The sequence below is a fragment of the Stigmatopora argus genome, chromosome 12 (genome assembly GCF_051989625.1).
Source record: "Stigmatopora argus isolate UIUO_Sarg chromosome 12, RoL_Sarg_1.0, whole genome shotgun sequence".
Lineage (NCBI taxonomy): Eukaryota > Metazoa > Chordata > Actinopteri > Syngnathiformes > Syngnathidae > Stigmatopora > Stigmatopora argus.
In genome coordinates, this window is record NC_135398.1 from 17427229 (window position 1) to 17499317 (window position 72089).

A 72089-nucleotide genomic window follows, 5' to 3' on the forward strand; every position below is an offset into this window, starting at 1 on the left:
GAGGGAGTGAACGAGTGAGTGAGTGAGTGAGCGTGGGTTGAGACGGAGGGACAGAGGGAGAGAGGGAGGGAGGGGTGAGTTAGTGAGCAAGCGAGGTAGGAAGTGAGGGATGGAGGGAGGGAGGGAAGGAGGAGTGAGTGATTGACTGAGTGAGGGAGGTAGCGAGGGAGGTATGCGAGGTGAGGGAGGTAAGGAGGGAGGCAAGGAAGGAATTAGGTATCGAGGGAGGGAGTGGGTAAACGAGGAGTGAGGGAGTTACTGAGTGATTGAGTAAGGCACGGAGGGAGGGATTGAGTGGGTGAGTTAGTGAGTGAGTGAGTGGGTGAGTAAGGGAAGGGACGGAGGGAGGGACGGAGGGAGGGACGGAGGGAGGGACGGAGGGAGGGATGAGGGAGGGACAGAGGGACGGACGGAGGGAGGAAGGGACGTAGGGAGGGACGGAGGGAGGGACAGAGGGAGGGACGGAGGGAAAAAAAGAGTGAGGGAGGGAGTTCGGAGTGAGTGAGTGTGTGAGTGAATGCATGAGTAAGTGAGGGAGGGAGGAGTGAGTGAGGGATGGGGGGAGGGACGGAGTAGTTAGTTGAAGGAGGAGTGTGTGTGAGTGAGCGAGTGAGTGAGTGAATGAAGGAGGAGTGAATGAGTTATTGAGTGAGTTTGTGAGTGAGTGAGGGAGGGACAGAGGAAGGGAGGGAGGTAAGCGAGGTAGGAGTAAGTGATTGAGTGAGTGAGTGGGTGAGTGAGTGAGGGAGGTAGGGAGGGAGGGAGGTATGGGAGGGAGGTAAGGAAGGAATGAGGCATCGAGGGAGGGAGGGGGTAAAGGAGGAGTGAGTGAGTTTGTGAGTAAGGGAGGGAGGGAGGTAGGGAGGGAAGGAGGAGTGAGTGAGTGACTGAGTGAGGGAGGTAGGGGGGAGGGAGGAAATTATGGGATGTGAGGGAGGTAGGGAGGGAGGTAAGGAGGGAGGTAAGGAAGGAATGAGGTATCGAGGGAGGGAGGGGGTAAAGGAGGAGTGAGTGAGTTAGTGAATAAGGGAGGGAGGGAGTTAGTGAGGGAGGGACGGAGGGAGGGACAGATGGAGGGACGGAGGGAAAAAAAGAGTGAGGGATGGAGGTCGGGGTGAGTGAATGTGTGAGTGAATGCATGAGTAAGTGAGGGAGGTTGGGATGAGTGAGTGTGTGAGTGAATGCATGAGTAAGTGAGGGGGGAGGAGTGAATGTGAGGGCTAGGGAGGGACGGACGGAGGGAGGGAGCGAGCGACAGAGTGAGTGAGTGAATGAGTGAGTGAATGAGTGAGTGAGTGAGTGAGTGAGGAGTGAGTGAGTGAGTGAGTGAGTGAGGAGTGAGTGAGTGAGTGAATGAGTCAGTCAGTCAGTCAGTCAGTGAGTGGGTGAGTGAGTTAGGGAGGGAGGGAGTTACTGAGTGATTGAGTAAGGCAGGGAGAGAGGGATTGAGTGTGTAAGTGAGTGAGTCAGTCAGTCAGTCAATAAGTGAGTGGGTGGGTGAGTGAGTTAGTGAGGCAGGCACGGAGGGAGGTACGGAGGGAGGGACGGAAGGAAGGACGGAGGGAGGGACAGAGGGAGGGACTGAGGGAAAAAAGAGTGAGGGAGGGAGGTTGGGGTGAGTGAGTGTGCGAGTGAGTGATAGAGTGAGTGGGTAAGTAAGTGAGTGAGTGAGTGAGTGATTGAGTGAGTGAGTGAATGCATGAGTAAGTGGGGGAGGGAGGAGTGATTGAGGGTTGGAGGGAGGGAGCGAGGGAGCGAGGGAGTAGTGAGTGAGTAAGTGAAGGAGTGTGTGAGTGAGCGACTGAGGGAGGAGTGAGTGAGGGAGGGAGGGACGGAAGGAGGAAGGGAGGGAGGGAGGGAGGGTTGGAGGGAAGGAGAGTGCTAGGGAGGGATGGAGGGAGCGAGCGACTGAGTGAGTGAGTGAGTGAGTGAGCAGGCGAGTAAGGGAGGGAGGGTTTGGAGGCAAGGAGGAGTGATTTACTGGCACTTTAGCAGCATGAAGGGACAAATATCGACGTTTAAGCTTAAAGTAAACAGTCTGTAATCTTTTTTTTCTCTTGCTGCCGCTGAAATCCTATTGCTATTTAAATGTAACCATTCATTCATTCATTCATTTTCTGAATCGCTTTAAACTTACAACTGTCCCAAAGGGTTCTTTAGCTTTTCCTACCTGTCTTGGGGCGCGAGACGGGCTTAACCCTGATATAGTGGCCAGCCAATTGCAGGGCAGGATGAGACAAACAACCATTCACGCTCACACTCATACCTAGGGTCAATGTAGAGTGTCCAACCAGCCTATAATGCATGTCTTTGGAATTTGGGAGGAAACTGGACTACCTGGATGAGACCAACGCAGGCCCGAGTAGAACATTCAAACTCCACACAGGATTCGAACCTAGGACCCCAGAACTGTGAGGCCAATTAACTTACCACCCAATTTCCCGGGCTGACCGAATGGAACTAAAATTATTAAATTCACAATTTAGCATAACACAAATAGAATGATTTTTTCTTACAAGGTGTACAGTAATTCAAACTGTGAATATGTCGAAATTGAAGAACTTGGTGGTTTCCTGCAGCTCTTGAACAGCATGTGACATCGCACTTCTTCTTTCTCCAGAAATGTGAAATTGTCTTTCGACAAAACAGCAAGGAATGTCGACGCAGTGGGAGGTAAGTTTTGTTCTTTACAAAAATCTTTTCTTACACCTTACCATTCAAAAAACAATGAGTAAAATGTACAACTCATTCTGACAATTTATGTTGGAATAAATAATAAATAATTGTAATGTGAAAATCTCATCGATTCTTATAAAAAAATTTAATCAAGCAGCAATTAATCTCATAATTGGACAATTACTTTTGTAACTTTGGTACTTTTTAATTGAGATACGAAACCAGCTTTTTATCTGTGTACTTAAATAGCCATACTTAAATATCTCAGTTATTTTTATTGATTATTTGAAAACAACAGCAAATCACAATTAGTAATTTTCAAAATACTTATTAAGAAATCCCACACCTTTTCATGACAGCACTTAGAAGTTCGAGTTTTTGAGGTCGTGTTGTCTCAATGTCCCAATGTGTTTTCAAAAATAAATTTTGGAACCAAATAAAATGACTGTCAAATTGTGTATTTCTGGGTACTTTTATATTAAAATTTCAAATAATTTTTCAAATTGCCATATTTTAGTTTGTGTCCTTAGGTTTTTTAATGTCCCCCCTGATCTCACTTTCACTTAGAGGCCACAGAGCTTCTCAAAGAGTGGGGCAAGAAGCGATACCTGGGAGGCTGTGATTTAAGAAACATACTTGTTGCCGCAATAGAATACCGTATTTACTCGAGTATAACGTGCAAAATTTTGTTCCAAAAGACTGTGGCAAATTTTGGGAGCGCGTTATACAAGAGTTTTTCACTTTTATGACCAAATACAGAGCTGCCTACCTTCGTCGACCCCATTTCAGGAGTACCCTTGTCCCATTTCAGGTGTACCCTTGTCCCATTTCAGGAGTACCCTTCTCCCATTTCAGGAGTTTTATGTTTTCATCAGGGGTGAATGTGATTCGTGCAAATTCGATATAAAATATATTTTTTTTTAAACCAACAATTTAAATCAAACTGTTATTATTATGCTCGGATGATTAAGAATGCACTGGCGTTACAGAATTAATCCAGTTTATAGAGCAGTTGAATCAAATGCGTAAGTAAGATGGGGGAAGTCGTGGTGGCTATGGTGTGATTTTCGAGGCATTTAAATTGGAAATATGGCACTTTTCTGAAATAGTTGCTTAAAAAAATGTAGGGGACAATTTTGGGGATTTACAGAGTTTACGGAGGTTGGCCGGAGTCCTGGAGTTTGTGTTGCTTGTCTGGAGTAAACTCCTGAAATTCCGGAGAAGTTTTTCCGAGGTTTGGACACCTACCGTTTTGAATTTTAACTCTAACTCAACTCTAACCCTCCCTCCCTACGTATATATATATATATATATATATATATATATATATATATATATATATATATATATATATAGATATATATATATATATATATATATATATATATATATATATATATAGATATATATATATATATATATATATATATGTATATATATATATATATAGATATATATATATATATATATATAGATATATATATATATATATGTATATATATATATATATATATATATATATATATATATATATATATGTATATACATATATATATACATACATACATGTATATATATATATATATATGTATATATATACATATATATATATATATATATATATATATACATACATATATATATACATATATATATATATATACATACATATATATATATATATATATATATATATATATATATATATACATATATATATATATATATATATATATATACAGACACTCCTCAACTGACGAACGCAATTGGTTCCGAGCGATTGTTCATAAGTTGAATTTGTTTGTAAGTTGATTTAGTGCTATATTTTGTATTATAATTTATGTTTAAGGCCTATATAAGTATATTGAAGGTTTATATAAGTGCATTTGTATGTTTAAGGCTTGTATAAGTAACACGCATTGGTTTGTACTGAAAAAAAAACATTTAATAAAATGGAGAGAATATGTACAGTACTGTAGAGAGAGAGAGAGATTTATGTATTAGAAACTGGCCAAAAGAAGCGACCTAATGACGATTGCACAGTTTTCTTCTTTTTTTCATCATAAATGATGCAGTAGCACTGTATGGCATCATTCAATTGATTTGCAAACTTTGTGCAACGTTCAATATTTGGGTCCTGCTGCTCGATCTTTCTGTTTATAAATGGTACTGAATGTGCAACGCTCAACCACTCTCACGCGCATCAAGCTTCGTTATTATTGCCACTCGTTTCAAATGAAATGGCTTGCCTCTTCCTTGCAACTCCCTCAATAGAAGCCTTTAGCTTTTTACCAACCATATTCAATATTGGATGCATGAGATATTTAATGATACAAATGAAAAAGGTTCTTTGCACACTGGAGATACATTCACGCACTTCCGCATTGCAACGAAGAAGAAGGTAGATGCTGGGTGAGCTGAGCTCTCACAGCGCCAGGCGTCGGTATTAGCGGCGGAAATAAGTACTACTCCGAAAAAGACGCGAAATACAAAATTGGACTTGCGAACATTTTTGGACTTAAACGCAATTTGCAGACATGTTCGTATGTACCGTTGTTCGTAAGTTGAATGTTCGTAAGTAGGGGAGCGTCTGTATACGAGAGCGAGCGAGTGTGTGTTAATGAGTGAGCAGTAAGGACTGCTACCCGTATTTTTCTGTAACAATATCTTTACCAAACTTCACAATAAAAAATACAAGAAAGTTTAGCTTGGTATTGTCATCTTAGAAATTGTGAGAGATTTATGGACATGTTTATAATCTAACAGCTTCTTTGTATGGACATTTACAAAATGGAAACTTGAAAAGCCCAGAAATTATTTTAGAGTGTACCTTGGCGTGTGTCCTCATAATCTCATTCTCTCCTTGCTTTTTGTTTGTGTTCATGACATTGCAGGTCGGCTGTGAATTGGGTCCAGTTTTTTCATTGTGTTGCAGTCTGCTGATTTTTTGGGCCATTCAAAGCGGTACATTTAATCTCTACAAACACAGTCACGCATGTGCACACATATACAACCCATAGCCATCAACAACAGTATATACCACGTGTCAAACCGATTCCGCCGAGGGCCGCAGTGAGTCCTGGTCTTTGTTCCAACCGATCCAGTCCCGACATTTTAACCAATCAGGTGACTTCTAAAATAAGTAGCCCCTGACTTTAATTAACTGATTACACTTGCAAAAGGTATGCTCTTGTTGAGTTGGAATGAAAACCTGCACCCACTGCGGCCCTTTGAGGACCGGTTTGACATCCCTGGTATATACAGTTGTGGTCAAAAGTTTACATACACTTGTGAAGAACATAATGTCATGGCTCTTTTGAGTTTCCAGTTATTTTCTACAACTCTGATTTTTCTCTAATAGAGTGATTGGAACAGATGCTTCTTTGTCACAAAAAACATACATGAAGTTTGGTTCTTTTATGACTTTATTATGGGTGAACAGAAAAAAGTGATCAAATCTGCTGGGTCAAATATATACATACAGCAGCGCTAATATTTGGTAACATGTCCCTTGGCCATTTTCACTTCAATTAGGTGCTTTTGGTAGCCATCCACAAGCTTCTGGCAAGCTTCTGGTTGAATATTTGACCACTCCTCTTGACAGAATTGGTGCAGTTCAGTTAAATTTAATGGCTTTCTGACATGGACTTGTTTCTTCAGCATTGTCCACAAGTTCTCAATGGGGTTTAAGTCAGGACTTTGGAAAGGTCATTAGAAAATCTTAATTCTAGCCTAATTTATCCATTCCATTACCACTTTTGATGTGTGTTTGGGGTCATTTTCGTGTTGGAACACCCAACTGCCCCCAAGACCCAATCTTCAGGCTGATGACTTTAGGTTATCTTGAAGAATTTGAAGGTAATCCTCCTTCATTATACCATTTACTCTCTGTAAACCACCAGTTCCATTGGTAGCAAAACCGCCCCACAGCATAATACTACCACCACCGTGCTTGACGGTAGGCATGGTGTACTTGAGGTTAAAGGCCTCACCTTTTCTCCTCCAAACATATTGTTGGGCATTGTGGCCAAACATCTCAATTTTTGTTTCGTCTGACCACAGAACTTTCCTCCATAAGGTCTTATCTTTGTTCATGTGATGTGATCAGCAGCAAACTTCAGTCGAGCCTTAAGGTGCCGCTTTTGGAGCAAGGGCTTCCTTCTTGCACGGCAGCCTCTCAGTCCATGGAGATGCAAAACATGCTTGACTGTGGACATACACCTGTGTTCCAGCAGCTTCTAATTCTTGGCAGATCTTCTTTTTGATGCTTCTCGGTTGAATCTTCACTCTCCTGACCAATTTTCTCTCAGCAGCAGGTGATAGCTTGCGTTTTCTTCCTTATCGTGGCAGTGACAAAACAGTGCCATGCACATTATACTTACAAACAATTGTTTGCACTGTTGTTCTTGGGACCTGCAGCTGCTTTGAAATCGCTCAAAGTGACTTTCCTGACTTGTTCAAGTCAAGGATTCGCTTTTTCAGATCCATGCTGAAAATCGTGACCGGATCATTCGCCGAAAGATGTTTGGCCGACGGACAGGTCGCCGAACGTTCATTCGGCCGAACGGACGTCCCATATACTATTATATATATATATATATATATATATATATATATATATATATATATATATGTATATATATGTATATATATGTATATATATGTATATATATGTATATATACATGTATATATATATATATATATACGTATATATATATATATATGTATATATATATATACGTATATATATATATATATATATATATATATATATATATATATATATATATATGGCTTCTACTCTCCCCACCTTCACTCAGTATGTGAAGTGCCACACAAGGGAACAAAAAACTCTGGACCTGCTGTATGCCAACACAAAGGAGGCATACAGCTCAGTCCCCCTCCCCCACTGGGCTGCTCAGACCACAACCTGGTCCATCTGATCCCCACCTACATCCCTATGGTGAGGAAAATAAAACCTACCACAAGGATCATACAAAGATGGACCGAGGAGACCAGTATGGTACTGAGGGACTGTTTTGAGACCACCGACTGGGAGGTGCTGTGCAATTCACATGGTAAAGACATTGACAGCTTGACCCACTGCATCACAGATTATATTAACTTCTGTGTTGAGAACATTGTACCCTCCAAGAAGGTCCGTTGTTTCTCCAACAAGAAGCCGTGGGTCACCAGGGATCTAAGGGCCCTCCTGAACAAGAAGAAGAGGGCTTTTAGGTCTGGGGAGAAAGAGAGCCTGAAAATGGTCCAGAAGGAGCTGAAGAGAGAGATAAGGAAGGGAAAGACAATCTACAGGAGGAAGCTGGAGAACCAACTCCAGAGAGGCAACACCAAAGAGGCCTGGAGGAGCTTGAGGACCATTTCGGGCCATGGAGGCAACAGTGAGAGAGACCTGGAGTCCAGCGGCAGGGAGTGGGCCAATGAACTGAAACAGTTCTTTAACAGATTCAGTCCTGCCCCCACTCCCCTGACCCCCCAGACCAGAAGCAACGCTCCCCCCTCGTTCTTCTCCTCCTCCTCTTCCTCCCCCTCTTCCACCGGTCTCTGCATTACTGTCGATCAGGTGATAAAACAGCTAAAGAAGATCGAGGCAAGGAAGGCTACCGGTCCAGACGGCCTCAGCTCCAGACTACTGAGAGAGTGTGCGGATCAGCTTGGTAAAGTGATTCTGCATATTTTCAACCTCAGCCTCAGTCTGCAGAAGGTCCCCACCTTGTAGAAAACTTCCTGTGTGGTCCCAGTTCCTAAGACTGCGTACCCCAGGGAGCCAAACCACTTCAAGCCGGTAGCATTAACCTCTCACCTGATCAAGACATTGGAGAGAATTATCCTCAATCACCTCAGCCCCCTGATGAATGCAGAGCTGGACCCTCTGCTTTTCGCCTATCGTCCAGGCATTGGTGTGGAAGATGCTACCACCTACCTGATGCACAGGTCTCTTTCACACCTGGAGAACGCGGGAAGCACGCTGAGAATGATGTTTTTTGACCTCTCCATTGCGTTCAACACCATTCAGCCGGTCCTACTGATAGTACCGCTCCTTTGACTTTTCCATTGTAACGTTTGTGGGAGTTTGAATCCAATGAGCCCTATTTAAATTCCCTCAGAGAAGTCACCAGCTGTAGTCACTCATAATCACTCACAAGAAGTTAAGAGGCCATGCTATGAAGCTCATTTCATTGACACAACTTTCTAAGTCACCAAAATTGGTAATTCGTGTTGCTGTATGTATATTTTTGACCCAGCAGATTTGATCATTTTTCTGTTAACCCATAATAAAGTAATAAAAGAACCAAACTTCATGAATGTTTTTTGTGACAAAGAAGTATCTGTTCCAATCACTCTATCAGAGAAAAATCAGAGTTGTAGAAATAACTGGAAACTCAAGAGAGCCATGACATTATGTTCTTCACAAGTGTATGTAAACTTTTGACCACAACTGTACTATGTAGTTCAATAGCCAAGTGAAAAGTTAACACATTCAGGATAGTCGTACGAGTGCTGGTTGTTTTAATTTAGCCGTTTTAAAATGTAGGCTATGTTTATTTTCTAAAAACATGTTGCTTGGATATCAAAACATGTCTTTCATCAGTTCTTTTTCTAGATGGTTATATTTGGAGGATGATTAATCCAACCTGTTTCCCTGATGAAGTCCTCTGCTGTTTTGGTCATACTTTTGTGTCATCTTGCTGCCCATGTAGGACTATCCAGCTCAGTTTGTTTGCAACTTATCATTAAATTGGCAGACACCAATATTCTTTTTGACTTTTGCTGTTATTCTCATTTGGCAGACACTGTATATCAATTACAATTAAAAATCGTCTAAGTCACAAGATCGATCGACGCTTGTTTTGTTCTTCTTCCCATTCTTGTAAAACGAGAGCATTGCAAAGGGGTATTTTCATGTTATATTAATGTTCATCTTCTTAATTGTGTCTAGCCATATATTTCTAAAACTCTTGCTGTTGTCTTATATTGACGTTGGAAAGTAAAAGTGAAAATAATTGGACCCACTGTTCAGATGGGAGTGTCTGTTAATTTGATCAGGGGTCTGGGAAGGCAGTACACTAAATATTATTAAAGATTAGGGTAAAAACAATAAAGCTAGGAATCCACTGCACTAATTAATGGAAGAAAAAATGTTCTAAAATTGCAAAGAAGATAATGGTGCTTTCTGTTTGATAATGTGTTTTGTGTATATTGGTTTCCACATTTATTTTGAATTCATTTAATTCGGTTTTAGTATAATGCAATACAGTTCTATACCAAAAGTTTTAATTCATAAGATAAATTTTATTTAATGGCATACTCCATCTTTAACCTAAAACACTTTAAATTCCATTTCAGCAGAGGCCAGTGATGTAGAGGTCTGTCAGGATGTAAAGACGATTAATAATGTAAGTACGTAATATGTTTAAATGTTCCTAATCAAACACAATTTGCTTACATTTGATTTGTTTATTTATTTATATATTTATATTTATTTAATTTTTAGCTCTGCGTGTTGCAATCTCCAGGACCAGCACATGTCATTGTAGAAATTCAAGATAAGGAAAACTTTAACTGCTATCTTTACCCAACAAATCTACTCAACTGCTCATGGACCTTCCTTACTTTGCATCAAGATGCTCAGCTCTATGTCTATATCAGGTATTCTCTCTATTGCCTGCACACTCCTCGTTGTTGGAATGAATATTTCTAAAGTATTGACACCATTTTGCATCTGTTGTTTCTATCCTTCCAGCATCTGTGATAATTACAGCACAGTTCACTCCTTTAGTCTATCATCTAAAGAACATTATGGATCAATTTCCATTGCTCCGAGGGAATATAAGAAGCTCTATGTTATCGTCAAATTCAATGTATCCTGGCACCACAAATGGGTTGTGTACAGCTATGTATTCGACGCTGAAATGAAAAGAACGCTGTGAATGTATGATTGGGATTCATAGAAAAGTGACCAATTATTTTTTACCATACACAAATTATAAGGCATTGTTTTTTGTGCTAAATTCTTATACTTACTTAAAATTAGATTGTATCTCACCTCATCTCATTTCTGAACAGCTTCATCCTCATTAGGGCCACGGGAGGTGCTGGAGCCTATCCCAGCTGACTTCCGGCCAGAGGCGGCTAAATCGGCTGAATCGGTGGCCAGCCAATTGCAGGGCACAAGGAGACAGACAACCAAGCACACACACTCACAACTAGGGGCAATTTAGAGTGTCCAATCAGCTTCCATGTATGTTTTTGGAATGTGGAGGAAACCGGAATACCCGAAGGAAACCCACACAGGTGGACGCGACCCAGATTTGAAGCCAGCACCCCAGAGCTATGAGGCCAATGCGATAATCACTCGCGCCAGCGGGCCGGTCACTTAGGTTATTTATATATATATATATATATATATATATATATATATATATATATATATATATATATATATATATATATATATATATATATATATATATATATATATATATATATGGGATAAATGTAGAAAGTGACTACTACTACTGAGTTGGTGTTGCTAAAGCATGAAGTGCAATAAGAAACCTGATGCTGTCAGAATTTGTCATTTTGCGTGTTTTTCGGTGATTGTTTGCCTTTCACGGTTGCCGTTGGTGTGCTATGGTGAATACTCAAAGTACGTCGAAGGCGGTGAAGAGAGAGGAAACAAAAGCGCGGATGCCAGGCGGGCCTTGCTGCTAACGTGAGACAACAACCACACCGAGACAACAACCACACCGAGCACCGCTTCCTAGTATCTTTTTGACCAACGCCCGATCCATCACACACAAAACGGATGAGTTGGAACTTCGAATTGCTACCAACAGCTTTGTTAGGAACTGTAACATTATTCTCATCACGGAAACATGGCTTCACCCGCATATCCCCAACGCTGCGGTATCGCTAGCTAGCCGAACGCTTTTTCGGAACGATCGTTCGAAAGAATTAACAGGCAAAAGCAAAGGAGGAGGACTTTGCATGTTTATACACAATGAATGGTGTTTTGACAGTAGGATCATTGACACTCACTGTTCCCCGGATTAAGAGCTATTGGCAATACGATGTAGGCCCTATTATTTACAGAGAGAGCTAACGGTCGTCATAGTATCGGCAATCTATATACCTCCGAATGTGAACGTTAACACGGCATAACCTCCTGCTAACGGCTGTAAACAAACAGCAGCTTGACCACCCCGATGGAGTCTTTATTGTCGCTGGTGACTTCAACAAAGCGTGTTTAAAGACTGTTCTACCTAAGTTTATTCAATACGTAAAATGTAACACTAGAGGAGACAAAACTCTTGACCATGTCTATTCTAACATCAAACATGCTTATAAAGCCACTTCCCTCCCTCACCTAGCTGGATCAGATCACCTCTGCCTATCTCTCACCCCCGCTTACACTCCACTCCGGGGGCTAACAAGGCCACAAATAACGATAATAAAAACTTGGCCCGAGGATGCTCTTTCTCAGCTGCAGCACTGTTTATCCCGCACCAACTGGGAACTTTTCGAACACGACAACCTCCAGGACTACACGGACACTGCACTTTCCTACATCAAAAACTGCATGGACAACGTCACTATAAATAAACGGATACAGGTTTTTCCTAACCAAAAACCCTGGATGACCAATGAGACACAGGCACTCATCAAATTCCGTAACACCACCTTCAGATCAGGGGACAAGATAAAATATAGAGCTGCCATAGCAGAGCTGTAAAGAGGCAGCAAAAAGGCCAATGCAGCATATACTAAGAAAATTGAGGAGCACTTCGAGAAAATAACCCAAAGAAGATGTGGCAGGTAATATGACATATTACCAACTACAATAAGAATAATATGTCTCTTAACGCAGATGCCTTACTAGCGGAGGAACTGAACCGTTTCTTTGCCCGCTTTGAGACTGACAAATCAGACCCAGTCTCAACACCCCCACCACCACCCTGCAGCAATACACTGAAGTTCCGGGAACAGGAAGTGAGACTGGTAATGCGGTCTGTGAACACCAGGAAGGCTGCTGGCCCTGACGGAGTACCTGGAAATGTGCTCAAAGCCTGTGCTTACCAGCTGGCTGGAGTCTTCACAAAAATTGTCAATTGTTCCCTGCAACAATCCATCATTCCATCCTGCCTGATATCTGCCACCATTATCACTGTCCCCAAAAAGCCAACCATTGACAGAATGAATGATTATAGGCCTGTTGCACTCACGCCTGTGATCATGAAGTGCTTTGAAAAGTTGGTAGCTCGCCATATCAGGAATACAATCCCTCCCTCAGTTGACCCTCACCAGTTTGCTTATAGAGCAAACAGGTCCACTGAGGATGCTATCGCCATTGCTCTACATACAGCACTGAGCCACCTGGAACACCATGGGAATTACGTGAGGATGCTTTTCATTAACTATAGCTCAGCCTTCAACACCATAAAACCGGACATTCTGACTGACAAACTCTCCCACCTTGGACTATCCTCTTCCATCTGCTGCTGGATAAAGAACTTCTTGACCAACCGACCACAAACTGTTAGACTTGGTCCCCACCTCTCTTCCTCCATTACACTGAGCACTGGCTCCCCTCAAGGCTGTGTACTGAGTCCTCTTCTGTACTCCTTGTACACATACAACTGTACACCAACCCACCAGTCTAACTCTGTCATTAAATTTGCTGATGACACCACTGTGGTTGGACTCATCTCAGGAGGGGATGAGTCGGCCTACAGAGATGAGGTCAACAAACTGTCTTCGTGGTGCTCGGTGAACAATCTCACACTGAACACAACGAAAACTAAAGAAATAATCCTGGACTTTCGCAAACACGGCACAGATCTGGCCCCCCTCCTCATAAATGGAGCATGTGTAGACAGGGTCCAGTCCTTTAAATTCCTGGGGGTCCACGTCACGGATAAGCTCTCATGGTCTACAAACATCACGGCAGTAGTGAAGAAGGCTCAGAAACGACTCCATTTCCTCAGGGTACTTAGGAAGAACAACTTGGGCACCAAGCTTCTGATAACCTTCTATAGAACCACTGTAGAGAGCATCCTGGCGTACTGCATCACAGTGTGGTACGCTGGAAGCACGGCGGCAGACAAAAAGGCCATGCAGAAAATGATTAACACTGCCCAGAGGATCGTCGGCTGCTCTCTGCCCTCACTGGAAGACATTGCCAGCCCTCGTTACCTCAGCAGAGCCAGGAACATCATCGGGGACCCATACCACCCTGGTCACAAGGTATCCATAACGGCAGAATGCCAAATTACGAGTCCGTAACTATCACTTATTTAGGTCTTTTCCCGAGAAAACGCACCTTATGGAGAAGCACTACAAATTTTGTCATGCGCAGTTTCTGGGTGTGATGACAAGTAGGCTTTTGTTGTTGATGATGACGACAGGGCCTATGTCCGATTATTTTTATAATTCAGCGGCGCAGGGCACATTTATATACCATATTTAATCGCATATAAGCCGGCTGCGCATATTAGCCAGACCCTGAAAATTGCCTTGAAGTTTTTGAATTTCTCTCTCTCTCTCTCTCCCATATATTTATATATAGTGCAATTTGTATTGTAGATATGGTAGTGCTGGGTGATATGGGAAAAATTCTCTCAAAATATTTTCCATTTAATATAAAGATAAAAATGGATGTTTTTATTAGTCTATAATATTTTGCCAAATACTAGTAGAGTCTAGGTGAGTTATCTTTTATTAACTATTTGACTTTTTTTTACACCATGTTTTTGTTATAAAGTATGAATTACAGGGAGTGTAGAATTATTAGGCAAATAAATATTTTGAACACATCGTCCTCTTTATGCACGTTGTCTTACTCCAAGCTGTGTAGTCTCGTGATCTCTGTAATGAGGAGTTTTTCCTATGGACATCAACACCCTATATCAGGTTTGCAAAATACAGATATACCTCGATTATTGCAGTTAATGGGGGGTCGGACACCCTCACGAAAAGTGAAAATCCGCGAAGTAGGCTCACCCAATTTAAAATAAATAAATAATAAAAAATACACATCAAATGAATCAAATCAAAATCAAAAGCCTTTATTGTCTGCATACACAGCTGCATATAATGAAATTGGTGGTGCTACTATACAAAGTGCGTTTTCCCAGTAAAAAAACCAACATAAATAGTAATATAAGAGTATAAAAAGTCACATCCCGGCTAGGTAAATTCTAAAATATTGCACAGTCTAAGATATTGCACATTGTTATTGCACACCCCGATGTTATTGCACAGAAGGGATTGTGTGTCGTGCTAACACAAGTTCAGAGTCCTGATGGCTGTGGGAAAAAACTGTCCTTAAGTCTATTTTTCCGTGCTTTGTGAGACCTGTAGCATCTGCCAGAGGGCAGCAGCTGGAACAGGTTGTGACCAGGGTGGTATTGGTCCGTGACAATGTTCCTGGGTCTGCTTAGGTAGCGAGGGCTGGTAATGTCATCCAGTGAGGGCAGAGAGCAGCTGATGATCTTCTGGGCAGTGTTGATCACTCTCTGCATGGCCTTTCTGTCTGCTGCCATGCTTCCAGCGTACCAAACTGTAATGCAGTAAGCGGGGATGCTCTCCACAGTGGCTCTATAGAAGGTTACCAGAAGCTTAGTGTCCAAGTTGTTCCTCCTGAGTACCCTGAGGAAATGGAGTCGTTTCTGGGCCTTCGTCACCACTGCCGTGGTGTTGGTAGACCAGGAGAGCTTATCCGTGATGTGGACCCCCAGAAATTTGAAGGACTGGACCCTGTTTACACAAACTCCATTTATGTGGAGTGGGGCCAGGTCTGTGATGCGTTTGCAAAAGTCCAGGATTATTTCTTTAGTTTTCGTGGTGTTCAGTGTGAGATTGTTCACCAAGCACCACAAAGACAGTTTGTTGGCCTCATCTCTGTAAGCAGAATCATCCCCTCTGAGATGAGTCCGACCACAGTGGTGTCATCGGCAAATTTGATGATGGAGTTAGACTGGTGGGTCGGTGTACAGTTGTATGTGTACAGGGAGTACAGAAGAGGACTCAGTACACAGCCTTGAGGGGAGCCAGTGCTCAGTGTAATGGAGGAAGAGAGGTGGGGATCAAGTCTAACAGTTTGAGGACGGTTGGTTAAAAAGTTCTTAATCCAGTAGCAGATGGAAGAGGATAGTCCAACGTGGGAGAGTTTGTCAGCCAGAATGTCCGGTATTATAGTGTTGAAGGCTGAGCTATAGTCAATGAAAAGCATCCTCACGTAGTTCCCATGGTGCTCCAGGTGGCTCAGTGCTGTGTGTAGCGCTACGGTGATAGCGTCCTCAGTGGACCTATTTGCTCTATGTGCAAACTGGTGAAGGGACAGGGATAATGGTGGCAGATTTCAGGCAGGATGGGATGATGGATTGTTGCGGGGAACAATTGAAGATCCTTTTGAAAACACCAGTCAGCTGGTCAGCACAGGCTTTGAGCACCTTTCCGGGTACTCCGTCAGGGCCAGCAGCCTTCCTGGTGTTCACAGACCGCATTACCAGTCTCACTTCCTGTTCCCGGAACTTCAGTGTACTGCTGCAGGGTGGTGGTGGATGTGTTGAGACTGGGTCTGATATGTCAGTCTCAAATCGGGCAAAGAATCTGTTCCGTTCCTCTGCTAGTGAGGCATCTGCGTTAACAGACACATTATTGTCATTGTAATTGGTAATGTGTCGTATTCCCTGCCACATCTTCTTTGGGTTATTTCCTGTGAAGTGGTCCTCAATTTTCCTTGTATATGCTGCCTTGGCCTTTTTAATGCCTCTCTTCAGCTCTGCTCTGGCATCGCTGTATTGTGCCATGTCCCCTGACCTGAAGGCGGTGTTACGGAATTTGATGAGTGCCTGTGTCTCACTGGTCATCCAGGGTTTTTGGTTAGGAAAAACCTGTATCCATTTATTAACAGTGACGTTGTCCGTGCAGTTTTTGATGTAGGAAAGTACAGTGTCCGTGTAGTCCTGGAGGTTGTGGTTTTCAAAAAGTTCCCAAATGGTGCGAGAAAAACAGTCCTGCAGATGAGAAAGGGTGTCCTCGGCCATGTTTTTATTTTCTCTATTTGTGGCCTTGTTAGCCTCCGGAGTGGGGTGTATACGGGGGTGAGGGACAGGCAGAGATGGTCTGATCCAGCAAGGTGAGAGAGGTTTGGCTCTATTAGCATGTTTGATATTAGAATAAACATGGATTAGAGTTTTATCTCCTCTGGTGTGACACTTCACGTACTGGATAAACTTAGGCAGAACAGTCTTTAAACATGCTTTGTTGAAGTCACCAGCGACAATAATGACTCCATCGGGGTGGTCAAGCTGCTGTTTGTTTACAGCCGCTAGCAGGAGGCTAAGTGCCGTGCTAACGTTAGCATCCGGTGGGATGTAAACAGTCATTACAATGTTACACCCTGCATTTGATCTTGAAACACGGGGACATAATTACAACAGTTAGACGTTGTTGTTTCTTCAATCCAACTCTTTTGTGTAATAATCAACACAAAAACCCATAACATACAATTACACCCATATATATATATATATATATATATATATATATATATATTTATATTTATATATATATATATATATATATATATATATATATATATATATATATATATATATATATATATATATATATATATATATATATATATATATATATTTATATATATATATATATATATATATATATATATATACATTATCAACACGTTAGAACCCAAAACTTAATGTACAATTACACCTATATATATATACATATTAGCAACACTTTAGAACCCAAAACACAATGCACACACACACTCGTTCAACACACGGTCATAACTTGTTATATCTTTTCCTTTTACAACTTCTAGTAGTCCTATTATTATTCAACAGGGCAAACAATGCAATATCAATAATATAACTCCCTTTCTATGACCGTTATAGACACTGTCCACGATAATGGTGGCCGAAGGTAGCATGCTAAATGCTATTCCATGTGCGTGACCCAAGACTCGCACATTCACGCCCGTAATTCAAAAGTAAATAAACATTAATAAACATTATCTCTTTTCTCACACGCTAAACAGTGTATGTTACAAACCCCAAACTCAACCAGCCTTTACAACAAACAGCATACCTTGAAACACATGTGGAAATAATTACAACAGTGAGACGTTGTTGTTTCTTCAATCCAACTTTTTACTGTAATGATTACTGATTCCCCCGTGCCTCAAGCTATTTGCTAAGACATCAATAATCGAATACCGATCTTTTTTAACATGTCCCTTTTTTTCCATATGGATCGAAGGATCAACAATCGAACACCGATACACACATTAAATCCAAACTCGTTGTGCATTCTCAACATTCAATCATTAATAAATCAAACACCCTAGCATGTCACATTAGCTCTCTAGGTAGATAAAAGGGCCTGCACCGTACTGCCGAGAGCAGTGAGTGTTAATGATCATAGGCATGGTGTACTTGGGGTTAAAGGCCTCACCTTTTCTCCTCCAAACATATTGCTGGGCATTGTGGCCAAACAGCTCGATTTTTGTTCCGTCTGACCACAGAGCTTTCCTCCAGAAGGTCTTATCTTTGTCCATGTGATCAGCAGCAAACTTCAGTCGAGCCTTAAGGTGCCGCTTTTGGAGCAAGGGCTTCCTTCTTGCAAGGCGGCCTCTCAGTCCATGGAGATGCAAAACACCAGTGGCGGGCCATCAGGGCCTTCAAGGCCTTCTCTGCTGGCCTAAGAAATATCTGAATCATGTTATATTTTGTCCATTTCCGCCATTATTTGTTGCCAGATCAGATCTGCCTCAAAGCCTTCACAATCAGTTCTTGCGGGCTCTGCTGCATTAAACTAGACTGTTGCTTTTAACCAATCAGATTTCGAGTTGGCAACCCCACAATGATTTTTCATAGGCGTTAGCATTTTGCTGGCTGGGACATGTCATTGCTTTCACAAACTATGATTGGCTAGTAGGCGGGCCAAAGCAGTACCCAGGCAGCCGAGATCGCAAACTACCCACTATGGCCGACAGAAGCAGAAGCAAAAACAAATTGATTCTGTTTGCTCACAAAGCTATTTTCCAGACGGACTTTTCCAGAAAAAAATGAAGAAATATTGGCCCACCATTAAGAAAGGGCGGTCAACTCCAAAGCTAGCAAGCCTGTTACAGCCGGGAAAATGGTGTGTGGGGCACTTTCAGCGCGCTAACTTAGCTCCACAAGCAAATAGTATACGTATTGTTGTTTTGATTTAAAGCCATTTTCAAAACTGACTATGCCGAAGATATGACAGGACAGGCTCGACTTTCATCATTAGCTTCGATGGCGATAGGAAAGAAGGAAGAAAGAAAGGAGGATGGATATTGTGTAAAAAGGATTTTTGGTGAGTAAAATTACAAATATGGCAATATTCCTAAATAATATTTCAATTGTGGGCCAAGTTCTGATATCTGAAAAGCTCCAGTGATTGTATTTAAGTTCCAGTGTTTGTATTTAATCACAAAATGCTGCTAGGAAGTGGATTTTACCCCAGTTTAATTTTTGGCGTTTCACCATTGACGTCCATCGCTGTCTTTTCCCGGGAAAAATCACCCCCCTGGCCTCGTTGTAATGTCTCAAAAGCTCCAGTATTTGTATTCAATCAATAAATTATGCTAGGAAGTGGATTTTACCTAATTTTTGTGCATTTTTTGTCATTTCACGTATGGACGTATCGATGTTCATCGCTGTCTTTTTACCAGGGAAATGATACTCCGGGCCCGGTTCTGATGTCTAAAAAGCTCCAGTATTTGTATTTAATCAATAAATGCTCTTTTAGGCTGGATTTTACCCCATTTTTGGGCAATGTTTGCCCGTACGCCATTGACGTTCATCGCTGTCTTTTCCCGGGAAAATGACCCCCTGGCCTGGTTTTAATGTCTGAAAAGCTCCAGTATTTGTATTTAATCATGAAATGCTGCTAGGAAGTGGATTTTACCCCATTTTTGTGCATTAATTTATTAATTATTTTTTATGTGTCGCAGCTGTAGCTGCAGTAGAGGTTTATAGCCATGAAATAGTTTTTGAGGGTTGGATTGATACGTTGAAGGCGCTACCAGAAAATGCACCGCCCGCCACTGCAAAACACGCTTGACTGCGGACACTGACACCTGTGTTCCAGCAGCTTCTAATTCTTGGCAGATCTGCTTTTTGGTGATTCTCGGTTGAATCTTCACCCTCCTGACCAATTTTCTCTCAGCAGCAGGTGATAGATTTCGTTTTCTTCCTGATCGTGGCAGTGACAAAACAGTGCCATGCACTTTATACTTACAAACAATTGTTTGCACTGTTGCTCTTGGGACCTGCAGCTGCTTTGAAATGGCTCCAAGTGACTTTCCACGCTTGTTCAAGTCAAGGATTCGCTTTTTCAGATCCATGCTGAGCTCTTTTGACTTTCCCATTGTAGCGTTTGTGGGCGTTTGCATCCAATGAGCCCTATTTATATGGCCTCAGAGAAGTCACCAGCTGTAGTCACTCATAATTACTCACAAGAAGTTAAGATGCCATGCTATGAAGCTCATTTCACTGACACAAATTTCTAAGTCACCAAAATTGCTAATTCATGTTGCTGTATGTATATTTTTGACCCAGCAGATTTGATCACTTTTTCTTTTAACCCATAATAAAGTCATAAAAGAACCAAACTTCATGAATATTTTTTGTGACAAGAAGTATCTGTTCCAATCACTCTATCAGAGAAAAATCAGAGTTGTAGAAATAACTGGAAACTCAAGAGAGCCATGACATTATGTTCTTTACAAGTGTATGTAAACTTTTGACCACAACTGTATATATTGTTCGCAGTCTAGCTTTGAATGCTCTGTTGACGCCAATCTAACGGCTGGAGTTCTCTTGTCAATCCACCCAGAATGACGGCGAGCACCAAATTAGTGTGCTCGCCGTCATACTGGGTGTATTAACAAAAGAACTACATATCCCAGCATGAACCGCGCACGGGGGAAAATGAAGTCGCAGGCTGCTTAGCGTAGTTGTGAAACCTGTAGAGGATGGTGTACCCTATTGACTGATTTATTTTATTTTATCGTGATTACAATTTTGATATTGGTCCATATATAAGGGGCATCGGATTATAAGGTGCCCTGTTTATTTTGGAGAAAATTTAAGACTTAAGTGCACCTTATAGTCGTGAAAATACGGTAACTAATTTGTGCATTTAATTAGCTTAATACTGAATACTTCTAACACCAATAAGATTCCCATTTACTGTGATTTGACAGAGGTTTTGCCTGCACCTGGAAATATCTCTGCATCAGTCCTAGATGTAGGGTTAGTGTTAAAATGGGATGCGCCTCAAGGTCGTGCAAATTACAACTCCCGATGCTTTGAATATGAGTTGGATGTGGAACTCCAGGTGAACTATATTGTGTACATAGACAAATGTTATGTGAATAAATAAAACTATTATATAAACAAATGTGATTTATATGTGAACAGGAAAAACATTTAATCAACACCAAGCAGGTGTTTTACACACTCCCAAATACAGATCCTCTATCCACCTATAGAGCAAGAGCAAGGGTCAGAGCCAGGAAACTGTCTTCTTGCTTAGGATCACAATTATGGAGTGACTGGAGTAATACTATCAGTAAGTGATGTCATTCTACTCTAAAACATACCTTCATTCAATTCTTCTCAATTTTTTTAAACAACGATACATTTTTTTTTCACAACACAACATCATCTGCATGAACTGCTATTATCCTGCACTGTGGTCTATTGCATAGTCTTTGAATGATACTGATTATTAGTAGTTAGAGGAAGCAATAACCAATATTTTATATCATTTAGTATATATATATATATATATATATATATATATATATATATTTATATTTATATATAAATATATTTTTAATATTGGTCCATATATAAGGGGCATCGGATTATAAGGTGCCCTGTTTATTTTGGATATATATATATATATATATATATATATATATATATATATATATATATATATATATATATATATATTTATATATTATATATATATATATATAAGTATTTAGTCAACCACCAATTGTGCAAGTTATCCTACTAGAAAAGATTATCATATTGAAGCATTTAACCAATCACATTTCAGCCAATATTTGTTGCCAGGGTCAGATATCTGCCTCAAGGCCTTCACAATCAGTTCTGCAGGCTCTGCTGCAATAAACAAGCGTCGATGAGACTGTTGCTTTAACCAATCAGATTTCGAGTTGGCAACACCACAATGTGTTGTCGCAGGCGTAGGGATACCTCATTTCCTTGTCGCAGGCGTAAGGATACGTCATCGCTTTAACCAACTATGATTGGCTAGTTATTAGCCAGAGCTACCAAACTGTATTTGGAGCAAGCTGCACAAGCAAATATAGTGTTGTGTTGATTTAAAGCCATTTTCAAGATGGACCATGCCAGAAATACAACAGGACAGGCTCGACTTTCAGCATTAGCTTCGATGGCGATAGAAAAGAGGGAAGAAAGAAAGGAGGATATATATTGTGTACAGTTAAAAAGGATTTTTGGTCAGTAAAATATGGCTATATTCCTAAATAATATTTCAATTGTGGGCCAAGTTCTGATATCTGAAAAGCTCCAGTGTTTGTATTGAATCACGAAATGCTGCTAGGAAGTGGATTTTATCCCATTTTAGTGCAATTTTTGCCGTTTCGCCATTGACGTCCATCGCTGTCTTTTCCCGGGGAAATCACCCCCCTGGCCTGGTTGTAATGTCTCAAAAGCTTCAGTATTTGTATTCAATCAAATGCTGCTAGGAAGTGGATTTAACCTCATTTTTGTGCATTTTTTTGCCGTTTCACGTATGGGCGTATATGGACGTATTGACGTTCATCGCGGTCTTTTTACCGGGGAAATGATACTCTGGGCCCGGTTCTGATGTCTAAAAAGCTCCAGTATTTGTGTTTAATCAATAAATGCTGTTTTCGGCTGGATTTTACCCCATTTTTGGGCAATGTTTGCCCGTACGCCGTTGAGGTTCATTGCTGTCTTTTCCCGGGAAAATCACCCCCCTGGCCTGGTTTTAATGTCTGAAAAGCTCCAGTATTTTCATTTAATCATGAAATGCTGCTAGGAAGTGGATTTTACCCCATTTTTGTGCATTGATTTATTGATTGTTTTCTATGTGTTGCAGCTGTAGCTGCAGTAGAGGTTTTATAGCCATAAAATAGTTTTTGAGGGTTGGATTGATACGTTGAAGGCGCTACCAGAAAATGCACGGACCGCCACTGATATGTATATATGTATGTATATACATATATATATATATATATATATATATATATATATATATATATATATATATATATAAGTAGTCAACCACCAATTGTGCAAGTTATCCTACTAGAAAAGGTTAGAGAGGGCTGTAATTTCCAACATGGGTAAACCTCAACCATGAGAGACAGAATGTGGAAAAAGAAAACAGAAAATCACATTGCAATTCAGTATACCGTAATTACTCGAATATAACGCGCACTCGAAAATAACACGCAGGTAATTTTGGGCCAAAAAAATCTGGAAAAACACAGTACTCGAATATAGTGCGCACCTAAAATTTCCCGCTGACGAAAATCAGAAATCTTACCTTTTTTTCTTCGTTTCACGATTGTTTTGTTCAAAACCGGATAGAGAAATCTTCAGGTACGAGCGTGTCGAGTGTCGTGGAGTTATGCGTTTGAATTTTAGGGCAATAGATGATACACAGAGTGGACAAACATATCATGTAGACATGTTATGTTGCAATACCTTTTAGACTTCCTTGAACATTGACTACATTTCAATTGACAATACCATGTTTTAATTCAAATATCTATTGTCATTCTCAAACAAGAAAAGGAACATACAAATTGAATAAATAAATGATTTGAAGATATGCACAATGGAAAAGACTATCACATGTAACAAGGGAATGTACTGCCCCCCGCTGGACATATTTCTAAATACAAGTACGTACTACACTACAATGTAGTATTCTACTTTCCAGCTTATTAATGCAGGATTGTGATGTTTGTGAGGCTTGACGATCTTTAATATGCGTGTATTTTGAATTCAAAGTTGGAAATTGCACAATGTCCGTGCGTCAAAGTGAGTTTGACAATGCTTTTTTCGATCGAAAATTTGTAATTTATTTTAGTTATTGATTATAACACGCACCCCCAACTATTGGAATTAATTATATAGCAAAAATATGCGTGTTATATTCGAGTAATTACGGTACTTTCTTCTCCAAACACGGAGACCTGTGTTTCTACCAAAAAGTTCTGTTTTGGTTTCATCTGACCATAACACATTCTCCCAGTCCTCTTTTTGATCATCCCAATGCTCTCTAGCGAACCACAGACGGGCCTAGATGTATACTGGCAGGGGGACACGTCAGTGCAGGATTTGAGTCCCTGGCGGTGCATTGTGTTACTGATAGTAGCCTTTGTTACTGTGGTCCCAGCTCTCTGTAGGTCATTCAATAGGTCCCCACATGTGGTTCTGGGATTTTTGCTCACCGTTCTTGTTATCATTTTGACACCACGGGGTGAGATCTTGCATGGAGCCCCAGACCGAGGGAGACTATCTGTAGTCTTGTATGTCATCAGTTTTCTAATAATCACTTCCGCAGTTGATTGCTTTACACTAAGCGTTTTACCTTTTGCAGATTCAGTCTTCCCAGCCTGTCTCTGGTGTCCTTCGACAGCTCTTTGGTCTTGGACGGGTGTCTTTTATATCGATAATGAGTTAAAACAGATGCCATTAATACAGGTAACGAGTGGAGACCTCGTTAGATCTCTTTAGAAGTTAGACCTCTTTGACAGCCAGAAATCTTGCTTGCTTGTAGGTGACCAAATACTTATTTTCCACTGTAATTTGGAAATAAATTATTTAAATATCAAACAATGTGATTTTCTTTTTTTCCACATTCTGTCTCTCATGGTAGAGGTTTACCCATGTTGACAATTACAGGCCTCTCTAATCTTTTCAAGTAGGAGAACTTGCACAATTGGTGGTTGACTAAATACTTATTTTCCCCACTGTACCAAGCTGTACCAAGTTTGTATTTAATCACAAAATGCTGCTAGGAAGTGGATTTTACCCCAGTTTAATTTTTGGCGTTTCACCATTGACGTCCATCGCTGTCTTTTCCCGGGAAAAATCCCCCCCTGGCCTGGTTGTAATGTCTCAAAAGCTCCAGTATTTGTATTCAATCAATAAATTATGCTAGGAAGTGGATTTTACCCCAGTTTAATTTTTGGCGTTTCACCATTGACGTCCATCGCTGTCTTTTCCCGGGAAAAACACCCCCTGGCCTGGTTTTAATGTCTGAAAAGCTCCAGTATTTGTATTTAATCATGAAATGCTGCTAGGAAGTGGATTTTACCCCATTTTCGTGCATTAATTTATTGATTATTTTTTATGTGTCGCAGCTGTAGCTGCAGTAGAGGTTTTATAGCCATAAAATAGTTTTTGAGGGTTGGATTGATACGTTGAAGGCGCTACCAGAAAATGCACCGCCCGCCACTGATATATATATATGTCTAAAATGTCTTTCTCACCCTCTTGCTACTGTGACAGTGAAATTTCCCGAAAACGGGATGAATAAAATGATCTAATATATATATATATATATATATATATATATATATATATATATATATATATATAGGCTTGATATTTTATTAAACACTGGCTTTATATTTTATTGTTCTTCTCACGTGCATGTCAGGAGCAGGAAGTTAAGTTTACTTCGTTCACAGGGTGATGATGAATTCTCAATTAGAGGATGGCTACTTTATGAGCTCTGTATTTAAAAATGCCTTCATCAATTGCATTTTTCATTGTGTTATTACATTTCATGATCAAACTGCTGAAATACACAGCAAGAAATGTTAGTGGACACAATGGACACATCAACGCAAAATTAGTGCGAGTAATGTGTACTAAAATCACAAATCTGGGAGGTTTTCTGAATTTTTGCACATATTTTCAGTTGCCACAATATTTTCTAGTTGCCAACATTAAGTGTACACGCACTATAAATTGTGTACATTTCTTTCACAGAAATAGAACATTCATTGGACACACTCAACATTATGACGATTCTCCCAATTGCACTTGGAATACCCTTGATCTTCCTGACTCTGCTGGTGCTGTTCCGCACTCAAAGGTACTATCTCTTGGTTTGAAATGTGACTTAAGTAATTCTCGTTTTTCACCCTCTTTCTTTTCTTCATTTTGACTGTCACAACTTTTATTTTTAAATACAATAATAGTTAACATAAAGAGAGGGGGTTTAAAGGATATTTAGGGTGAAAACAAAAATAGAAATAAAATTTGGTTAGTGATAGGTATGGATGCAAAATGAGGATTTAAATGTATTTAGGTTTTTGGATAGCCAATGAAAAATCATAAAAGTAAGGATGTTAAGCTTGTTTATCTGGAACATTAATAAGATTAATATTTTGCAAATAACAATCCAAGTGATAACATAAGAGTTTTAAATTGATCAGTTTATGCAATAAAAACAACGATCTGCTCTTATGTGGAAAAATCACTTCAATCAGTGGTGTGCCGTCAGGGCCTTCAATGCCTTCTCTACTGGCCTTAGAAATATCTGAATCATATATTATAAGGTGGCACTGCTTCCAGATGTGTGTTTTCATATTGAAGCATTTAACCAATCACATTTCAGCCATTATTTGTTGCTGGGATCAGAAATCTGCCTCAAGGCCTTCACAATCAGTTCTGCAGGCTCTGCTGCATTAAACAAGCGTCGATAAGACTGTTGCTTTAAGCAATCAGAATTCGATTTGGTGACACCAAGGCCTTCTCGCAGGCGTAGGGATACGTCATTGGCTTCTCGCAGTCGTAGGGATAACGTCATTGCCTTCTCGCAGTCGTAGGGATACGTCATTGCCTTTTCGCAGTCGTAGGGATTCGTCATCGCTTTCACCAACTATGATTGGCTAGTGATAGGGTAGGCGGGCCAAAGCCATAGTGAGCCAGCCAGAGCTCCCAAACTCAACCCACAATGGCCGACAGAGGAAAACAAATGGATTTGGTTGCAGATTTGCTGGCAAAGCCATTTTCCAGACGGATTTTTCCAGAAAAAAATGGATATCATTAAGAAAGGGCGGTCAACTCCGAAGCTAGTGTTACACCCTGCATTCGATCTTGACACACAGGGGGAAATAATCAGAACAGTGAGATGTTGTTGTTACTTCAATCCAACTTTTACTGTAATCAATTAACACAAAAACCCATAACATACAATTAAACCCATATATATACATTATCAACACGTTAGAACCCAAAACATAATGTACAATTACACCTATATATATATATATATATATATATATATATATATATATATATATATATATATATATATATATATAAATATATATATTAGCAACACTTTAGAACCCAAAACACAATGCACACACACACTCGTTCAACACACGGTCATAACTTGTTATATCTTTTCCTTTTACAACTTCTAGTAGTCCTACTATTATTCAACAGGGCAAACAATGCAATATCAATAATATAAAATCCTTTCTATGACCGTTATAGACACTGTCAACGATAATGGTGGCCGAAGGTAGCGTGCTAAATGCTATTCCATGTGCGTGACCCGAGACTCTCACATTCACGCCCGTAATTCAAAAGTAAATAAACATTAATAACCATTATCTCTTTTCTCACACGCTAAACACTGTATATTACAAACCCCAAACTCAACCAGCCTTTACAACAAACAGCATACCTTGACACACAGGGGGAAATAATCAGAACAGTGAGATGTTGTTGTTACTTCAATCCAACTTTTACTGTAATGATTCAACACACCTCCCGTGCCTCAAGCTATTTGCTAAGACATCAATAATCGAATACCGATCTTCTTTAACATGCCCCACACTTGCCATGTGGATCAAAGGATCAACAATCGAACACCGATTCACACATTCAATCCAAACTCGTTGTGCATTCTCAACATTCAATCATTAATAAATCAAACACTCTAGTATGTCACACTAGCAAGCCTTTTACAACCGGGAAAAGGGTTTGTCCGCTACTTTCAGTTCGCTAACTACGAGCGCTACCCCTGGCTCACGAGCTCCGAGGAACACTGCACATTTTATTGCTGGGAGTGCTTGTTATTTGCCACCGATCGACATGGTGTTTGGAGCAACACTGGATTTGCAAATTTGACTTGTTTAACTAAAGCAGCAACGAGACTCCAAAGCTCTGCTGGACACTTACAAGCAACGGTGCTCTCCAAAACTTTTGGAGAAACCCGAGTGGAGTTACAATTCAACGAGCAAGTGCGCAGGGAAACGGAGCGCCACAACGAAAAGGTAAAGAAAAATAGGGAAATATTAAAAAGTTTGATAGACTGCGTCATTTTTTGGGCCAAGCAGGAACTTTCATTTCGGGGACACGATGAAAGCGCTGCCTCCCAAACAAAGGAAATTATGTGGAACTTCTTTCTCTCATTGCTGAGAAAAACACAGATTTACATTACCACCTGTCCACTAATAAAGTGTTTAGTGGCACGTTGGGCAAAATACAAAACGACCTGATCACTGCTATTGCTGAAGTGATGGAGGAAGAGATCAGAAGCGAAATAAAAAAAAGTACTGTTTGTCTCTGTAATGGTGGACGAGACGACAGACGCGAGTAATGCAGCACAGCTCGCACTGGTTCTGCGTTACGTCACGGGCAAAGGTGTCAAGGAGCGGTTCGTCAGATTTGAAAATATTACCAGTGGGAAGCAAGCCGGTGACGTTGCAGGTCTCATCATTCAATTTTTGGTGGAAAATGAATGTCTGGGTAAAGTTGTGGCACAGTGTTATGACGGTGAAGCGGTCATGTCTTCTGGATTAAATGGGGTGCAGGCTAAAGTTAAGGAGAGAGCACCGTTAGCTTTATTCATACACTGCTATGCCCATCGGCTCAATTTAGTACTGACTCAGGGGGCTTAAAGAATGCAAGATATGTTTTGCTCACCTGAATGGCTTTGCTGCATTTTTTTCGAGATCACCTCGACGCACACAGCTGCTGGACGAAATCTGCCAGCGGCGTCTGCCTCGTGTGGCACCAACACGGTGGCAGTATGCATCCAGAGTGGTCAATACCGTATTTGAGAAGAGAGCTGCTCTAAAGGAACTTTTTCATCACATCCTGGAGCATCATGACGAGTACGACGAGGAGTCTGTGCGTTGTGCTGATGGATTTAAAGCACGTCTGGATGATTTTGAATTTTGTTTTTTGCTTCACACATTTATTGGCATTTTTGAGCATTCAGACGTGCTTTTTTCAATACTAAAGAACAACAAACTGGATGTACAGTTTTGTCTTGCAAGAGCAAAGGAGTTTTGTGACACAGTTGAACGCGACAGGAGCCGATATGAGGAAATCTACGAGGCCACTGAACACAGTGCGGGTGCTCCAAGCGCACAAAGAGGTCAAGCGCAAGATTCTCGCGCGCACTACCAACAACTTCACGACAGGATTCTGGACAATATTATTTGCCAGACGCGGACCAGATTTCAAGACCACGAAAGACTCATGTTTCTCTCCCTCCTCGACTCAAAGATGTTTCGGGAATACCAGTAAACTTTCCCGCATGCATCCTTCACCTTAACGCAGAGCCACGGAACTTTCAGCATTAGCTTTGATGGCGGTAGAAAAGAACTTCTTGATGGACCTGAAACACACGTGTAATCTGTACGACACAGTAATTGAAATCTTCTTGAGGAAAGAAAGGAGGATGGATTTTGTGTATAAATAAAAATAATTTTTGTTGAGTAAAATGTGTCTATTTTCGGAAATAATATTTAAATTTTTGAGGTTATTATTGATTCTTTTTATATGTGTTGCAGCTGTAGCTGCAGTAAAGGTTTTATAGACATAAAATACTTATTGAGGGTTGGATTGATTCACATGTAGCACTACTGAAGGCCCAGGTGTGAAATGCACGGCCCGCCACTGACTTCAATCATATACAAAGCAAAATGCAGAAATGGAATTAAAGGGCACATTTCAAGGTGAAGATGAATGCTACAAAAGAAAAGAAAAAAAGAACAAAAAGACCCATTTCTAATTTCGAAAGAAACAGCTTAATAAAGACTTATGAAGATATTTTTTGCACTGTTTTGAGAAGAAAACTATAAACTGTATAACTATAAAATGCACTGTTTCCCTTCTTAGGTTTAAACAGGTTTTATATCCTACAATACCTCGCCCCCCGTTAAAGTACAAATATTTCCTGGAAGAAAACAACATGCTCAATGTAAGTACACACTGCAAAATCTACATTTAACACGTCACTATATTATATATGCAACCGTTGGTGTTTGTCTGCGTTGTGGCTTCATGACAGGACCCAGTACTTTGTAGTAATAAGCTTTAATTGAACTGTCTGTCAAAAGATGACAAATTGACACCCCCTCCCCATCTAATACAGAGATGACATTGTGCCCGTATTCAAATTCAATAGAATGCCATTTTTACACACAGGGAAATGAATTAACAAAAAAAGATTCTTCAGCATATGGCGCTCAATTCTCATCGACAACCAGAGTAAAGAGGGGAGATATACATAATGGATCAAACTTAAAAGAGAACAGTTCTGAGGTTTGATTAATATAATATACCAAATTCCTTCAAATGGTCTCACCACCAGTGAGAGGGGCCAAAGAGGTCGGTCGGGTGCAACGACAGCTGGGCGGCAGACAAAGGAGGGATCCTTGGCGGTCCAAACTTCAAACTGATGCGGGTCATGGATGAGGGAAAGACAGGCTTTGATGTGTTTCCAATTTAGTACCAATTTTTCAAAGCACTTTGCAATGATTGGTGTGAGAGCTACTGCGCAGTAGTTGCCCAGATTTTGCAGGTGATTTCTTGGGTAATGGAATGATGTTAGCCAATTTCAGACAGGCTGGACGGAGGCTTGTTCTAGTGAAAGGTTGAAAATGTATATGAATACTGGTGCTAGTTGGTCAGCACAGGCCTTAAGTACTTTGCTTTGTATTCCATCCAGTCCTGTGGCCTTCCTTGGGTTGACTCCAGGGAGCACACGTCTCACCTCCACAATGAAAGGGGTGGAGCTTCTTACCGAGATGGTGTGGGATGTACTGGAGGTTGAATGGTGAGCTTGGGACTCAAAGCGTGCAAAACATTATTTAGATCCTCTGCTAGTGCCGCATCTGAGTCTGCAGGATTCGCAGCTTGGCCCTTGTAGTTGGTGAGGCTCCGTATGCTCTGCCACATTATCCGGGGGGTCGTCAAGTTGCTCTTTGTGGCTTTGATTGTCTGCTAAAGGGAGTGTCTGGGGCTAAGAACAAAGAGGTGTGATCCGACTTTTGGAGTCCATGGAAGGTGTGCTGGAGAGTGCTCCTTCGGGGGACTCCCTCGTCCTGCTGGGGGACTTCAATGCTCACGTGGGAAATGACATTGAGACCTGGAGGGGAATGATTGGGAAGAACGCCCCCCTGATCGGAACTCGAGCGGTGTTCTTTTATTAAATTTCTGCGCTCGTTGTGGACTGACAACAATGAACAACATGTTCAAGCATAACAGTGTCCATATGTGCACTTGGAATCAGGACAACCTAGGCTAGAGGTGGTGAAAAGGTATCCTCTTATATAAAAAAAACCACCCCCTTTCTTGTATAGTTTGCCCACCCCTGCCCTAGGTGGCAGTTCGATGCTGTAAACCGATATATATATATATATATATATATATATATATATATATATATATATATATACCCCTGCCCTAGGTGGCAGTTCGATGCTGTAAACCGATATATATATATATATATATATATATATATATATATATATATATATATATATATATATACCCCTGCCCTAGGTGGCAGTTCGATGCTGTAAACCGATATATATATATATATCGGTTTACAGCATCGAACTATATATATATATATATATATATATATATATATATATATATATATATATATATATCGGTTTACAGCATCGAACTGCCACCTAGGGCAGGGGTGGGCAAACTATACAAGAAATATATATATATATATATATATATATATATATATATACATATATATATATATATATATATATATATATATATATATATATATATATATATATATTTATTGGATTGGATAACTTTATTCATGCCGTATTCGGGAAATTTCGTTTTCACAGTAGCAAGAGGGTGAGGATGCAAGAATGGGAAAGGCATTTTAGACATAAATAGATAGGTAATAAGTAAGTTAATAAATAAATACATGAATAAATATATAAATAAATACGCGTGTTGCTTAGCACATATATACATACATACACATAAATATACATGCATGCATACGGTAGGTCTTAACACTCAGCCATTTTTTTGTTAAAGAGCCTGACAGCTGATGGGAGGAACGATCTGCGGAAGTGCTCCATCCTGCAATGAGGGTGCCGCAGTCTATTGCTAAAGGAGCTTCGGAGGGACTCCACAGACTCATGCAGGGGGTGGGAGGTGCTGTCCATGATGGACATCATCCTGGTCAGCATTCTCCGCTCTCCCACTTCCTCCACAGAGTCCAGAGGACAGCCCAGAACAGAGCTGGCCCTCCTGACCAGCTTATTCAGCCTGTTCCTGTCCCTCTCCGTGCTCCTGCATCCCCAACAGAGCACTGCATAAAACACTGTAGATGCCACCACAGTGTCGTAGAAAGTCCTCAGCAGCGTCCTGCACACTCCAAAGGACCGTAGACTCCTCAGTAGGTAGAGGCGGCTCTGGCCCCTTTTGTACAGGGCATCTATGTTTGTGGACCAGTCTAGTTTGTTGTTGAGGTGAACACCCAGGTACTTAAAATTCTCCACGATTTCAATGTCTGTACCCTGGATGTTCACCTGGGTGGTCTGTTGAGGATTCCTCCGAAAATCGATGACCATTTCCTTTGTCTTACTGGTGTTGATGTAGAGGTGGTTTTGCCTACACCAGTCAACAAAGGCTGTGATGACTCCCCTGTACTCTAGGTCGTTCCCGTCCGTCACTCGTTCAATAATAGCGGTGTCGTCAGATAACTTCTGGAGGTGGCAGGTGTCTGTATTATGTTTGAAATCCGATGTGTAGAGGGAGAAGAGGAGTGGGGAGAGCACTGTGCCTTGTGGGGCCCCCGTGCTGCAAGCTACCACATAAGACATACAGTCCTGGAGTCTCACATATTGTGGTCTGTCAGTGAGGAAGTCGATGATCCATGCGGCTAGGTGGTTCCTTACTCCAGCCTCTTCCAGTTTCCCTCTCAGTAGGACCGGCTGAATGGTGTTAAACGCACTGGAGAGGTCAAAAACATCATTCTCAGCGTGCTTCCCGTGTTCTCCAGGTGTGAAAGAGACCTGTGCATCAGGTAGGTGGTAGCATCTTCCACACCAATGCCTGGACGATAGGCGAACTGCAGAGGGTCCAGCTCTGCATTCATCAGGGGGCTGAGGTGATTGAGGATGATTCTCTCCAATGTCTTGATCAGGTGAGAGGTTAATGCTACCGGCCTGAAGTGGTTTGGCTCCCTGGGGTACGCAGTCTTAGGAACTGGGACCATACAGGAAGTTTTCCACAAGGTGGGGACCTTCTGCAGACTGAGGCTGAGGTTGAAAATATGCAGAATCACTTTACCAAGCTGATCCGCACACTCTCTCAGTAGTCTGGAGCTGAGGCCGTCTGGACCGGTAGCCTTCCTTGCCTCGATCTTCTTTAGCTGTTTTATCACCTGATTGACAGTAATGCAGAGACCGGTGGAAGAGGGGGAGGAAGAGGAGGAGGAGAATGAAGGGGGAGCGTTGCTTCTGGTCTGGGGGATCAGGGGAGTGGGGGCAGGACTGAATCTGTTAAAGAACTGATTCAGTTCATTGGCCCACTCCCTGCCGCCGGACTCCGGGTCTCTCTTGCTGTTGCCTCCATGGCCCGAAATGGTCCTCAAGCTCCTCCAGACCTCTTTGGTGTTGCCTCTCTGGAGTTGGTTCTCCAGCTTCCTCCTGTAGATGGTCTTTCCCTTCCTTATCTATCTCTTCAGCTCCTTCTGGACCATTTTCAGACTCTCTTTCTCCCCAGACCTAAAAGCCCTCTTCTTCTTGTTCAGGAGGGCCCTTAGATCCCTGGTGACCCACGGCCTATTGTTGGAGAAACAACAGACCTTCTTGGAGGGTACAATGTTCTCAACACAGAAGTTAATATAATCTGTGATGCAGTGGGTCAAGCTGTCAATGTCATTACCATGTGAATTGCACAGCACCTCCCAGTCAGTGGCCTCAAAACAGTCCCTCAGTACCATGCTGGTCTCCTCGGTCCATCTTTGTATGATCCTCGTGGTAGGTTTTATTTTCCTCACCATAGGGATGTAGGTGGGGATCAGATGGACCAGGTTGTGGTCTGAGCGGCCCAGTGGGGGGAGGGGGACTGAGCTGTATGCTTCCTTTGTGTTGGCATACAGCAGGTCCAGAGGTTTTTGTTCCCCTGGTGTGGCACTTCACATACTGAGTGAAGGTGGGGAGAGTAGAAGCCAAGGGAGCATGGTTAAAATCACCAGAGATAAGAAGGAGAGACTGGGGGTGTGACGTTTGCAGCCGGGACACAGTGGCGTGAAGCAGCTCGCGGGCGACTGCCGCATCGGCCGAGGGACGTATATACGCAGTTATTACGATAACGTGCGAGAACTCCCGGGGGATGTAAAACGGCCTGATGCTAACAGCTACTAGCTCGATATCTCGAGTGCAGAGTTGCTCCTTCACAGTAATATGCCCGGGGCTGCACCATCTACTATTAATAAAAACAGGTAGTCCCCCCCCTTTCTTCCTTCCGCTCTCCTCAGCATCTCTGTCCGCCCTCACCAGCTGAAAACCATCCAAGGAGACGAGAGAGTCCAGAATTAGTTCATTCAGCCAGGTCTCCATGAAGCACATATTACAGATTTTCTGATATTGTCGTTGTTGTTTGGTAAGTGCCGTTAGCTCTTCCATCTTATTGGGGAGAGATCTTGCGTTCCCCATAATAATAGATGGAATGCTGGGTCTGAAGCGTCGCTTTCTCTCCTGACATTTTCGTCCAGCTCTGCATCCTCTTCTCTTCCTTTTTAACTCCGCGGGGAGGTCCAGGTCCAGGTCCAGGGGAATCCAGGTGTTGCGTAGCGCTAACAGCTGATCCTTTGTGTAAAACAGCGGAGGCATGGCTGAGTGGGTCAAAATATAATGTCCAGAATTCGCAAAGATAAACTAAACTAATAGCTCAAAGACTGCCTCTCGCACAACTTGAGTCTTGGAGTAGAGTCTTGAAAGTAAAGTTTTAAATCATTAAAGTTTGGAATTATAATATATAAAGCAAAGTAACAAGTAAAATCTTAAGAGACAATAAAACGTAAAAATAAAGGATAAAAAAGCTCTGCCTATGATGATAATCATATATATATATGATGATTATATATATATATATATATATATATATATATATATATATATATATATATATATATATATATATATATATATATATATTTGACAATAGCGTTGATCAATTTGCATCCCTTGGACGACTTGATGATTAGATCCTTCGGCAGCTGGTCCCAAGCATTGACATACCATTTCAAATAAACTTCCATTGATGGTGCTCGCATGTTGCCGTATTTGGTTTACCTCTTCTCGCCGTGCAACATCCAGTTCTTGTAGAACTGTCGGACTTTGGCCTTTAATGGGGCATTCCAGTAGATGTCAGGGGGCCTTTATAAGTTTGTTGCATCCTCCTGGAATCACGGCCACATCAATCTAGAGCTTCTTCAATTGCTTCTTGGTGGCATCGCTAATGTGACAACGGTATGAATACCAGGCAAGAAGTCGCTTGCCAAACATAGAAGAACCTATGACCCGTAAAACCTCTATTTCACCGGCATGTCGCTCTATTTTTCCAACTTTCCCCCGTAGTGATGTTCAATTAGAGGTTCCGTTCAAATAGAGGTGCCGCTCAAATAGAGGTTTTACCCATATACACATCTACAGTGGGGCCTCGTTAGACCTTATCAGAAGAAGTTAGACCTCTTTGACAGCCAGAAATCTTGCTTGTTAGTAGGTGAGCAAATACTTATTTTCCACCATGATTTGCAAATAAATTCTTTAAAAATCAAACAATGTGATTTTCTGTTTTTTCTTCCACATTCTGTCTGTCATGGTTGAGGTTTACCCATGTTGACAAGTACATGCCTCTCTAATCTTTTCCAATAGGATAACTTGCACAATTGGTGGTTGACTAAATACTTATTTGCCCCACTGTAAAACAATTAATCAATCATTTTGAGAGTTGAGGTTTACCCATGTTGACAATTACAGGCCTCTCTAATCTTTTCCATTAGGATAACTTGCACAATTGGTGGTTGACTAAAGACTTATTTGCCCCACTGTAAAACAATTAATCAATAATTTTGAGATATTCCATTTTACAATATCAATTCATAATCCATCTGAATGTTACCCGGACGTTTCGTCGACGGACACTTCGTCTCCGGACGTTTGGTCGAATGGACGTTTGGTCGACGGACAGTTCGGCGAGTTTTAAGGTTCTTGTTTAGTAGTAATATTAAGATTGTTTTTTTTTATATTGGAAAAAAAGAACGGGCAATGTTGCTTTCCTTTTAATGTCTTAACTCTGTGAGCACCACACTCTTCATGTTTGATTCATAGTTATAGCATAGCATTGCTGAGCATTACCAATAAATATCTTGTCATGAAGAATGTTTGGTGGAGACTGCAGGTATTTTGTACCCGAAGACCAAAGACAAATTTGAGAAAATCAGTTTATCACGGCGGACTGTGACTTGCCGTGTGCAACTATTATAGTAGATGAAGATATCAAGAGCATCTTAAACAAAAAGACAGAGTCATTTAGTTTGTATTCTTTAGCGCTGGATGAAAGGAATGATGTCAAAGACACTGCTCAGCTCATCATTTTTATCCAAAGTATCAACGACACTTTTGAAATAACAGGAATTTTGACAATAGAGTCTTTAAAGGACAAACAAGGGGAGAGGACTTGTTTGACTGGGTGTCTGCTTTCATCGAAAATATGAAACTTCCTTGGAGTAGCGCTTGTCAATGTCACGAAAAATGGATCTCCGAATTTAACGGGGAAAAACGTTGGCCTGCTGAGGAGAATCCAGAATAAAGTTAAAGATAAAAACCCTGACCCTGTCATTTTCCTCCACTGCATCATCAACCTAGAATTTTTTATGATAAATAAATAATGAATAATAACAATAAATAATTAAAAAAATGAGTAGTCAACATAATAAGTAGTGAACAACATAAATAAGTAGGGAAGCGCACAACTAACAACAACAAACTAATGAAGAGAAATAATAAATAAGTGATTAAATTGGTTAGAAGCCTAGGAGTTATAGTGCAGTACAAGATAAGTCGCCCCGATGAGTCATCACCTTATCGTTGTGGTGGGGTTTGTGTGTCCCAGTGAACCTTGGAGCTATGTTGTCTGGGGCCTTGCTGGGCTCAACAGCTATTAGAGAGGCCAAAGAGGTCGGGTGCATCGAAATCTGGGCGGCAGCCAAAGGACGGATCCTTGGCGGTCCAATCCCCGGCTGGAAAAACTGGTTCTTGGGATGTGGAATGTCACCTCTCTGGTTGTGAAAGAGCCTGAGCTAATGCATGAGGTCGAGAAATTCCGGCTCAATAATAATAATAATAATAATAATCGGACATAGGCCCTGTCGTCATTATCACAACACAAAAGCCTACTTGTCATCACACGCAGAAACTGCGTGTGACGAAATTGATGGTGCTTCTCCATAAGCTACGTTTAATCGGCAAAAGACCTAAATAAGTGTAAGTTACGGACTTGTAATTTGTCATTCCACTGTTGTGGATACAGGTCGCTTACCTCTCGCTTACCTCTCACTGTCTTCCACTTACCTTACTTCAGTCAGCTAGTAGGAGGCAGATCACCAACCAAACATCTGTTCATATACCGCAGAAGGGAATGTGTGTTATGTTAGCGCGAGTTTGGATTTCTGATGGATGTGGGGAAAAAACTGTCCTTAAGCCTATTTGTCCGTGCTTTGTGGGACCTATAGCGTCTGCCAGAGGGCAGCAGCTGGAACAGATTGTGACCAGGGTGGTAAGGGTCCCCTATGATGTTCTTGGCTCTGCTGAGGTAACGAGGGCTGGCAATGTCTTCAAGTGAGGGCAGAGAGCAGCCGACAATCCTCTGGGCAGTGTTAATCACTTTCTGCATGGCCTTTTTGTCTGCCGCCGTGCTTCCAGCGTACCACACTGTGATGCCGTACGCCAGGATGCTCTCTACAGTGGTTCTATAGAAGGTTATCAGAAGATTGGTGCCCAAGTTGTTCTTCCTAAGTACCCTGAGGAAATGGAGTCGTTTCTGAGCCTTCTTCACCACTGCCGTGATGTTTGTAGACCATGAGAGCTTGTCCGTGACGTGGACCCCCAGGAATTTAAAGGACTGGACCCTGTCTACACACACTCCATTTATGAGGAGTGGGGCCAGATCTGTGCCGTGTTTGCGAAAGTCCAGGATTATTTCTTTAGTTTTCGTGGTGTTCAGTGTGAGATTGTTCACCGAGCACCACGAAGACAAATTGTTGACCTCATCTCTGTAAGCCGACTCATCCCCTTCTGAGATGAGTCCGACCACAGTGGTGTCGTCAGCGAATTTGATGATGGCGTTAGACTGGTGGGTGGGTGTACAGTCGTAGGTGTACAGGGAGTACAGAAGAGGACTCAGTACACAGCCTTGAGGGGAGCCAGTGCTTAGTGTAATGGAGGAAGAGAGGTGGGGACCAAGTCTAACAGTCTGTGGTCGGTTGGTCAAGAAGTCCTTTATCCAGCAGCAGATTGAAGAGGATAGTCCAAGGTGGGAGAGTTTGTCAGTCAGAATGTCCGGTTTTATGGTATTGAAGGCTGAGCTATAGTCAATGAAGAGCATCCTCACGTAGTTCCCAGGGTGTTCCAGGTGGCTCAGTGCTGTATGAAGAGCAATGGCAATAGCATCCTCAGTGAACCTGTTTGCTCTATAAGCAAACTGGTGAGGGTCAATTGAGGGAGAGATTGTATTCCTGATATGGCGGGCTACCAACTTTTCAAAGCACTTCATGATCACAGGCGTGAGGGCAACAGGCCTATAATCATTCATGCTGCCAATGGTTGGCTTTTTGGGGACAGGGATGATGGTGGCAGATTTCAGACAAGATGGAATGATGGATAGTTGCAGGGAACAATTGAAAATATTTGTGAAGACTCCAGCCAGCTGGTCAGCACAGGCTTTGAGCACCTTCCCAGGTACTACGTCTGGGCCAGCAGCCTTCCTGGTGTTCACAGACCGCATTACCAGTCTCACTTCCTGTTCCCGGAACGTCAGTGTATTTCTGCAGGGTGGTGGTGGGGGTGTTGAGACTGGGTCTGATTTGTCAGTCTCAAAGCGGGCAAAGAAACGGTTCAATTTCTCCGCTAGTGAGGCATCTGCATTAACAGACATATTATTGTTATTGTAGTTGGTAATATGTCGTATTCCTTGCCACATCTTCTTTGGGATATTTTCTGTGAAGTGCTCCTCAATTTTTTTGGTATATGCTGCCTTGGCCTTTTTAATGCCTCTTTTCAGCTCAGCTCTGGCAGCGCTATATTTTATCTTGTCCCCTGATCTAAAGGCGGAGTTACGGCATTTGATGAGTGCCTGTGTCTCATTGGTCATCCAGGGTTTTTGGTTAGGAAAAACCCGTATTCGTTTATCTATAGTGACGTTGTCAATGCAGTTTTTTATGTAAGAAAGTACAGAGTCCGTGTAGTCCTGGAGGTTGTCAACATAGTCAGGCTCACCTCTACGCACAGTTTGGGTTCCAGTACCACTCCTTTCGAGGCGGGTTGGACACTTCCACTCTGGAGTTGCCCATGGTGAGAGGCGCCGAGCAGGTGTGGTCATACGCATTGCCCCCGGGCTCAGTGCCTGTATTTTCGGGTTTACCCTGGTAGATGAGAGGGGAGCATTCCTCCGTCTACGGGAGCGGGGAAAGAGAAGGGCGGAGCTGTCAACCGATCACCACCTGGTGGTGATTTGGCTCTGATGGTGAAGAGGATGCAGTGCACCATCAACAGTGTATAGTGGGCATTGGGCACTGCTGACCTCGACTCGGGATGTTGTGAATCGGTGGGCCGAATACTTTGAAGACCTCCAAGACGCCACAGACATGCCTTCCCATGAGGAAGCAGAGCTGGGGGACTCTGGGGCAGATTATCTTATCTCTGGTGTCAAAGTAATTGAGGTGGTCAAAAAGCTCCTTGGTGTCAAGGCCCCGGGGGTGGATGAAATTTCTAAAGGCTCTGGATGTTGTGGGGCTGTCTTGGTTGACACGTCTCTGCAACATCACGTGGACATTGAGGACAGTGCCTCTGGATTGGCAGACCGGGGTGGTGGTTCCCCTTTTTAAAAAGTGGGACCAGAGGCTGTTGCAATTATCGGGAAATGAATCACACTCCTCAGCGTCCCCTGGAAGGTCTTATCCAGGGTAACTGAGAGGATGGTCCGCCGGGAGGTCAAATCTCGGATTCAGGAGGAGCAGTGTGATTTTCGTCCTTGCCGTGGAACAGTGGATCAGCTCTACACCCTCAGCAGGGTTCTTCTGGGGGCATGGGAGTTCACCCAATCAATCTGCGTAGTAGGCAGTAAGCCAGATCCGTTTCCAGTGGGGGTTGGAATCTGTCAGGGATGCCCTCTGTCCATAACTTTTATGGACAGATTATCTAGGCTCAGCCGTGGCGTTGAGGGGTCCAGTTTGGTGACTTCGTAATTGCATTCCTGCTTTTTGGAGATGATGTGGTTCTGTTGGCTTCATCAGGCCATGATCTCCAACTCTCGCTGGAATGATTTGCAGCCGAGTATGAAGCAGTCGGGATGAGAATCACTACCTCCAAATCTGAGACCATCCCCGGGTAGAGGAGTTTACTTATCTTGGGGTCTCGTTCACAAGTGAGGGGAAGAATGGAGCGGGGGATCAACAGGCGGATTGGTGCGGCGTTTGCAGTGATGCTGACTTTGCATCGGTCCGTCGTGTAGAAGAAGAAGCTGAGCCAAAAGGAGAGACTCTATTTACTGTTCGACCTACATTGCCACCCTCATCTATGGTCATAAGATGTGGGTTGTGACCGAAAGAACGAGATCCAAACAGCTGAAATGAGTTTTCCCTGCAGGGTATCTGGACTCTCCCTTAGAGATAGGGTGAGAAACTTGGTCTTCCAGGAGGAGCTCGGATTAAAGCACCTGCTGCTCCTTCGGATCGAGGGAGGTGTTCTGGGCATGTCCTACCGGGAGGAGCCTGTGGGGCTGAGCTCTGACACACTGGGGAGAATGCCTTGGGGTCCTCCTGGAAGAGCTGGAAGAAGTGGCTCGGTAGGGAAGTTTGGGCTTCCCTGCTGAAGCTCCTGCCCCCGCGACCTGACTTAAGAAAAGTGGAGGAAGATGAGATGAGACAAGGTAAGTCTTGATTATTGCTTCCTAGGTGCAGAATTTGAGTTAAGTATGGTGTCGGCTCTTGAGAAGAAACTGACCTCGAGTCCGTTTGTCTTCGCTGTTATGGTCCTGTAGCGCCTGCCAGAGGGCAGCAGGTTGAAGAGGTTTTGTGGTGCTCGTTGCCCTTCCAAGACCCCGGGATTTGTAGCGGAGGTAGGGGGCAGTTGCATCTTTTAGGCAGGTTGATGTTTAGTTGCTCCTTCCTGAGTACTCTCAGGAAATGTTGCCTTTGCTGTGCCTTCTTGACAAGTGCTGTGCTGTTTGCTGCCCAAATGAGATCAGCATCGCTGCTGACCCTTAAGAATTTGAATGTCTCCACTCGCTCCACTCATTCGCCGTTGATATAAAGGGGGGACGGAGCGGCCTCGTTCGGTCAAAAGTCCAAGATTAGTTCTCTGGTTTTGATCCCCACCACCGTTGTATCATCCGCAAATTTCACAATGATGTTCTCAGGGTGCATGGGTCTGCAGCCACAGCCTTGAGGTGAGCCAGTGCTGACCGTGCGGGCGGATGAGAGGTAGCAACCCAGCTTCACGTGTTGGGATCGGTTGACCAGAAAGTCCTTATTCCAGCTTGGCCAACTTGGGGATAAGAATGTCCGCTCTTATGGTGTTAAAGACTGAGCTGTAGTTGATGAAAAGCATTGACATAGCTCCATCTTTTCTCAAGATGGCTCAGCACAGTGTGGAGGGTGGGGTTATTGCATATTCTGTGGATCTATTCGTCCGATATTCAAACTGATACAGATCGTGGATGAGGGGAGGACATTATTTGATGTGATTCAGTACCAGTTTTTCAAAGCACTTTGTGATGATTGGTGTGAGAGCAACTGCGCGGTAGTTGCCCAGATTGTTTGCATGTGACTTCTTGGGTATTGGGATGATGGTGGCCGATTTAAGGCAGGTTGGGACGGTGGCTTGTTCAAGTGATTGGTTGAAAATGTCAGTGAAAACTGGTGCTACTTTGTCCGCACTTGCCTTAAGTACTTTGCCTAATATTCCATCCGGTCCTGTAGCCTTCATGGGGTTGACTGCACGGAGCACACGTCTCACATCCACCACCTCTCCGGGGGGATGTTTTGGTGGTTGAGGTTGTGGTGGTGTGACTAACGGCTGGACTTGGGACTTAAAGCGGTAAAAAAAGTTGTTTAGGTCCTCTGCCAGTGCCACATCTGAGTCCGCAGGAGTCACAGCTCGGCCCTTGTAGTTGGTGAAGGACCGTATGCTCTGCCACATCGTTCGGGGGTTGTCGAGTTGCCCTTCTGTCTGCCCCTTGCAGTCTGCTTTAGCAGCCTTGATGTCTTTCCCCAGGTTGGCGCAAGCTGGGCTGTAGATTACTCTGTCACCGGATCTCAAGGCTGCATCACGGGTCCGGAGGAGTGATCGGACCTGGCTGTTCATCCACGGTTTCAAGTTTGTGTACATCTGGATGGTCTTCTCAACAGTGACTGTAGCCATGCAGTACTTGATGTAAGACAGTAAGGTGTCTGTGAGTGTGCCCAGGTCCTCATGGTGGAAAGTTTCCCACTGTGTCTGTTCAAGTCTTGGAATCAGGGGAGGGCGTCATCAGGCAAAGTTGTAATGGTTCACCTTTTGTCTTTGTTTGTCGGCTGAGGGGGGTGTATACTGGAGCCAAGAACAAAGAGACGTGGTCTGACTGTCCAACGTTTGAGAGTGGTATGGCTTTTTATGCACCTTGGGTGTTAGTAAACATGATCCAGAGTTTTATCCTTTCTTGTTGGAGATATCACGTGCGGGTAAAATTTTGTCAAAACAGTACTTAGATTTGCCTGATTAAAATCTGCAATTATGTGGACAGCACTTGTTCTGATGATTGTTTATGGTTTCCATTATTAGGGAGAGAGTGGTACAGTGTTCCCTCGATTATCATGACTTGACTTAACGCAAATTCACTTCTTCACGATTTTTGTGCTATTAAAAAAAGTTCACAATCGGAAGACAGATGAAAATGGCGGCGAAAAATGGCTGAAGTCAGGGTACCACCTCCTCTTCTGCGCTGAAATGATTGGTTCTAAGCACCAATGATACCACAGAAGAAGACAACGTATATAAATACAGCTGCAGAACACGCGGCCCAGTCTTTCATGTTCCTTGCCGGTAGCGTTTAGGATCGCATACGGAGATGAATCACATCGAGTGAATTCCAGCTTTCTTTGATTGAATTTAACAATTATAGACCACCACGAAAAATGATTCCTAAGCATCCTCCACCATCCAAAGCTTCAATTGAGGCAAAGAAAAAAATGGAAGATGATGACCGTGGTAACCACGAGGAATAAAATCCTCGTCAAAATGGAGAATGCCCTATAAGTCTGGATCTCAGAATGTAGGGCGAAAAACATTCCTCTGGATACAAACATCATCCGAACCAAAGCCAAGACCTTCTACGATATCTTAGCTCTGAACGAAGAGCCCGCAAGCCTCGTGATTTTGTAGCAAATATGGGTTGGTTTGAAAAGTTCATCTACAGAGCAAGAGGCAGCAAAAAAGGAATGTCAAGGAAGTGTTTCCTCAAATAATTAGCCAGAAAGGTTATCTTCCTGAGCAAGTTTTTAAAATGGAACGAATTTGCTAATTGTCTGGACGGTCTCATGTCGGTGTACAAAAACATATTTGTAGAAAAACAAAAACGGCAGTCACAACTCCCTGTCATTACCAAATGGAGTTGAGGGGTGTTGTACTCTGTTACTGTTGATTCCTCAGCTGTGTGCGGATAAGCTTGGAAGAGTGATTCTGCATATTTTCAACCTCAGTCTCAGTCTGCAGAAGTTCCCCACCTTGTGAAAGACTTAATATGTGTGGTTCCAGTTTTATCTAACTCTACAATGTCTTTTCTTGTGTCTGTATCCGTTCTTGCAACTGCAACCAAGATGGCACCGCTCAAGTGGCTCCGTCCGCTCTTGCTCGTTTTGTGTTTCTGCTCTTTTTCTATCTTTTTAAATTGCATTTTAATATTTCTTAATGCTTTTCCATATACTTTGCTTGGTACTTTGAGCTTTTTGCTTTTTTGTTCTGCGATCTCTGCGACCGAACCCACCCATCGCGTGGCTTGGTTTCTTTGTGCTAGTCCTAGATGTCTTTGGAGCCGTTCAGCCGTGCCTCCGCTGTCATGCATGCGGCATCAAATGTGAGCAGTGGACGATAGTGAGAAGAGACAAAGCTCCAAACCGAGCATTCCATCATTGTTATGGGAACGTGAAATCTCTCTCCGGTCAGATGGAGGAGCTACCTGTACTTGCTGGGCTGCTTGTGTGGTTTGAAGGCCCCCACCGGCCTCTCCGCTGCTGCTGATCAGGTGATAGAACGTTTTAGGAGGATCTAGGCAAGGAAGATGATCTTTAAAACCTCCAAACTACTGAGAGACTGTGCGGATCAGCTTGAAAGAGTCATTCTGCATATTTAACCTCAGTCTCAGTCTGCAGGAGGTCGCCACCTTGTGGACTTCCTGTGTTTGGCTCCAGTTTTTTTACCTAGGTCTACAATGTCTTCTGTCTGTCTTGCTACTGAAACCAAGGAAATTTCCCGAATACGGGTTGAAATAAAGTTAAAATCCAAATCCCAACCCCGACCCCCGCGGGAATTCCTCCTGTGCCCCCTGAAGATTCAAGCAGTGAGGACTTGTACTAAAATAACCATCAACCTTTTTGGGGGCGTATGGGGGGATTACAATTATGAACCTGTTTTTTGGGATTACAATAATCGCCCAAGTTTTTTTTGGGTTACAATCATCGCCGTTTTTTTTATTACAATCATCAACCTTTTTTTGGATTACAATCATCAACCAGTTTTTTTATTACAAACATTAACCTGATATTTTTTGGATTGCCGTATTTTCTCGCATATAAACCGCCCGCGCGTATCAGCCGGACCCATAAAATTGCCTTAAAATCGCACAATTTTACAATTTCTTGCGTATATGCCATCCCTTGATTCACATTTTTTTACCTCCATATTCATGGTTTTTATAGGGGGTACAATTGTGTTACTTTGACAGGAAAATCTTGAGATTTTTTTTCTGAGATGCTGTATGAATCAAAAGCACACTATTAGGGTTAATATCATAAGGACATTTTCATTCATCCAGTAATGGTTGTTTTCATAATGCAAAACAGAAAATAACCAACGAATAGTAAATGTTAATTTGCCGACATCTACTGGTGAAAAAGAGTATAGCAACGCTGTAAGTCTTGTACACATATAAGGCATACCCTTGATTCAGTCATTATTTTTTTGTTACAAATATGGCTTATATGAGTGAAAATACAGTATTTCAAGTGGAGAAGGACTATTTTCACTGAGTACAGCAAGTATTTACAATTTCTTATATCTAGATTATATTTACATACTAATACATTAGAGTCTTTTGATATGTTTATAGTTGTAATATTTAATAAATATACACGTTTTGACAATTATACTTGTGTACTTGTATTTCTGTATAGGCGCAAAAGCATGTGAAGCATGTATTGTGGTAGTTACAATGGGGCTGAACCTACTTCGCAATTTTTCAATTATCGCGGCCATGTCTGGTCCACATTACCCGCGATATTAGACAGCAGTGATGATAACAACAGCTATCTCTGGGAAAGAAGGGTCTGCATCTCACCGACATGAATTCAAGGTCTGGGGAACAGTATCTATCCAGAACAGTGCTATTGTTAGACCATCTCTGATTCACATAGATGCTAAGCCCACCACCTATTTTTCCCCTTAGTCCAGTCCTGGGCAATTAATTTGACAAAGGGCAGAGGGTGCAGGTTTTCGTTCCAACCCATAAGAGGAAACCTTTCCACCAATCTGGTATCGTAGAAGTGCAATCAGTGGATTGCAGTCAGGTGCTTCTTGTTTCAGCAGAAATCTAATTAGTTAAATTGTCTGTGCTGGATCGGTTGGAACAAAAACCTGCATTGCCCAGGTCTGCCTTAGTCCCAGGTCCCGTCTCATCTGAATAGCATGCGGCCTGCTCGCTGCACCGTAGTGTCGGGTATTTGTGGGTTTAGCCACATCTCTCTGATGATTAGCACGGACCAATCTCGAATGTAGCGATTTCCGGCGAGCTCTATTTCCAAATTGGCCGTCTTGTTTTGCAATGGATCTGACATTGGAGAGGAAGAGGTTTGGCAGCAGTGGTTTGAGTGGTTATTTCTTGAGCTTACCCAGAGAAGCCCACTCTGTGGCCTCACTTTTGTTTTCCCTTCCGATACCCTCTCCTTGGCCAATCAGAGCCGATAACAAATCAAGGGGCCCCCCTCAAGTTCGTGATCTCTTCCGGAATGCTGTGTGCGACGGAATTCGCAGAAATCATAATTCCCTGCTGGTAACAGATTTTTAGTAAGTTTTACGGTTATAGTTGACATTAAAGTCTGGTTTTGACAAACATTTTGCAATAAAACACACAAAACACACGAAAAGAGTGCGCAGGTAGAGAGACCCTTGGGCCATTGCATTTACACGGGCCGCCATCTTCATATTGTTTCTGCTGAAACAATAACCACCTGACTGCAATCCACCGATTGCACTTATAACATACCAGATTGGTGGAAAGGTTTCCTCTTTTGGGTTGGAACGAAAATCTGCACCCACTGCAGTACGGAGCGGTAGTCTTGGAAACACAATGTGCTGGCACGTGCAACACTTGTTCGTAGACAAACTCCACGGATGAGGACTGCAGATCCTCTTTGAGTGCACACCTAACCATGAGCACCAATGGAACCCTATCCACTCAGTCGCCATCAATCAAGCACACATGAAGTGAGGCTTTCATGAAGCGATGAAAGCGTTTGCACAGCCCATTCGCCTGCGGTTGGTACGCGGTGGTCCTCTGCAGTTTAACCCCCAAGCCGTTGGTAATTGCACCACACAACTCGCCCCTGTCTGATGACAGATCTGAGTCCTAAAACAACCCATGTCCCTATAAATGCCCGCGCCACATCCGCCAATGCTGTGGAAGAAAACGGAATGCCCTCGGGCCAACCATGGTGAGCCAGTGAGCCAGCTAAGATAGTTGCCGCCGTTGTAGTGCAGACTACGGTTCTGCCGTTGTAGTGCAGACTACGGTTCTGCCGCACGTGACATTGAAAACGTGACAGTTTTTTTATGTGTATGTAGGAAAATTGGGGCCCTCTAAAAGAAAGCGAATATGATGCACAACCAAGGAGCCAGGAGCTCCCGGTAGAAAATGCTATACTGCTCGTGATGCCACCCATTACTGCTAGCAAATAGTATGTCATCTAAATAGACATCTAAATATGGCATGTCACAAAAAAACTGAATCCATAAGCAATGTTCCCTCTAATTTTTTGTTGGTCTGAGCAGAAAGTCAACCTCCCTGAGCGCACTGAGTACCAGTGTGAGCGACATCATCGGTACTCGGATGATTCGCCTAAAGACGTTTCGCCGACGGACGTTTGACAGACGGGCAGGTCGCCGAATGAACGTTCGGCGGAACGTCCATTCGGCGACCTGTCCATTTTTCATGTAAAACATGCTGTAAAACACGAAAAACATAAGTGGACAGAGCTACTGCCACTTGCTGCCGCTTAAACGGCGCCATCATGGGGAAAGGGGTAAAAAAAAAAAAAAAAAAAAAAAAAAAAAAAAAAAAAATCCGATTTTTTTTTTTTTTTTACTGCGCGCCATATGATTGCTGCTGCGCAGCGAGGACGAGAGTAGTGCGCAATTGCGCACGCGCGCAGCTTAGAGGGAACACTGTCCATAAGTCGCTGGAAAGGTGTCCTGAAAAATCTTGCATGTGTGGCACGGGGGTACCAATCAGGCAAAATGACAACATTAAGGCAACGATAATCCCCTCACAGTCTCCACCACCATCACGTTTAGGAACAATGTGAAGGGGGGACGACCAAGGACTGTTAAAGTGCCTAACAATCCCTAACCGCTTCATGTTTTCAAAATTGGCTTTAGCGACTGCTAATTTAGCTGGTAGTCTCAATAAGATGCTCGACACCATGTTTAGTAGAAACAGTGGAGAAAGTGGGATACCCTATTTACTCGCATATAAGACGCTTTTGTTAGACAAAAAAATTATGACTGACATGATGGTATGGCTTATATGCACATAAAAACACGACATCCACGAAACTTTCAGTTGACGGTGCCATGACACGATGACGTCATGATGCAATGGCGCCGTAACATCATGACGCAAGACAATGTGGCCAATACGAACATTTATTTTAAAATAGACAAAAGGTAAACAGATCAAACGGTAAACATTTATTTTGTCGTATATGAAGGGAATGCAAGAAAAAAATGCACGTATCTTTTATAAAAAGTGAAAAAACTCACGTTCCCTTCACTGCTCGCTCGGGGCACGGCCATCTTACCAAGGTGGGGGGCAGCCATCTTACCTAGGGCGCTGCCGTCTAAACCTAGTTAAACGTGCTCTGACTGGCTAGACGCGAGTAGCCTTGATTTTGAAATAAAACAAAATTCCCCTTTGATATTTTTCATTTTATTTCTTGTTTTAAAGTGACAACTAGTGGAGTAATCGGAACCATTGAAAGAAAAGAGTTGAGATATTTTGACATTAGAATCAATATGGCTGCCAAAACATCTAAACTTCCCATAAGAAAATTGTCATTTCTGTAATTAGAAAGCACCAGGTTCTCATCAAGATAGACTTGTTTTGTTTTTCAAATTTAAATATTTGATATTTTGATATTTTGCATATTATTTTCCTTTTGATATTGACCCTAATAATGAGCTTTTTATCCATACAGTATCTCAGAAATACCATGTGTGATGATTTCTCTTAATATTTTCCCTTCAAATTAACACATTTGTATTCCCTATTAAAACCATATATATGGAGGTGAAAATGAGGAATGAGGGGGGAGAGTTATATACGAGAAATTGTAAAATTCAACAATTTTAAGGCAATTTTAAGGGTGCGGCTTATACGCACGGGCGGCTTATATTCGAGTAAATACGATAGATAACATTGAGGTACTCACTTAGTAACCTTGAAAAATTGTCACTGGCAAGTGAGCTAGAAAAACAAACATGGCTGCCCGTCCCCCTTACTCCGGTTATAGAAAGGAACATCCGTGCATCCACTAACCGTCCAGTCAACCAGTCCACTAGCAGATTATATGCAGAAAGAAAGTCCACCCCCAGAAGAGGAAAAGCAACATGGTGAACTAACTCCCACTTAAACCGCTGGGAACCAAAATGCAAATCCAGAACATTTAGTCCATATGTTCGTATGGACGTTTCGTCTGCCGAACACAGCGCTGGAACAGATTAACCTTCAGCTGCTTACTTGATCACCGCTGGAACCACACTCCTCTGCGCACCAGTGTCACACTGAAACTTCCGACCAGAGACATGTCTACCATGAAAAGTAGATGGTTCTGATCACCCACTGTCCTGGCTACTACAGGGGGCGGGCAGTTCCATTTCCCGTTGCTGCCAATGTGCAGGGCTCATGGCACATCTTCGCCTTGGCACAGAAATAACATCAGCCTTGCCTTTGGTCCCACTCCTGCCTGTCCTTCCGCAACATGCCAGGCACCGGCGCCATGTGTGCCTCGCAACGTCGTGGTAAAGTAGCCCTCGGTTTCCTCCACGAGAGCGCACGAGTCGGTGGTGTCTAAGTTGCCGAGGGCAGTGCGTACGTGAGCGGGGAGCTGCCGCAGGAATAGCTCCATTAAAAGTTATCCGGGCTCTTCTTCGCCCAAAAGGTTCAGCATGTAGTCCATGGGATGTCTAGGTGTGCACTCGCTGAGGCCTTTAATGTCCAACAGTCGGCACGCCCGCTCGCATCAGGACAGCCTATGCAACTTCAGCGAGTGTTCTTTCAGTGCGATCTGCAGATGTAATGAAGCGAACCACTTCTAACGCTATCCTGCTGCCTCGACCTTTGCGAACCACGCCTCGGGCACGGACACCCAATACTCCAGTTTGAGTGTGGCGGTCGCCGCCATAGGCCCGGAGACTACAGGTCCATTGTCGGGGTCACCAGGCTTGTGCCGAGAGAGAGGAGTCTGAGTTGGGATGTCTTGGTCCACGCGAGAAAACTTTAAAAAATGTTTTTACAGCACAGAGAGTTTTTGTAACCCTACGCGTAAATCTCAAGACAGGAAGAAGGGTGCACCTCTCGGGCGTCTCCCTATTAACCGCAAGGCAGAAGACATTAACATTAAGGGGGTTCTACCAGGTGAAATATGTCCAAAAGAATGTCACAATGTTGTCTAATACAGTCGTACCTCTACTTACGAAATTAATTGGTTCCAAGACTTTTTCATTACTTGAAAATTTTCTAAGAAGAGGTGTGCTTTATATGTAAATTCTCTCATTTTTTCCACGGTCCTCACACGACCAACTAAACCCTTTAAAATTGGTCAGTGTCGCAATTTGTATTAAAGATGCGAGGAAACACAAAAATGAGAGAAAATTATAAGGAAATCATTTCTTAATGTCTTTAAATAAATAAAGCATGTGAAAATGTGCCCTGCGCCTCTGAAATATCTCCCTCAGCGGTTGTTATAGATGTAATACCCGTGTTTGTCCGCCAGATGATGGCAAGAACCCGTTCTACTAAGGCGGAAAGCCATCCAGTTTGTAGTACCTTTTAGACTTTTACGTGTGTGTGTGCGTGTGTGTGAAAATACGCGACACGTTGCATTTGTACAGATTTTAATTGCTTGATAAGGGGAATTCAAAATAAAATAACAGATAAGGAAATGCATTTACTTTTTGGGGGATTTTGTAACTTGGATCTTTTTCGTATCTCGAGTCTCTCATTTGCATAAAAAAATTGTAACCTGAAACGTTCGTACCTAGTAAGTAGAGATATCAATGTATTAAATTTCATTGAATGTGCAAAAAGAAAAAAAATATTTACTCTATATTATTTAATGTCTACAAATTACTAACAACTAGATAGCATTAGTTTTGCCAAACAAATCAAATAGTTACTTAAGTTATGGGCTGACATTGATTGTGCAAAATGTCCAATCCATCTGAGCTACGAGGTTGGTGGCAAACAAACAGATCACAGTCTATCATTGTCAATGCCCGTGAATAAGCTATTTGATTAAAAATGTATTTGTAGTCATCACATCTCATCTCATTTTCTTAACTGCTTTATGCTCATTAGGGTCGCCAGGGGTGCTGGAGCCAACCCCAGCTGTCTCTGGGCCAGAGACGGGGGACACCCTGAATCGGTGGCCAGCCGATCGCAGGGCACAAAGAGACAGACAACCATGCACACTCACACCCATACCTAGAGGATATTTAGAGTGTCCAATCAGCCTAGCATGCATGTTTTTGGAATGCGGGAGGAAACCGGAGTACCCGAGGGAAACCCACGCAGGCCTGGGGAGAACATGCAAACTCCACACAGGTGGATGTGACCTGGATTTGAACCCAGGACCCCAGAGCTGTGAGACTCATAACCACCAGTTATTTGTTACTCTGTTAGTAGATGGTGAAATACAACCAATTAAAAACATTTTTTTCATTGAAAATCCTGTTTTGGGGTGTTTTTCATCAGAAGGTGGGAACGAATTAATTCATTAATTTCATTTCTATGGGAAATATTGATTTGAGATGCGAATAAAGAGACGGACAACCACGCACACTCACAAATTAGATAGTCCCATCAGCCTACCATGCATGTTTTTGGAATGTGGGAGGAAACCGGAGTACCCGGGGAAACCCATGGAGGCCTGGGAGAACATGCAAACCCCACACAGATAGACATGACCTGGATTTGAACCCAGGACCCCAGAACTGTGAGGCCAACATGCTAACCACTCTTACCACCGGGCCGCCATGCATTTGTACTAATGTCCATAATTGAAAAAACTGCTACAAATGGTATTATTACCAATTCCTTTTTTATTTCTTGCAGGATGCACAAAAAAGAATCCAGTCAGAAAGCATTTTTCCTCAATGAATTCCAGGAACAGCTAAATGCAATAGTAAAATATCTGAAATAATCCAAATCATTTACTTTCACTGAAACAGTTTGGACTTTATTGTGTATTTTTTTTCTTGTTTGTTTTTAACTGCTCATTACAAATAGATTTTATTTGATTGTGACTTTCAATAAATGTTTATAAATCTTTTGTGTGTGTTAAATTTGCCTTTCATGAACATTTTGGTGATGATTTGTTGGGGGAGTTAATCAACTTAGAAAGTGATATGTTGTTACAAATTCACTCGTGGCGGAGCAGAGTTGGATCAAAGTGCAGGAATCGGGCAGACAACGAGAATACGGATGCACAAACGAAAGGCATAAATAACAAAGGGCAAATGACAAAATAAAACATTGCAAACATTCATTCATTCATTTTCTGAACCACAGGGGGGGGGAGTGAGAGGGAGAGGGAGAGGGAGAGAAAGACAGTGCCACGCTGTTCCCATAAGCAGCCTCTTGGCCACCTGGCTGTCTCGCATGCTCGTATCTCAAGGCAAATATTTGCTCGGAATTTTACTCGTATCTCAATATCCTCATATGTCGGGGCACTCATATGTCAAGGTATTACTGTACAGTAATTCCGAGCAAATAATTACCTTGAGATACAAGACACATTTTGAGATACAGTTGTGGTCAAAGGTTTACATACACTTGTGATGAACAAAATGTCATGGCTCTTTTGAGTTTCCAGTTATTTCTACAACTCAGATTTTTCTCTGATAGAGTGATTGGAACAGATAGGTACTTCTTTGTCACAAAAAACATTCATGAAGTTTGGTTCTTTTATGACTTTATTATGGGTGAACAGAAAAAAGTGATCAAATCTGCTGGGTCAAAATATACAAACAGCAGCGCTAATATTTGGTAACATGTCCCTTGGCCATTTTCACTTCAATTAGGTGCTTTTGGTAGCCATCCACAAGCTTCTGGCAAGCTTCTGGTTGAATATTTGACCACTCCTCTTGACAGAATTGGTGCAGTTCAGTTAAATTTAATGGCTTTCTGACATGGACTTGTTTCTTCAGCATTGTCCACAAGTTCTCAATGGGGTTTAAGTCAGGACTTTGGAAAGGCCATTCGGAAACCTTAATTCTAGCCTGATTTAGCCATTCCATTACCACTTTTGATGTGTGTTTGGCGTCATTGTTCTGTTGGAAAACCCAACTGCACCCAAGACCCAATCTTCGGGCTGATGACTTTAGGTTATCTTGAAGAATTTGAAGGTAATCCTCCTTCATTATCCCATTTACTCCTGATCGTGGCAGTGACAAAACAGTGCCATGCACTTTATACTTACAAAAAAATGTTTGCACTGTTGCTCTTGGGACCTGCAGCTGCTTTGAAATGGCTCCAAGTGACTTTCCTGACTTGTTCAAGTCAAGGATTTGCTTTTTCAGATCCATGCTGAGCTCCTTTGACTTTCCCATTGTAGTGTTTGTGGGCGTTTGCATTCAATGATCTCTATTTAAATGGCCTCAGATAAGTCACCAGCTGTAGTCACTCATAATCACTCACAAGAGATTAAGAGGCCATGCTATGAAGCTCAATCTTCGGGCTGATGACTTTAGGTTATCTTGAAGAATTTGAAGGTAATCCTCCTTCTTCATTATCCCATTTACTCTCTGTAAAGCACCAGTTCCATTGGTAGCGAAACAGCCCCACAGCATAATACTACCTCCACCGATTGACGGTAGGGATGGTGTACTTGGGGTTAAAGGCCTCACCTTTTCTCCTCCAAACATAATGCTGGGCATTGTGGCCAAACAGCTCGATTTTTCTTTCGTCTGACCACAGAACTTTCCTCCAGAAGGTCTTATCTTTGTCCATGTGATCAGCAGCAATTTTCAGTTGGGCCTTAAGGTGCCGCTTTTGGAGCAAGGGCTTCCTTCTTGCACGGCAGCCCTATCACTCCATGGAGATGCAAAACACGCTTGACTGTGGACACTGACACCTGTGTTCCAGCAGCTTCTAATTCTTGGCGGATCCCCTTTTTGGTGCTTCTCGGTTGAATCTTCACCCTCCTGACCAATTTTCTCTCAGCAGCAGGTGATAGCTTGCATTTTCTTCCTGACCTGCAGCTGCTTTGAAATGGCTTCAAGTGACTTTCCTGACTTGTTCAAGTCAAGGATTCGCTTTTTCAGATCCATGCTGAGCTCCTTTGACTTTCCCATTGTAGCGTTTATGGGCGTTTGCATCCAATGAGCTTTATTTAAATGGCCTCAGAGAAGTCACCAGCTGTAGTCACTCATAATCACTCACAAGAAGTTAAGAGGCCATGCTATGAAGCTCATTTCACTGACACAACTTTCTAAGTCACCAAAATTGCTAATTCGTGTTGCTGTATGTATTTTTCTGACCCAGCAGATTTGATCACTTTTTCTGTTAACCCATAATAAAGTCATAAAAGAACCAAACTTCATGAATGTTTTTTGTGACAAAGAAGTGTCTGTTCCAATCACTCTATCAGAGAAAAATCAGAGTTGTAGAAATAACTGGAAATTCAAGAGAGCCATGACATTATGTTCTTCACAAGTGTATGTAAACTTTTGACCACAACTGTATCAGCATTCGAGACAGCCAGGTAGGTGGCCAGGCCACAAGAGGCTGCTTATGATTTCATCGCACTGTCTTTCTCACCGCATCTCCCTCGTGGAAAGATCTTTACGATCACTGGGCGGAGCGTTGCATTTTTTCTGTTTTTTTGCGGTTGTCAGTGCAGAATTAAGGTAAGCACAATCGTTCCAAAGCAAGCCAGTGCAATGAAGGGTAGAGCGAAGAAAAGTCGTATGATGACAATCGATATTAAGCACGAAATAATCGAAAAAAATAGTGGTGTACGCTTCACTGAGCTGGCTCACCAAAACGACTGGAGGAGATCTCCTTGGATAGTCTGCTGCCGTACTTCCACCGTACCACACTGTAATGCAGTATGCCAGGATGCTCTCCACAGTGGCTCTATAGAAGGTTACCAGAAGCTTAGTGTCCAAGTTGTTCCTCCTTGTTGAAGTCACCAGCGACAATAAAGACTCGGGGTGGTCAAGCTGCTGTTTGTTTATAGTCGCTAGCAGGAGGCTAAGTGCCATGCTAACGTTAGCATCCGGTGGATGTAAACAGCCATTACAATGACAATCGTTAGCTCTCTAGGTAGATAGAAGGGCTTGCACCGTACTGCCAAGAGCTCTAAATCCGGGGAGCAGTGAGTGTTAATGATACTATAGTTTAGAGCACATTCACAGCAAATTAACGATGGGTCACCGGAATCCTCCATGAGAACAGCATCAAAACTATCATGGGAAGGAGAGCCGGTCGAAGAACACTGAATGGGAAAATCATACACAACAAGTGATTGAGTAGCAGAAAGATTCGAGTTATTAACACTAAAATTAAATCTCCTAATCATAGCTTTCACACATGCAACAATACAGCAACTGAGAGGGAGACAACAGTTGGAACCTTCACGAGGTGTCTCCCGAGAGGCCGCCAGTCGCGGCCTGCGAATCCAACAAAACCACCCAGAGCTGCCACCCAGGAACGTGGCGCCCTACGTTTTTCATCCAGCCGGATATATTCGCACTGCCCCACACCTCCGGCTACCCCCTGGATGAACTAATCCGCATTCCAGTGGCAGCTCTAGCGCTGCTGAGGGTAATCGTCAGGCGCCTGTGGTGACCTAACAACAACAACAGCAACTGAGAAACTTCATCCCTGATTGTAACAGCTAATTTTGTATAAATGAGTAATCATTAGTGCTTATGATAGAATTCAACAGTATAAGACATTCACATTTGAATAGACTTTAAAGTGCAATATTAATACAGGAAAAAATAAACAATAAAAAAGGAACTCTTCAGCCAGATACATAATCAGGCAAGCTGCTTCTTATCAAGACTTGCGCTGTGAAAAAACACAGGTCCTTCACTCCTCGGAGCCTTAAGAATAATAAATAAAATAAATAAATAAAATCAGACTTAGGCTTGTCATCATCATTGACTAGACAAAAGCCTAATTGTCATCATACCCAGCTGCGTATGACGAAATTGAAAGTGCTTCTCCACAAAGTGCGCTTTTCCCAAGCAAGAGCCCAACCAAGTGATAGTTTCAGACTTGCGTGCATTCTGCCGTGATGGATACATCGCATCACCTCCCGAGCGCAACCAACTCCCGGCGACTGCGAAAAGGTAAACAAATGATTAAAAATGTAGGCTTTAAACATATCATATAAAATTGTCACATTCAAAAATGAAATCAAACATACCAATTTCTATTACCGTATTTTCACGACTGTAAGGCGCACTAAAAAGTCTTAAATTTTCTCCAGAATAGACAGGGTGCCTTATAATGCGGAGCGCCGTGTGTATGCCCCGAGTTCCAAAGCCTGACTGAGAGCACTTCTGGCCGACACGCTTCTTATATAGAGAGAAGGCGGACGTGGGTGGGGTCAGGCATAGAAAAGGTGGAAGTGGGTGGGGTAAGGCATGCAGAGGGGGTGTGTGTAAGAAGATGCTGAAGGCACGCCCCTACCAGGTACCAGTATATAGTGTGGGCATGTGCTTTATTGCAAAACAATTTCAGTTTGGTTTAATACAAAGAGGCACGCTTACGAAGCTCAGTTCAAACTTCAAGCCATCAATTATGCAGTGGAGCTGTGGATTCTTGATCTAAGAGCAGTTGGGAAAAAAGTCTCCACAGCCACCATTCGACTGTGAGCAAAAGCGGTAGAGGAAGAATTAAAAATTGAACATTTTCAAGGAGGTCCGTCTTGGTGCTTTCGCTTTATGAAACGGCACCATCTCTTCATTAGAGCGAGGACAACAGTGGCGCAGCAACTTCCAGTGGACTACAGCTTTACGAAGATGGGAGGCAGTGCCGGGGTAGTTACGCCATTATTTGCGAATTGATTGTGGCCGCTTGGACTAACGTGTCTGCTTGCACTGTTGTTCAAGCTTTTACCAAAGCCAAGACATTTCTGTGGAGCCACATGACAATGTGAGTGACTCTGACAACGAAGAGAGGGAACCCGTCGTTTTTGATGAATTATTTGCACAATTGTTCAATTCGGACACAGAAAATGAGGACTTTGATGGATTTGTGGGTGATGATTGATCCAAAGACGTGAGTACATTGTAAAAAGGCTAAATAAAGTACAACTGAACTCAGTTTTGCTTCCGTTGCCTTTTTAAAAACGCTATTTTAGCATGTGTCCGTATGTTTAAGCTGGTGTATGTTTAAGCTGCTGTATGTTTTGCCATGCCTGGCTGCGAGCATTAGTGCAGTGTGCCTTGTGTGTGTCAAATACTGAAATAGCACTTGTTACTGAGACTGGGTTTTTAAATGCGGTGCGCCATATAGACGTGAAAATACGGTAATTGCATTCTAACAGTGTTGTACCCCAGTTATATAGTTATTTTCCTTTGTATTCAACTTAATTCTCAAAAGATGTATTTGTTATTATCAGTGGCGGTCCGTGCATTTTCTGGTAGCGCCTTCAACGTATCAATCCAACCCTCAAAAACTATTTTATGGCTATAAAACCTCTACTGCAGCTACAGCTGCGACACATAGAAAACCATGAATAAATCAATGCACAAAAATGGGGTAACATCCACTTCCTAGCAGCATTTCATGATTAAATACAAATACTGGAGCTTTTCAGACATTAAAACCAGGCCAGGGGGTGATTTTCCCGGGAAAAGACAGCGATGGACGTCAATGGCGTACGGGCAAACATTGCCCCAAAATGGGGTAAAATCCAGCCGAAAACAGAATTTATTGATTAAATACAAATACTGAAGCTTTTTAGACATCAGAACCGGGCCCGGAGTATCATTTCCCCGGTAAAAAGACAGCGATGAACCTCGATACGTCCATACGTGAAACAGCAAAAAAATGCACTAAAATGAGGTAAAAGCCACTTCCTAGCAGCATTTATTGATTGAATACAAATACTGGAGCTTTTGAGACATTACAACCAGGCCAGGGGGGTGATTTTTCCCGGGAAAAGACAGCGATGGACGTCAATGGCGAAACGGCAAAAATTAAACTGGGGTAAAATGGGGTAAAATCCACTTCCTAGCAGCATTTAGTGATTAAATACAAACACTGGAGCTTTTCAAATATCAGAACTGGGCCCACAATTGAAATATTATTTAGGAATATAGCCATATTATACTCACCAAAAATCCTTTTTAACTGTGCACAATATCCATCCTCCTTTATTTCTTCCTTCTTTTCTATCGCCATCGAAGCTAATGATGAAAGTTGAGCCTGTCCTGTCATATTTCCGGCATAGTCCGTCTTGAAAATGGCTTTAAATCAACACAACAATATATTTGCTTGTGCAGCTAAGTTAGCGCACTGAAAGTGGTGCACAGACCCTTTTTCCGGCTGTAACAGGCTTGCTAGCTTCGGAGTCGACCGCCCTTTCTTAATAATTTCCATTTTTTTGGATTGGATGGATTTTTGGGTGATGATTGATCCAAAGACGTGAGTACATTGTAAAAAGGCTAAATAAAGTACAACCGAACTCAGTTTTGCTTCCGTTGCCTTTTTAAAAACGCTATTTTAGCGTGTGTCCGTATGTTTAAGCTGGTGTATGTTTAAGCTGCTGTATGTTTTGCCATGCCCGGCTGCGTGCATTAGTGCAGTGCGCCTTGTGTGTGTCCAATACAGAAATAGCACTTGTTACTGAGACTGGGTTTTTAAATGCGGTGCGCCATATAGTCGTAAAAATACGGTAATTGCATTCTAACAGTTTTGTACCCCAATTATATAGTTATTTTCCTTTGCATTCAACTTAATTCTCAAAAGATGTATTTGTTATTATCAGTGACGGTCCGTGCATTTTCTGGTAGCACCTTCAACGTATCAATCCAACCCTCAAAAACTATTTTATGGCTATAAAACCTCTATTGCAGCTACAGCTGCGACACATAGAAAACCATCAATAAATCAATGCACAAAAATGGGGTAACATCCACTTCCTAGCAGCATTTCATGATTAAATACAAATACTGGAGCTTTTAAGACATTAAAACCAGGCCAGGAGGGTGATTTTCCCGGGAAAAGACAGCGATGAACGTCAATGGCAAACGGGCAAACATTGCCCGAAAAGGGGATAAAATCCAGCCAAAAACAGCATTTAGTGATTAAATTCAAATACTGAAGCTTTTTAGACATCAAAACCGGGCCCGGAGAGTCATTTCCCTGGTAAAAAGACAGCGATGAATGTCGATACGTCCATATGTGAAACAGCAAAACAATGCACTAAAATCAGGTAAAATCCACTTCCTAGCAGCATTTATTGATTGAATACAAATACTGGAGCTTTTGAGACATTACAACCAGGCCAGGGGGGTGATTTTTCCCGGGAAAAGACAACGATGGACGCCAATGGCATACGGGCAAACATTGCCCGAAAATGGGGTAAAATCCAGCCGAAAACAGCATTTATTGATTAAATACAAATACTGAAGCTTTTTAGACATCAGAACTGGGCCCGGAGTATCATTTCCCAGGTAAAAAGACAGCGATGAACGTCGATACGTCCATACGTCCATACGTGAAACAGCAAAACAATGCACTAAAATCAGGTAAAAGCCACTTCCTAGCAGCATTTATTGATTGAATACAAATACTGGAGCTTTTGAGACATTACAACCAGGCCAGGGGGGGTGATTTTTCCCGGGAAAAGACAGAGATGGACGTCAATGGCGAAACGGCAAAAATTAAACTGGGGTAAAATCCACTTCCTAGCAGCATTTAGTGATTAAATACAAACACAGGAGCTTTTCAGATATCAGAACTGGGCCCACAATTGAAATATTATTTAGGAATATAGCCATATTATACTCACCAAAAATCATTTTAACTGTACACAATATCCATCCTCCTTTATTTCTTCCTTCTTTTCTATTGCCATCGAAGCTAATGATGAAAGTTGAGCCTGTCCTGTCATATTTCCGGCATAGTCCGTCTTGAAAATGGCTTTAAATCAACACAACAATATATTTGCTTGTGCAGCTAAGTTAGCGCACTGAAAGTGGTGCACACACCCTTTTTCCGGCTGTAACAGGCTTGCTAGCTTCAGAGTTGACCGCCCTTTCTTAATGATGTCCATTTTTTTTCTGGAAGTCAGTCTGGAAAATAGCTTTGTGAGCAAATCTGTAACTAAATCCATTTGTTTTGCTCTGTTGCCCATTGTGGGTGGAGTTCGCGATCTCTGGCTGCCTCACTATGGCTTTGCCCGCCTACACTCTATTGCAGGGGTCTCGAACTCAATTTACCTGGGGGCCGCTAGAGGCCGAGTCTGGGTGAGACTGGGCCGCATCAGGATTTCCACAAGAAAAGCACTGATAAAACATTCCAACGTTATCAAATATCTTTATTTTTTAACAAAAAATAATGAATTAAATAAATTAACTTAAAGATGAATAAAAAATAAATCAATCAGTAATACAAAACCAAATAATACTAGTAGATATACACTGGCTGGCTAAGTAGAGAAAATGAATTATTTTTATTCCGTTTTAAATGTCTGTATTAACAGCTCTTTAACCTTTAACTTTCTGAACTTGAATGGAACATTGAACATGAAATATTCTGAACACGGTTTCTCTTGCCTACTCCTTGCTGCTAGAGACCTGGCAGCGCTTCTTCTCACATAGTCACATTTGGCTTGAGGGAAGCAGTGGAGACCCTCAGTAGAGCTTGAAGATGCTCATCAGTAAGTCTGGACCTGTACTTGGACTTATTGAAGTTCAAGGTGGAGAAGAGCTTCTCACACAAGTATGTGCTCCCAAAAAGGCACATGGTCCGCTTGAACCTTCGGGAAAGTTCAGGGAAGCTGGGGGTCAACTCTCTCAAAAATTGCCCAAGCTTGTCTGCTTCTCCACTCACCTCCCTGAACTTGGCTTTGAGTGCAGAGTTGCACTGCAGGTCAATGAGCTCCATTTGAAGCTCAGGAGGGGCATCTTGCACATCAAAGGAGAAGGGGTCCACACAAATTTGAAATGTGGCTTTGTGTGTCTTGAAGTCTGCAAATCTGTGATCAAATTCCTCCTGTAGCTTCGAAATGGCCTCAACATACTTCTCACCACTGAATGGTGTGCCTGCATCCACGAGAGCCTTGCATGCTGGGAAATGGCAAAGGTTTGTCTGAGAGAGCTGGGCTTTCCATAACACAAGTTTAGTGCAGAATGCTCTCACGTTGTCATAGGCAGCACTGACAAGTTGCCCCTGGCCTTGTAGCTTCTTGTTCAGTACATTAAGCTCATGTGTGATATCAACAAGAAAAGCCAAGTCCATGAGCCATTTGGGATCACTTAGCACAGGATCAATCAACTCACAAACGGCGTAGCTAGCTTTGACTGCTGCATTACTGTCTTTGGTAGCCTTCTTGAAGAAATCCTGTTGCCTCAGAAGACGTGTTTTAAGACTGGCAACCTGGTTGGCTCTCTCATCTCCCTGGTATTTTTCGTACTCCTCAGCATGTCTCGTAGTACAATTACGTTTCAAATTGTATTCCTTGTGCACCGCAACTTTTTCAGTGTAAATGAGACACGTCGGGGTGCCCCTGTGTTCAACAAAGAAATATTGCACTCCCCACTTTTCTTGAAACTGTCTGTGCTCATCACCGACCTTTCTCTTCACGGCAGGCTTTGAAAGAGACATCTCTGGGGCTCTGTAATATGTTTTTCCACTTGGAATGAGTCTCGGGTTGATCTTTCACATTCAGTCGCGCGGGTTTGTGGCGCATGTGCACTTTCGCTCTCCGTTTCAATCGCGGAGATGGCTACAGACACTGACACAGGCTGGATCACGGATCATAGCGCCTCATTCAGTTCTATGCTGAGAGCAGCGGAGGAGTGTGCGCGCCGAGCGGAGTGATCGGCCTCACGGCTTCTCCTCCGCCCAGCTGATTGGAGGAATGAATGAGTGAGTGAGCGAGGCACTGGACAGCCCGGCCGATGTCCCGCCCTCCAGAGCCGTATACCTCACCGTGATTGGTTCATTCAGCTCCGAACCAAAGTTCCCTCTAATTTTTTGTTGGTCTGAGCAGAAAGACAACCTCCCTGAGCGCACTGAGTACCAGTGTGAGCGACATCATCGGTACTCGGATGATTCGCCTAAAGACGTTTCGCCGACGGACGTTTGACAGACGGGCAGGTCGCCGAATGGACGTTCCACCGAACGTTCATTCGGCCGAACGGAGGTTTCGCCGAAACGGGATTCGAACGCTCGCCCCGCCGGATCGTGTGTGTACAAGTTTTTCAACCTCGGCCCGCGGGCCATATACGGCCCGTTAGGATTTTTAATCCGGCCCGCCGCCGGTGTTGTCCAAATTATAGTAAAAATCAATGTTCGTCTACCATCAATGGCAGCCCGGGAATAAGCACTCTTGGGCGGGCATGGCAGTCCGGGAATAAGCACTCTTGGGCAGGCAGATGTAGCAGAACCGAGCCGTAAAATGACTGCAATCGGGTCAAATCCATCCAAAAACAGCATTTAATGATTAAATACAAATACTGGATGATATCGCGATGGAGGCAAAAAAACGTCTATAGACGTCCATTCGCCAAACGGCTCAAAAAGCTCTCAAATTCGGTCAAATCCAGCTGAAAACAGCGTTTAATGATTAAATACAAATACTAGTATTTGTATTTAATCATTAAACTAACAAATACTAGTACGACCTGTCCGTCTGTCAAACGTCCGTCGGCGAAACGTCTTTAGGCGAATCATCCGGTCACGACATCATCATTGCTCGCTATGGGCACACCAGTATCACACCTGCCACAAGCAGGTGCATGTCAATGTTCCCTCTAATTTTTCATGTAAAACATGCTGTGAAACACGAAAAACATGAGTGGACAGAGCTACTGCCATTGGCTGCCACTTAAACGGCGCCATCATGGGGAAAGGGGTAAAAAAAAAAAAAAAAATAAATAAAAATAAAAAAATATATATATATATCGATTTTTTTTTACTGCGCACCATATGATTGCTACTGCGCAGAGAAGACGAGAGTAGTGCGCAATTGCGCACGCGCGCAGCTTAGAGGGAACATTGCTCCGAACACAAGTGTCATTCATATCAATTTTGCGGGCCGCACGAACATTAATCTTTCATATTAAGACGGGGGCCGCAAATTATCGTCCCGAGGGCCGCAGTTGGCCCGCGGGCCGCAAGTTTGAGACCCCTGGTTTAGTTGGTAGTTGTGAGGTCCGTGCAACGAATTAGAAAATGTACACAAAGTACACCTCTACTTACAAAATTTTCAAGTTACAAAAAAAGTCTATTAATTTCGTAAGTACAGGTACGAATGTACATTAGTCTTCATAAGCCTACAGTGGCGGGCCGTCAGGGCCTTCAAGGCCTTCTCTGCTGGCCTAAGAAATATCTGAATCATATTATATTTTGTCCATCAATACTTATTATTCCAAATGGTCTGTTATCTTCCTTTCATTGCTTTTCCCCCTGGTTGCACTGCTTCCAGATGTGTGTTTTCAAATTGAAGCATTTAACCAATCACATTTCAGCCATTATTTGTTGCCAGATCAGATCTGCCTCAAAGCCTTCACAATCAGTTCTTGCGGGCTCTGCTGCATTAAACTAGACTGTTGCTTTTAACCAATCAGATTTCGAGTTGGCAACCCCACAATGATTTTTCATAGGCGTTAGCATTTTGCTGGCTGGGACATGTCATTGCTTTCACAAACTATGATTGGCTAGTAGGCGGGACAAAGCAGTACCCGAGGCAGCCGAGATCGGAAACTCCACCCACTATGGCCGACAGAAACAGAAGCAAAAACAAATTGATTCTGTTTGCTCACAAAGCTATTTTCCAGACAGACTTTTCCAGAAAAAAATCATTAAGAAAGGGCGGTCAACTCCAAAGCTAGCAAGCCTGTTACAGCCGGGAAAATGGTGTGTGGGGCACTTTCAGCGCGCTAACTTAGCTCCACAAGCAAATAGTATATTGTTGTTTTGATTTAATGCTATTTTCAAAACGGACTATGCCGGAAATATGACAGGACAGGCTCGACTTTCATCATTAGCTTCGATGGCGATAGGAAAGAAGGAAGAAAGAAAGGAGGATGGATATTCTGTAAAAAGGATTTTTGGTGAGTAAAATTACAAATATGGCTATATTCCTAAATAATGTTTCAATTGTGGGCCATGTTCTGATATCTGAAATGCTCCAGTGTTTGTATTTAAGCTCCAGTGTTTGTATTTAATCACAAAATGCTGCTAGGAAGTGGATTTTACCCCAGTTTATTTTTTGGCGTTTCACCATTGACGTCCATCGCTGTCTTTTCCCGGGAAAAATCACCCCCCTGGCCTGGTTGTAATGTCTCAAAAGCTCTAGTATTTGTATTCAATCAATAAATGATGCTAGGAAGTGGATTTTACCTAATTTCAGTGCATTTTTTGTCATTTCACGTATGGACGTATCGACGTTCATCGCTGTCTTTTTACCGGGGAAATGATACTCCGGGCCCGGTTCTGATGTCTAAAAAGCTCCAGTATTTGTATTTAATCAATAAAATCTGTTTTTGGCTGGATTTTACCCCATTTTCGGTCAATGTTTGCCCGTACGCCATTGACGTTCATCGGTCTTTTCCCGGGAAAATCACCCCCTGGCCTGGTTTTAATGTCTGAAAAGCTCCTTTATTTGTATTTAATCATGAAATGCTGCTGGGAAGTGGATTTTACCCCATTTTTGTGCGTTAATTTATTGATTATTTTTTGTGTCGCAGCTGTAGCTGCAGTAGAGGTTTTATAGCCATAAAATAGTTTTTGAGGGTTGGATTGATACGTTGAAGGCGCTACCAGAAAATGCACCGCCTGCCACTGTAAGCCTATAACTGTAATATTTCATAAATACAATATGTATGTGTACTTGTGATTTTGTATTGGCGCGAAAACATGTATTATGTTATGTAGTAATAATAGGGGTGATCCTACTTTGCAGTTTTTCGATTATTGCAAGCCAATAATAGTTGGTGTAAGCAATGACGTATCCCAGCCAGCAAAATGCCAATGCGTATGAAAAAGCATTGTGGGGTTGCCAACTCGAAATCTGATTGGTTAAAAGCAACAGTCTAGTTTAATGCAGCAGAGCCTGCAGAACTGATAGCGAAGGCTTTGAGGCAGATTTCTGATCCTGGCAACAAATAATGGCTGGAATGTGATTGATTAAATGCTTCAATATGAAAACACACATCTGGAAGCAGTGCAACCAGGGGGAAAAGCAATGAAAGGATGGAAGTAAGCTAACAGACCATTTGGATTAAAAAGTATTGATGGACAAAATCTAATATGATTCAGATATTTCTTAGGCCAGCAGAGAAAGCCTTGAAGGCCCTGACGGCCCACCACTGGTTATTATAACCATTCCTTTTTTAAGATCCTCCAGACAGAATAGTCTCTCTTTTTTGTTGTCCAATGCACTGCACAATTTTAAAGAGATCTGAATGTGCTTCACTAAGATAAGGCCGGTGCGGCATTGTTTCCTTGGCTGTGATGTCTGTCACCCGGCCAAACAGCCTGCATGTTTAGTCCATGTTTACCATGGGAGTAAAACTCTGACTGTTTCATCAGGAGTCATAAATCCTCTACCGCCCGTGCCAGGGTGTGGGGTTCAGCCCCCTCGGGGATGCGACAATCACAGCTTTTCATGCCTCCATATTTCCACGTGTAGCCTAAATAAAAAATCAACAGTTGTTAATTGCTCTGGAGAAACCCCAGGGGCAAAGTTCAAAGCACAATAAATTCATCTGAATTTAGTCAGCCAGTTTCATCCTATTGAAGACCTTACCACCTGGAGATCAACAAACAAGAGCTGTCTTCAAATTCCTATAACATGTAATGCAGTGACTGTTAGGAGCAGCCTGCTATTGTTTTTCCCACTCTCGAGAGGCAACGACTCTCCGGGCCCCTAGACGAGGGAGGTCGGGAATGGCAACTCTCCGGGCCCCCTGGATGAGGGGGTCGGCAGCGGTGACTCTCTGGGCCCCCTGGACAAGGGGGTTGGCGGCGGCAACTCTCCGGGCCCCCTGGATGAGGGGGTTGGCAGCGGCAACTCTCCGGGCCCCGTGGACGAAGGGGGTTGGCGGCGGCGATTCTCCAGGCCCCCTGGATGAGGGGGTTGGCGGCGGCGACTCTCCGGGCCCCCTGGACGAGGGGTTCGGCGGCGGTGGCGACTCTCCGGGCCCCCTGGACGAGGGGGTTGGCGGCGACTCTTCGGGCCTCCTGGACGAGGGGGTCGGCAACGGCGGCGACTCTCCGGGCCCCCTGGACGAGGGGGTCGGCGGCAGTGGCGACTCTCCGGGCCCCTTGGATGAGGGGGTTGGCCGCGGCGACTCTCCGGGACCCCTGGATGAGGAGGTTGGCGGTGGCGACTCTCCGGGCCCCGTGGACAAAGGGGGTTGGCGGCGGCGATTCTCCTGGCCCCCTGGACGAGGGGGTTGGCGGCGGCGACTCTCCGGCCCCCATGGACGAGGGGGTCGGCGGCGGTGGCGACTCTCCGGGCCCCCTGGACGAGGGGGTTGGCGGCGACTCTCCGGGCCCCCTGGGCAAGGGGGTCAGCGGCGGTGACTCTCCGGGCCCCCTGGACGAGGGGGTCGGCGGCAGTGGCGACTCTCCGGGCCCCTTGGATGAGGGGGTTGGCCGCGGCGACTCTTTGGGACCCCTGGACGAAGGGGGTCGGCGGCGGCGACTCTCCGGGCCCCCTGGACGAGGGGGTTGGTGGCGGAGGCAACTCTCCGGGCCCCCTGGACGAGGGGGTCGGCGGTGGCAACTCTCCGGGCCTTCTGGACGATGGGGTCGGCAGCGGGGACTCTCTGGGCCCCCTGGACAAAGCGGGGGAGATTTTTTGCGCCGGTGAATCGGAATATTAAATAATAATGCACATGAATGTCCTCACAATAGGATAATGCACAACCACTTGCCAACGAGAAGTAATATATACTCCTCGTACTAGCGATCGCTACGCCATTCGCGCTGAGTGACGGAAACACTGAAAAAATGCAACGCTACGCCCAGTGCTCGTAGATCTGTTATACATGAAAGAGATGCGGCAAAAAAGACTGTGGGCTAAAATCATAAACAGCCTCATGTCTTGGCCACCTGGCTTTCTCGTATCTCGAAATTTGTCTCGTATCTAGAGATCATTATTTCCTCGAAATTTTACTCGCATCTCGAAATGCTCGTATGTCGGGGTGCTCGTATGTCGAGGTACCACTGTACATCAAGTTTAAATCTTATTATTAGGAAATATTTACCTTATCTGAATTGAAACTATTATTCCAGTTTCTAAACATATGACTTGTGGCATCCACAGTATCCGTCATCGTCGTCCGGGGGGCGTCTCCGCCAGCCCGTGAAGAGACGAGGGACGGGCCGGTCCGGCAGATGTTCGCGCCGGCCGGTGACGAGGCGTGGGGTTGGCTGGTCCGGCGGGCGTCCGCGCCAGCCGGTGACAAGGCGTGGAGTTGGCCGGTTTGGCGGGCGTCCGCGCCGGCCGGTGACGAGGCGTGGGAGTGGCCGGTCCGGCGGGCGTCCGCGCTGGCCGGTGACGAGGCATGGGAGTGGTCGATCCGGCGGGCGTCCGCGCCGGCCGGTGATGAGGCGTGGGAGTGGCCGGTCCGGCGGGCGTCCGCGCCGGCCGGTGACGAGGCGTGGGAGTGGCCAGTCTAGCGGGCGTCCTCTCCGGCCAGAGACGAGGCAAGGAAGTGGTCGGTCCAGTGGGCGTCCGCGCCAGCCGATGACGAGGCGTGGGCGTGGCCGGTCCGGCGGGCGTCCACGCCGGCCGGTGACAAGGTGTCGAGGTGGGCGGTCAGGCGGGAGTCCACGTCGGCATTTGGAGAGGAGTGGGAGTAGCCGGTCCGGCGGGCCTCCCCGCCGGTCCTTTGAGTGCCGGCCAAGCCCCTTGCCCTTAACAGACACCAAAATTTTAGAACGGTCATCGGGCACCTTACCCTGGCTGCTCGGGGGGCGCTTGTCCCCTCGGCCGGGAGGGCCGGAGAGTCGCTCTCGCCGCCGCCGCCAACCCCCTCGTCCAGGGGCGCCGGAGAGTCGCTCTCGACGTTGCCGGCCCCCTCGTCCAGGGGCGCCGGAGAGTCGCTCTCGCTGTCGCCGGCCCCCTCGTCCAGGGGCCCCGGCGCGTCGCCGCCGCTTCCGGGCAGGCAAGAGCTGGGCAGGCAAGAGCTGGGCGGGCAAGAGCTCGGCAGGCGGGAACCGGGCACCCAGGAACTGGGTAGGCTGAAACCGGGCTGGCCGAAACCGGCCAGGGAAAAACCGGACAGGGTGAAATTAGGCAGGCGGGGACTGTGCACCCAGGAACTGGGCAGGCTGAAACTTGACAGGGTGGGACTGGGCAGGCTGGAACTGGGCAGGCCGAAACTTGACAGGGTGGGACTAGCCAGGCTGGAACTTGACAGGGTGGGACTAGGCAGGCCGGAACTGGGCAGGCCGAAACTTGGCAGACCGGGACTTGGCAGACTGGGACTCTGCAGACTGGGACTTGGCAGACTGGGACTTGGCAGACTGGGACTTGGCAGACTGGGACTTGGCAGACTGGGACTTGGCAGACTGGGACTTGGCAGACTGGGACTTGGCAGACTGGGACTTGGCAGACTGGGACTTGACAGACTGGGACTTGACAAACTGGAACTGGGCGGGCCAGCCGGCACCAAAAGCCTGGTTCCTGGCTTCGGCACGGGTGCGACTGGCGGCCCAGGTGGCAAAGGGAGTATTTTGCTTGGCTTAGGCACGGGAATTTGGGAAGCTTGGAACGGCGTGGTCGGGCAAGAAGCTTGGAACGGCGTGGTCGGGCGAGGAGCTTGAAACGGCGTGGTCGGGCGAGGAGCTTGGACGGGCATGGTCGGGCGAGGCGTCTGGATGGGCGTGATCGGGCGAGGTGTCTGGACGGGTGTGGTCGGGCGAGGAGCCTGGTCAGGGGCTCGAGCGCCCAGGCCCTCCTTCCGCTTCTCCCTGCGGCGCTCGCCGCCTCCTCCGGGAGGACGGCACAGCACACCGGCCGCCACGTGGTGGCCCATTGTAGATGGCCAGCCGACAAGGTGAAAGACCTCGCTGCTGCCCCTCCCCAAGAAAACAAGACGGGCGATGTTCGAAACTCCTACCTGAGCCTCCCCGCCGGCCGCCACGCTGTGGTCCCCTGTAGAAGGCCAACCGACATGGCAGATGCTGGTTGGGGTAATCTAGGTCGGAGTAATCGGAGGAGTATTTGTCAACGTCCTCCGGTGGTGCATATCGGAGACCGAATCGGCTAAGAAAATCACTGTCCGAGTCCGAATCTCCAGCATATAAATCAATTAGCTCCCGGTCGTCCTCACCTTTAGAAAAGTCAGAGTCCCAACCGACAAAGATTTGGCATTCCAACTGGGCCGCGTCGGAACTTGGATATTATGACTTAGCTGTGCTGGCAGCCCAGTGCGACGCGTAGAGCGGAGGGTGGGTTTAAAGGTGGATGGAGGCTCAGAATTACCTCCTCGTCGGGATTCCTCCGCTGCCAGAACGTCTCTGAGGTGCCCTCACCACGGCGTGTCCATTATAAACTCCCCAAAAGACTTTGGGGAGCTTCTCGCTGAATCCATGTGGTCGCGGGGCTTCGAGAAGGGTGGCTGGCGTCGACGAGAGCGTCGGCGCGAGCGTGGGTGGCCTCCCCTGGGTCCATTATGGTCGGATCGTTCTGTTACGATCGTGCCGCGTCGTCGTGGCGCGATCGGGAATGGATTAGGACCCAGGCGCAGGAAGGAAGAGGAAAATCGGGGCAGTTAGCTTCAAACAACATTTTTTATAAATCAACTGGGATCTACAAATCAACAATGGCTTGGAAACAAAATGGCAGCATGCAGGAACAGAAGTAACGATCCGACAATGGTACTAGGACTCATTGATCTTTAAGTACCAAAACAGGAAGCAATCAGCAGATTGACCGCAGCTGCTCTCTCTGATGGCACGTCAGGAGGGACAAACAGGCCGCTCCTGACACAGAGGTACAGTATGTCAATCGCCATTCGCATGATCACAGAGTTCTCCTAAACTACGTCCAAGTGATTCTTTGCTGCGCCAAGCGTGCCAGAGCGACCTACGCCATTCTAAACATCGGGTCCGTAAGGACAATGCTTCTTTCTGGAGCCGCTCGAGAGCTCAATGATAACAATTTTTAAAAAAAAGATTATGACCTTCAACAAGAGTCACAAATGAAGTCTTAAGGACATTTTCAGTAAATTATCATTAAAAAACACAGCATGATTGTCCACTACTCACAAAAAGTTTGGGATCTTGGATTAAAATTTTAAGACGAACCAAAATGAATTTTACCTAGATTTTCTTTCACGCACTCATCCAGCATCTTTGGGAAAACTGCTTTGGGAACTCAGGCTTAGTCTCCAAGCTACGCCCTGAGCAAATGAATCAAGAGGGAGAAGAGTGGTACATCCCACACCACATGATGGGTCATAAAGGCAAGAACCAAATCGTTTTCAACTGCTCATATCAGTATCGAGGCAAGAGTTTGAACGATTCACTGCTGCCAGGACCAACCCTTATCGCCTCACTTTTAGGAGTGCTATTACGCTTCCGGCAACATGCGGTCGCCCTCAGTGCCTACATAAAAGGGATGTTTCACCAGGTTCACCTCCTTCCCCAACACCGTTGCCTACTCCGGTTCTTCTGGCATGACGTGTTTGAGTGGCAAGTCCTACCCTTTGGCACCACCTGCAGCCCATGTTGCGCCACTTTCGCCTTACAACGGCATGTTTTTACACAGTCAGCCGCAAGATAAAGTTGAGTTCTCCATCAAGAAGTGCTTCTACGTGGACAACCTGTTACATAGCCTGCCTACCCTAGCAGAAGCCAAGACACTAGTAAACAAACTCCGAGATCTACTAACTGCGGGTGGGTTCAATCTACGCCAATGGGCAACTAATGTGCCAAGCGCCATTGATCATCTGCCTAGTGATGCCAAATCGGACAATTTTGAACTCTGGCTTGCTCAAAGACCAAGCAGACTCCATTGAACCCACACTAGGTCTAAGCTGGCATTGTCAAACCGACTCCCTGAGCTACCAACACACACCTATCGAGTATGGTGTCCCAACGATGCAGAACATCTACAGTCTTAGCCAGTCAGTACGACCCTTTGGGATTTCTTCTTTCTTATACAACTTGAGCCAAGATGCTAGTCAGACACCTTTGGGAGAATCAAAGAGACTGGGATGATCCTGTCCTACCTCAAGACCTCCTTCAATCATGGCAAAGCTGAGAGCGGGAACTACAGATTCTCCCCCAAGTTAACTTACCACGACCGTACCCATCAGCCGCTGCAGATGAACCAAGTATGGTCAGGGAAATTCACGTCTTCTCTGATGCTTCAGAACAAGCTTACGGCTCAGTAGCATACTTGAAGAAAAACGACAACCAAGGTCAGGTAAATATCTCCTTTCTCCTTGCTCGTTCAACAGTTACACCTAAGCGCCTGCTTTCTATGCCCAGGTTGGAGCTGTGTGGAGCTGTTGTCGGAGTACAGTTGGCGAAACTTATCGAAAGTAAACTCAAGCTGAAAATTGTGCAGACAATCCTTTGGACAGACTCCACTATTGTTTATGTACGGAAATGTCGTCACTGGAAAACCAAACCGACGATACCTAAAATGGCCAATCTACCGCCAGCCCGCCTGCAACTCTTCAAGCCGGCATTCTTCTCAACGGGAATTGACTGTTTGGGCCCCTTTCATGTAAAAATGGGGAGACATATCGGAAAGAGGTGGGCCATCATTTTCAAGTGTCTTACCACCA

At 43.8% G+C, this 72089-nt stretch overlaps 3 long non-coding RNA genes across 4 annotated transcripts; 2 read left to right on the forward strand and 1 right to left on the reverse strand.

Annotated features, from left to right (window-relative positions):
* Window positions 1-2624: 2624 nt before the first annotated feature.
* LOC144085805 (uncharacterized) lies at window positions 2625-10609 on the forward strand. Its single transcript, XR_013304278.1, has 5 exons — window positions 2625-2673; window positions 5571-5640; window positions 10049-10095; window positions 10194-10348; window positions 10443-10609. It is a non-coding gene; the product is annotated as an uncharacterized LOC144085805 (long non-coding RNA).
* A 6839-nt stretch (window positions 10610-17448) lies between these two features.
* LOC144085804 (uncharacterized) lies at window positions 17449-52414 on the forward strand. Its single transcript, XR_013304277.1, has 5 exons — window positions 17449-21106; window positions 21190-21340; window positions 25801-25906; window positions 29959-30040; window positions 52198-52414. It is a non-coding gene; the product is annotated as an uncharacterized LOC144085804 (long non-coding RNA).
* Window positions 52415-55426: 3012 nt separating this feature from the next.
* LOC144085525 (uncharacterized) lies at window positions 55427-57908 on the reverse strand. Of its 2 annotated transcripts, none has more exons than XR_013304172.1 (3): window positions 56535-57908; window positions 56285-56434; window positions 55427-56195 (listed from the first exon to the last, which is right to left on the reverse strand). It is a non-coding gene; the product is annotated as an uncharacterized LOC144085525 (long non-coding RNA). The 2 variants fall into 2 exon arrangements; XR_013304171.1 differs by having other exon boundaries at window positions 55428-56195; window positions 56522-57903.
* Between the last annotated feature and the right edge of the window lie 14181 nt (window positions 57909-72089).